The 72,089-nt window shown below is 43.4% G+C and overlaps 1 protein-coding gene and 1 non-coding gene across 2 annotated transcripts; both read left to right on the top strand.

Moving 5' to 3' along the window:
- Positions 1-16,379: 16,379 nt before the first annotated feature.
- Positions 16,380-44,985, top strand: RGMB (repulsive guidance molecule BMP co-receptor b). The gene is made up of 5 exons (XM_070373175.1): positions 16,380-16,706; positions 17,727-17,802; positions 21,432-21,718; positions 26,873-27,381; positions 41,525-44,985. Exons 2-5 carry the CDS (start codon positions 17,798-17,800, stop codon positions 42,191-42,193), a joined length of 1,470 nt encoding a protein of 489 aa, XP_070229276.1. The 5' UTR covers positions 16,380-16,706; positions 17,727-17,797; the 3' UTR covers positions 42,194-44,985.
- A 14,963-nt stretch (positions 44,986-59,948) lies between these two features.
- LOC138988724 (small nucleolar RNA U3) lies at positions 59,949-60,162 on the top strand. The gene has a single exon (XR_011464982.1). It is a non-coding gene; the product is annotated as a small nucleolar RNA U3 (small nucleolar RNA).
- The last annotated feature ends 11,927 nt before the right edge of the window (positions 60,163-72,089 follow it).

A 72,089-nucleotide genomic window follows, 5' to 3' on the forward strand; every position in this document is an offset into this window, starting at 1 on the left:
GGTAGTTACTTTGGGACACTGAAGCTAATCTTGATATGTTTTATCACTAAGTGAGGCTTACACTAAATTTTGAATTATCTCTCATAGATTTTAGCTACAGTATGCAACCAGTTTCCCTAATTAGTAAAACCTCAAATATTCTGAGTCCTTTTATCTCTGTTGTGTATCTACCTATTCACTTCCTTGCTCACTTTGTTTCAATGCATCTTTCTGTCTTGTGAACATGCTGCATAATGCAAACTCATAAAAATACATACTACTGAAGTGTAAAGAGTTGAGAAACATAAATAGAAAATAAAAGTGAATAGCTGTTCCAGCACCAAGCGTTTTCAGCACGTATTTTTCAGAAGAACATCTTTCCTTCCGGCTCCTCTGCATACCAAACATTTGACAGAGATATTACATTCCATCTGTTATATATATTTCTGCTGTGACATCATTCATTTCCTTTTTCTATCATTCTGTGATTATTTTGTTTTATTAATAAAATGTATTTAACATAATAAACCAGAAAGCCTACTTTCCCTATCAAAATATTTAATCAACATATTTTTTGTTGATGTCCAAAAACTACAAAATAATACCATGATCCACTGGCTATAACAGCTGTCCCCAATCTTTTTGGCACCAAGGGCTGATTTCATGGACGACAATTTTTCCAGGGACCAGGGTGGAAAGGGTGGTTTCGGGATGATTTAAGCTCACTACATTCATTGTACACTTTATTTCTGTTTGTGGCAATCTCAGGATATTCCACCTTGACTTTAAAGTTAGTATTCACACTCCTATGAGAATCTAAGGCCACCACTGATCTGATAGAAGGTGGAGCCCCGGTGGTAATGCAAGCAATGGTGAGCAGCTGTAAATATAGCTGAAGCATCGCTAGCACACTGGCCACTCAGCTCCTGCTGTGCAGCCTGGTTCCTAACAGGCCATGGACCAGTCGGTGGCCTGGAGGTTGGAGACCCCTGGTATATAACGTAGATACAAAAAATCTACCAAGCTTAGCACTCTTCTGTGAATCAGTTGAGAATTCATACAGTTGTGATACAGTTTTTTGTAAAAGCCCAAAAACAATTATAGCACAGTTCTCCTCAATATACCATGAATTCTTACAGCTGTACGTTATAGTATGAACATGCAAACTGCATACTTGTCAAACCAGACACGGGAGGGTAGATGATTGGAAAGCTTCAAGTGTTGCATCAGTTTTGATGCTTATTCTCAGAACAAAGGACAGTAATAAAAAGTACATAATGGAATTCTGTCTCCTATTCAATTTGTTTATTGATTTATGGGGGTGACGGGGTGCTCTCCTGAGCTACAGAGGGAATGGTCTCTTGGTTAAGATAAACCACAAGTCAGATTTATTAGATTTGTCCACAGTCAGCAATTGTGATCTTCTGCTGGTCTTGCCTTTCTTGGACTGCAGCACTTCCACCATATTCACATCTTTCACTTTGCCAAAGACCACAGGCTTGCCATGTCCAGCTGAAATCGTTCACCTCAGATTGGGACTTGAACCCATGTGTTCAGGACTGATCCCAGCCAACACCCAGTTTGGGACTCAAACCCACATGGCTGGGCCCGGAACCCCACAGTCTTCCAACAGAGATCATAGACCTCGTTTCAGGACCTAGTGAAGCTCAGGTTCTTGATGTCTCATCGCAGAAAGAATTTGGTGAGAGATAAAGTGGTAAGAAGTGAATTTATTCAGAGAAACACACTTCACAGACAGAGTGTGGGCTGTCCCAGAGGGTGAGTATGGTCTCCTATTCAATTTAAAATGTCAAATTATTTTACTTCTTTTAACCCTCCTGATTAGAAACATCTATAAAGGATAACAGAAAGGAAAAGAAAAAAAAAATTCCCATCAAGGTATATTTTATTGAGTTATCTTCAAGAAAATAAAAGAGAAAGATTCACTTGAGGACTTATATAATAATAAAGCTATTCCAGCAGAAACCCAAACAGAAACTAGAAGTTTCACATTGAAAAAAAAAAAGGGATTTGATGGGCATCTTGTTTAACATCAGCCTTGACAGTTTAAGAAATCAGTGAGTTAATGTGGAGGGCCTTGCAAAGAAGTATAGAAAAGCTAAGGGATACACTGGAACTCAGATTCCTTGTGGTAAGTATTAGGTAGATGTCAGACAGTGAATTCAATGATAAGTTAAATTTTTACTTACCTCTTTCTCATAGAGTTTAGTTACACCTCTCAACCAGCTCTGTAATTTCTTTAACCACTCCCTTACTGGATTACCCAGTGTTGATTAGCTCCAGGATCCATGGGTGAAACTGCATTCCTGAAGTCACTAGGTTATGAGTATTGCCAATGCACATAGACTGATGTGTGCTTTTTAAGTGAGTTAGCCCTTGTAAGAGCCCACTCCAGTGTTCCTGCCTGGAGAATCCCAGGGACAGGGCAGCCTGGTGGGCTGCCGGCTATGGGGTCGCACAGAGTCGAATACGACTGAAGTGACTCAGCAGCAGCAGCAGCCCTTGTAAGCAACCCTTGAAACATGAGCATTTTGGCAGCTGGAGGGAAAGATGACCAAAAGCATGGACAGCCAAAAGAGCTGTACCTGTCGTCATTGTTGTTCAGTTGCTAAGTCATTTCAGACTCTGCAACCCATGGATGGCAGCATGCCAGGCTCCCCTGTCCTTCACTATCTCCTAGAATTTGCTCAGACTCATGTCCATTGAGTTGCTGATGCTAACCAACAATCTCATCCTCTGGCGCCCCTTTCTCCCTTTACCTTCAATCTTTCCCAGAATCAGGGTCTTTTCCAATGAGTCAATTTTTTGCATCAGGTGGCCAAAGCATTGGAGCTTAAGCTTAGCATCAGTCCAGTGAATATTCAGAGTTAATTTCCTTTAGAATGGACTGGTTGGATCTCCTTGCAGTCCAAGGGACCCTTGAGAGTCTTCTACAACACCACAATTTAAAAGCATCAATTCTTCAGCATTCAGCCTTCTTTACGGTCCAACTGTCACATCCATACTGGAAAAACCATAGCTTTGACTAGACGGACTTTTGTTGGTAAACTGATGTCTTTGCTTTTCAATACACTGTTTAGGTTAGTCTTAGCTTTTCTTCCAAGGAACAAGTGTCTTTTAATTTCATAGATGCAGTTATTGTCTGCAGTGATTTTGGAGACCAAGAAAATAAAATTTGTTACTGCTTTGACTTTTTCCCTTTCTATTTGACATGAAATGATGGGATCAGATACCATGATCTCAGTTTTTTTTAATGTTAAGCTTCAAGCTAGCTTTTTCACTCTCCTCTTTCACCCTCATCAAGGGGCTCTTTAGTTCCTCTTCACTTTCTGCCATTAGAGTGGTATTATCTGCATATCTGAGGTTGTTGCTATTTCTCTCAGCAATGTTGATTCCAGCTTGTGATTCATCCAGTCTGGCATTTCTCATGATGTACTATGCATACAAGTTAGATAAACAAGGTGACAATATACAGCCTTGTCATACTCCTTTTCTAGGAATTATTATTCAAGCCAATACTAAATGTGTGTAATTTCTTCCGTAACCAGAGATGGGAGAAACTAAAATCAAATTGTTGGTTAGAAAACATTGCTAAACAAACAAACAACAACAAAAGCCCAAAAACAAATGCCATTTGACCAAAATAAACAAGCCCAGAAAGTAATTATATGCAAATATAAGATACTCCAACTGAACTGATTGGGAGAAACGGCTACTTACAGTTCTATAGGAGTCCTTTAGAAGCCAGTATCTTCAATATTTTCATTAAAAGCTTGGAGTGGAGATTTTAATACTAATCAAATTTATAAATGACTAGGAGAATATATATATAACAATATTTTTAGAAAATTAGAATAGAATATGAACCTGAAAGCTGGTAAAATGGGTTAAAAATAAAAATAGTTCATTTGGTAAAGAAAAATGTGAAGTTATTCACATAGAAAGCAGTGAGTAGTATAAAACACTAATGAGAACAGAACACAAAGAACAAAAGAAAAATGAAAAATATCAACAATGTGTCACTAAGACAAAAATTCTTTAATGCACTTTGCTGCTGCTAAGTCACTTCAGTCGTGTCCGACTCTGTGCGACCCCATAGACGGCAGCCCACCAGGCCCCGCCGTCCCTGGGATTCTCCAGGCAAGAACACTGGAGTGGGTTGCCATTTCCTTCTCCAATGCATGAAAGTGAAAAGTGAAAGTGAAGTCGATCAGTCGTCTCCGACTCTCAGCGACCCCATGGACTGCAGCCTACCAGGCTCCCCCGTCCATGGGATTTTCCAGGCAAGAGTAGTGGAATGCACTTTATCCTTCATTAAATATAGTATTTAACACAATTGAGTGAGTTTCACTTGGAATGCTTTGTTTTAGTACAAGTGAAATTCACTTGGGGAGTATTACATAATAAAAGAGATACAAATTCTTTCATTCAGAAGAAAACAGAAGAATTACTAAAAGGTCAATAAAGAAATTACTTCAATGCAAAAGTGATAGAAATGTTTTATTCCAGAAAGAAAAAGAAGACAAAGCAAAAAAGATAGAACTCTTGTATAATATATAAATGGAAAATACTACTAGGGATAACGTTTAAGGGATTTTATTTTTTTTTTTAATTGAGCTAGAGTTGATCTACAGGGTTGTTGGTTTCTGCTGTACAGCAAAGTGATTCAGTTACGCCTACGTATGCATTCTTTCTTACATTCTTTTCCACTATAGTTCAGCACAGGATGGTGAATATCGTTCCCTGTACGATACAGTACCTTGTTGTTTACCCATTCTATATATGAGAGCTTGCATCTGCTAACCCCAAACTCCCAATCCAGCCCAATTCCACCCAATTCCCAGTGGCAACCGCAAGTGTGTTCTCTGTGTCTGTGAGTCGGTTTCTATTTTGTAGATAGATTCATTTGTTTCATATTTTGGATTCCACGTATAAGTGATGTGTTCCTAATCCTTCTCTTTCTGACTTCACTTAGTACAATCATCTCTAAGTCAATCCATGTTGCTGCCAATTGCATATTATTTCATTTTTTTAATTCCTGAGTAGTACTCCATTGTATATATGTACCACATCTTCTGTATCCCTTCATCCTGTAGATGGAGATTTAAATTGTTTCTGTATCTTGGCTATTGTAAATAGTGTTGCTGTGAACATTGGGACACATGTATCTTTTTGAATTATAGTTTTGTCTGGGTATATTCCCAGGAGTGGGGTTGCTGGATCACGAGGCAACTCTATAAGAGACATGTCAGTCAGTGATTTTTAATTATCTCCTTCTCCACAGATATTAGCTATACTGTTCAACTAGCTCTTCAGACTCTGAAGTCTCTTATAGACACATGTTCGAATCCTACCTCCTCAACTACCAAGCATGACTTCACCTTTTAATTTCCTTATCTGTACAATGCAGAAAATAATGGTAACAGATTGGAGGGTTGTTATGAGAACTTAATGAGATAACACAGTAGTTTACATTGGTTTCTGAGCTAATTTCCTACATTAATTAAGATAATTTAGTTACAATTATGCCTTTCTAAAGCCAAAAACGAGTAATACAAAACAGGTCTCAACTATGGATTATTTTAAAATCAAGTTTTTTTTCCCCAAAATAAAGGCAATAGTCTAAATCATATTCCCAAATGTGCAAACAAAGCTTGTTCATAATACTGTTATATTTCAAGAGTGACTTTTGTCTTTAGACAAAACTATACTTTGTTCTCACCCTTATTACCTTTTGTTCCTTAAATTTTAACTTCTAAGATAAGATTTCTAAACTCAACATGTTCTTTCCTGCCTAAAACCGCTCTGTACTCATCTTTGCTCATTCCACATTCATGATTTCCAATCTACTTTTTTCAGTCTTTTTCCAAAAAGGCCTACATTTCCTATCACTTCTCTGGCTGCTTTGATCAAAGTGGCTGTCCTGAATTTCATATGAAATATGAGGTACTCTAGGTGTTGGCAGGACATGTGAGAAAAACCTAGATTATTAACCTCTAACACTATAACCAAATGCATCATTCTATGTATTTTATCATATATCATTATCAAAAAGGGTTTTGTGTATCTTTAGGCAAATTTACTAAAGATAGGTATGTTTTTTTAAATTTACTGGTCATCTGGGGATCTACAAGAGACAGAACATAAGATACACATAGATAGGTATGAATATGAAATCAGTCATAACCAGCACCCTGCAATCTTTCATGATCCATGAATCCTATCACTGAAAAGTGAAACATCTGAAGTGTCAGATGAAGGAAAATTTGGTTCCAATTTCATTAAAGTAATTTTAGTAATATGAAGGCTGTTAAAAACAAAAATATTTATACAAGAGAAAAATAATTCCGAGACTTCATCTGCTTACTGAAATGAAATAAAATTGATTATTCAAATTGCACATTTTTACATGCAGCATGAGAATTCAGGGCTGGATACAACACTCATCTCGATGTCAGGCAAGGAAATGTTGAAGGGATTTTTCACTATGAAATCTAACAGAAATCTTAAAGCTGATAAGTCCAAAACTAAAGTTCTGCTTTTCCTCACAGAAAATATTTAACTTTACCTGTGCCCTCTGCTCCCACTCTTTTGTGTCTGAAGAACTGGCTAACCAAAAATCACCACCCTTCCCTCGAATATTTGAAGATAACTCACTTCCATTCTTCCTCAAAGGACTCAGATGGGAAAAAGCCCGCCCCGTCCTTCCTCATGACTCCCATGAGACGACCTGATGACTCCATTTTGTGTCTGCCTCTCTCGCAAGGTCCTTTCCTTTTCTTTGAGATGGCCCCCATTAATGAACTTTCTCCTTATTGCAACGGACTGAATAAAATCATTTCCTTAACTGGTGCATTTTGTTTTTCATACCCTAAACTTGTTCCAACTCAGCTCAGCTGATAGCAGTACATCCTGACGGTGCCTCAGGCCAAAATCCTGAGAGCATTCCTTGACTCCAGTCTTTCTAACACTTCCATTTGATCTATCAAGAAATTCTCTTGATTCAAACATCAAAATATATCCAGAATCAAAACACTTCTAAACAATTCCTTTGCCAGCCCTACTGGTCCAAGCCACTATCATCTCTTACACAGTTTATTGAAATAATCATCCCACTGGACTCTCAGCTTCCACCCTGGCCTGGTCATCGTGAATTCTCAACCAAACAACATGAATGAATTCCTAAAATTTAAATCAAACCACTCTTTATTCCTCTGCTCAAATTTCTCCTAAAAATTCAGTTAGACTCCAGACTCCTTACAATGGCCTTAAAGATCTGGGGCCCCATAATACATCTGAACTCATAAGTCTCCCTTGCTCACTCTGTTCTGAGCAAACTGGCCTCTTTTCTCTTTCTCAAAAATGCCAGGCATGCTCCCACCTCAGAATCATTGCACGGGCTATTGCCTTGAACTCCCTTGCTTCAGATAGCTGCCTGGGTCACTCAGTCAAATCCTCCAAGTCTTTGCTCAGATGTCACTTTCTCAGCTAAGCCCACCTTCACCACCCTTTTAAGAACTTTACCTAGAAATCAGCATTCCACCTCACTATCAGGTTCTATTTTTCCCAGAGCATGTTACTCCTTTTAATATACTCTACACTGTCTGCAAGTTTATGTGTATTTTCTCTCTCTCCCTCTAGCAGCGAGGACTTTTATGATTCATGCATTAATGTATGTCTCAGTTCCTAAGTCTTTTTTTTTTTCTTTCATTGGTATATCCCTAGTGCCTAGAAAAGGACTTCCCAGGTAGCTCAGTGGTAAAGAATCCACCTGCCAAGCAGGAGAAGCAGGTTCAATCCTTGGGTCAGGCAGATCCCTTGGAGTAGTAAACGGTAACCCACTCCAGTATTCTTGCCTGGAAAATTCGATAGAAACAGGAGCCTGGTGGGCCAAAGTCCATGGGGTCGCAAAGAGTTGGACACGACTGAGTGACTGAGCATGCACGCCTAGAAGAATAATGGCACATAGTAGGTAGTTCAGTAAATGTTTGTAGAAAGACAGATGGGCCGAATAGCTAACTGACTGAAATGAATGAAATAGGGATAAAACAATAATGAGTACAGTAATGAAGCTGTGCACCAATAACTCAGATTCTTTTCCATTGTGATTCGACCAGACTTTTTCCACAAAATTACCTCTAGTGCTCCTTCCAGGTTCTGAGTGTGGTAGGAAGCCACTAATATTACTGTGTATCTGGCACCATGGACACCACACAAGCATTGCCATAATCACACAGACCTTACTAAGAAAATGGCACAAGCTATGTTGTGAAATGGGCACAATTATGTCCATAAGATAATTCTGTTTGTGAATTCACTAGAAACATACAGGCATCCCACTGTAGGAGTGAGCATCCGGCCACGCAGTCCCATGATCAAGCCATAGGCTACTTATTGGACATTTTATCAAGTGAAGACTGTTCACTCATGTCTTGACGAGAGCTGTACAGAGTGACAGATGAGTGGAGAAAATCTTCAGGTCTTTGCACAGTTGAGAGATTCTTGAGTGGGCTAGATGAGGACTACAGGTTTAATTTTAAATTTCTAGAAATAATTCTTAATGTTTTTTCTCAATAAGCTCACTTTTTAATTCTATTAATTACACTCATTTAATATGTTGATGACACAAAAATCTTATAATGCTCTCTGTGCACTCTAACCCCAGGACTATCCCTAAATAACACAGAGCAGTGAAGTCTAGCAGAAACAAAACTGGACTTTAGAATCAGAAAGACTTGGTTCAAATCCTGTACCAACCACGTGTCACGTACCTTTGGACAGGTTTTTCAATCTGTCGATCTAAATTTTCTCATTTACAAAAGATGAACAATAATCTGTGCTTAGAGAGAGGTTACGAGGCAGTTAGAGCTCACCTACCCCCACCTCTGAGTCAGACACAGGGTGGTCACTCCTAATAATAATTAAATAAATGTTCCTTCTGTTTCTTACCTTCCTAAGGCTTGGGAACAACCAGGACATCTCTCTCATTCAAATTCCAACTGGGAATTAAAGAACTCTACCTTAGATTGCTTAAAATTCTCCCACATAAGGTACTTTTTAGACATAGATTTTTTTTCTTCCTTGAACACTACAGGATTGTTCATACCTCGAGACACTGACCTCTGCCTGGAACCCTTTCCCCTCCACATTATTCCAGGCCTTTCCATGATATCTCAGAAAGCCCTTTCTGTTAATGGTGACTCCTTCTCACCCTCGTTACTAACAAAAGCCTATTCCTTAAACTCGATAGCATTATTAAAATTATTTTGTTTATTGGCTTGTTTACTTGTTTGTGTTCCCACCATCAGAATGTACATTCAGAGCCCTGTCTGAATTATTTTCAGCAATATCCACAAATTTTGAAGCTTGCCAGGCTCACTGGTGGGTGCTTAAAAAGTATTTGCTTAATGGAAGGATTAAGAGAAAGGAATTACATTTGTGCATGATCCTTTCTTTAACAAAGGCCGAGTGTCCTGGATGCTGTCTGCTTCAGGGGGCCTAGGGGTGTGTATCGCCCATCTCCCTTGTGGCACCCCCTCCAGGGGGCAGGGGCAAGGGAAACGTCATCTATTTCACACAGATCCCCGCACCAGTCATGCATTCCTCACATTCTTAGTTGATGGACAGCCCCAGCTGGGACAGCTGAAGAGCACATTAACAACTCAGCAGCAAGAGCCTGACCTCTGAGAATCCTCTCCTAGTCTTCATTTGAAATGAGCCCCATTCTTGAATTCAGGCAGATTTACTTCATTCAAACTTCTGATGAACATGCGCTGTTTTCATCCATCTCTAGGTTCATCCTCAGGCTTGAACCTTCTGGCATGGAGTAACACGGCCTGAGTCTCTCTGTGTGGTTAGACAACTTGAAATGATGGCATGATGAAATATGAGGAAAAAAAAAGAAAATACTGTTTTTTTGCATTTGTGATTATTTGACATTGATTCCTTTGGCCCCATGGTTTTTTTCAATGTATTAAGTTGGATTAAAATATATCTCCTTGGAATTTTCTCTCCTATCTGTAGGTATAAACATATCATTTGTATATTAGAGAACACTTTTTTATTATTATTTAAACTCTTAACTGGTAATGTTGGCTATTAGAATTGAGGTTATCCAATTTCTCAAATGTCTTAGGTTTCATGGCATTTTAAGGATTTTCATATCTTCCACGGTGTCGTATTTTTATAGCGTTCCTACCATTGTGTATACAGGTGAGTGTGGGAAGAGATTACACCTCTGTAAGAAGTTATGAGTTACCATGGTAGGTCTAAATTGGTTTACAGAAGAGTAACTTCACAATTTTTTACTTCTCTAAAAAGATTATTTTACAATTTCTTGAGCTTTACCTTTTACAGAGCAAATGTAATGTAAAAGAAAGTGAATATTTGGGGGATGTATATGTTGCCTCTTAAGATTTAATTACAACAAACAAGTGGGTCCAGGAAATGGCAACCCACTCCAGTATTCTTGCCTGGGAAATCCCATGGACAGAGGAGTGACAAGCTAGAGTTCATGGGGTCACAAAGAGTCAGACATGACTTAAAGACTAAACAGTAATAATAAAATAAGTGGGATCTAATTAAGCCTAAAAACTTTTGCACAGCAAAGGAAATTTGTCAACAAAACAAAAAGAAAACCTACTGCTTGGGGGGAAATGTTTACCAGTGATATGACTGATGGGGGTAATATCCAAAATATATAAACAGCTCATACAACTCAACATTTAAAAAAAAATTAAAATAGGCAGAAGAACCAAACATATTTTTGACAGAGGAAACACAGATGGCCAATAAACACATGAAAAGGTGTTCAACATCACCAATCATCAGAGAAACCCAAATCAAAACCACAATGAGATATCACTTCACACCAGCCAGAAAGGCTGTCATCAAAAAGAACACAAATAATGAATATTGACAAGGGTATAGAGAAAAGAAAATCTTCGTACACTGTTGGTAGGAATGTAAACTGGTGCAGGCACTGATGGAGGTTTCTCAAAAAACTAAAAACAGAACTACCATCTGACCCAGTAATTCCACTGCTGAATATATGTCCAGAAAAACACACACACACACACACAAATTAAAAAAAAAAACAAAAACATATACCCCAAGTTCATAGCAGCATTATTTGCAATAGCTAAGATAAAGAAACAACATGTGTCCCTCAATAGATGAATGGATAGAGAAGATACAAATATACATACAGCAAAGTACCACTCAAAGCCATAAACAAGAACACAGTGTTGCTATTTGCAGCAGCATAGAAGACTCTTGAGAGTCCCTTGGACTGCAAGGAGATCCAGCCAGTCCATCCTAAAGGAGATCAGTCCCGGGTGTTCACTGGAAGGACTGATGTTGAAGCTGAAATTCCAACACTTTGGCCACCTGATGCGAAGTTCTAACTCATTTGAAAAGACCCTGATGCTGGGAAAGATTGAAGGCAGGAGGAAAAGGGGACGACAGAGGATGAGATGATTGGCTGGCATCATCGACTCAATGGACTTGAGTTTGGGTAAACTCCGGGAGTTGTTGATAGACAGGAAGGCCTGGCATACTGCGGTCCATGGGGTCGCAAAGAGTCGGACACGACTGAGAGACTGAATTGAACTGAGATGAACTTGGAGGGTATTATGCTACGTGAAATCAAGTCAGACAAAGAAAGATGAAATCAAGCATAGAACAAAAAAGAAGCAGACTCACAGATATAGAGATCAAACTTGTGGTTACCAGTGGGGTTGAGGGAGAAGGAGCAACACAGAGGTAAGGGAGTAGGAGGTACAAACTGCTGGGTGTAAGAAAGGCTGTACAATATGAGGACTAGAGCCAAGACTTTATAATAATTCTAAGTAGAAAATAACCTTTAAAATTGCATAAAATTTTAAAAACAATTTAAAAGATAGATTAGGAAATCTAGAAAATTTAATGTGCATGCGTTTATAATGAGTACAATTGAAAAACATTTATAAATACAATAAAGAGAAGGTCAGTCCGTGTTCCTTGTTCTACTGTCTTACACTGGGCTGAACGGCTGAAAGATGCATGATAAGAGCTTTTCTAATAGCAAGTCCGCAAAAAATTGTAGCATCTTTTCCTAGCACTTAAAGGAGATCATTGTCTACTTTCTTATCACATATGTTGTCAAGAATATTAACTTTATTAACTCAATATGCATTTATATATCTACTTGATTGTGTACATATGTGAGAATACTCCTATTTTTTTAATTAGATTACTCTTCAAACTGTTTATTTGGGGTTTTTTTGCTCAGTCCTTGCAGTATGTAGGGTGTTAGTTCCTCAACCAGGGATTGAACCCACACTCCCTGCTCTGAAAGTTCAGGGCCTTAGTCACTGAACCACCAGGGAAATCCTGTAGGAATACTTTAGAATTGCAGGATTTCTCCAGAAAATCAGGCTTGCTGATAAACTGTCATAGTTTTCACCTTCTGAAGGATTTTTTTCTTTTTAAATTTTCTTTGCTCATTAGCTGCGTGTTCAGGGGTTTTATTTTAAAATTTCTAATTTACCAGAATTCTTTACCTCAACCATCATGTGAACCGATGGCTCAGAACAGTTTTCTTACATCTTTGTATGGAGGGGATAAAAGCAAAGCAAATGCTCACCCTTTTACAAGTAGAAGTAGGTCTTAGATCCTTTATGATGTCACTCAATTTAAACATTGATCCTGTAAAGTAAAAAAGATCTTGAGAAACTTCAGTAACATTTAACTAAGTAAAATATTTTTATTAATCACTCATAAAAAGTAGCATTTTCTCCCAGCATTACTATGTAAATATTCTGTTCCTTACCAATCTTATTACCGGTGTTATTAATATTTAAAATAGCGTGATTTATTAGCAATAACAATAATTCTCAAACTTTACGAGTAAATAGATCTGAGCATTAACCTGAAACTAGAGAAGAATTACAACAGCACATGCAAGCAAAGGGAAACAGGACTTCTCTGGTGGTCCCGCGGCTAAGAATCCACTTGCCAGTGCAAAGGACACGTGTTCAACCCCTGGTCCAGGGAGATCCCACATGACTCAGAGCAACAAAGCCCTTGGGCCACAGCTCCTGAGCCTGCTGGGCCTAGAGCCCATGCCCCAGGACAGAAGCAGCCACTTCAGTGAGAAGTCTGCAAAGGGCAAGACAAAGAGTAGCCCCCACTCACTGCGACTAGAGCAAGCCGGTGTGCAGCAACAAAGACCAGCGCAGCCTTTTAAAGAAAGGAAAGGAAAACAAGAGAATCTGAAAACTGGATTCATTTGGTGCTTGATCATTGAGGTTACTCTTTCAATTTGCAAAAGGAAAAACTTAGGAATATCAAACGTAAACAAACTATGAATTTGACAGCTGGAGAGCTGAATGTGTACATTAGCTGAACATTTTAAATGCTGAAGTTCTAGCACGTGTAAGTGGAAATTCAGAGGCTGGTACAAATGCGCATTGAGTCATTAGAAGGTTTCTTTGCAGTCAATATAGAAACACTAAGTCAAACACTGAAAGCTATTTTTCTGTCTCTTTTCTATTCCCATCTTTGGTTTATTCTGGCTGGTATGAGGAAAAAGAGATTAAAATGAAATAAGAGAAAAAAGTTATGGAGCATTGAGTAAGATTTGGGAGAATGGCATTGAAACATGTATAATATCATATATGAAATGAATCGCCAGTCCAAAAAAAAAAAAAAAAAAAAAAAAAACTGGGGGGCGGGGGTGGATGGGAAATAAGTCATGTTCTTTTACTAATGAAACCTACCGTGTGGTATTTAATTAGAAATATAACCATTTTTAGCATATATGAATGGGACAGTCATGATGGTAGTGTGACAGATAGAAATGAACAGAATTAGACAAGCTCAAAATGTTCCTCCATCACTATTATTTAAACAATAACTTATATTTCCCAATGAAAGTATACTTAAGAATTCTCTTCAATATATAATTTTTAAGTGTGCATTGGTATGAAAGCTAAGCAGTTCTAAAATTCTTTTGTTGAAGCCGAAGAAGCAAGAGATTTATGGTTTAAAAATTAATACTTCATTATAAAATTTCACCTTTTATTGTCTTGGTTTCAGAAAAGATTAACAGAAAACAGTCAGGTTTTTCCAGAGGGAGAAATAAGGCTAAAGATTCCAAAGTGAGTAGTGAATCAAAAATTCTGGAAAGAATTATGAAAGAAAGTGAAAGTGAAATCTCTCAGTTGTGTCCGACTCTTTGCAACCCAGGGACTGTAGCCTGTACCAGGCTCCTCCATCCATGGGATTCTCCAGGCCAAGAATACTGGAGTGGGTTGCCATTTCCTCCTCCAGGGGATCTTCCCGACCCAGGGATCGAACCCTGGTCTCCCACATTGCAGGCAGACACTTAACCCTCTGAGCCACCAGGGAAGCTATTGGGCTTTCCCATGAGGCTAAGGGAAAGTTTAGTGTATTGATTTGATTAATGCATTTACATGATAGCTGACAAGTTAGCATACAGGTTCCACTGACCAATATTTATGGGAAGGGGTGAAGGGAAAGGGGTTCTGGCAGCTCCTGCCTACTATTTATGTGCTGTCCAAAGCCAGCTTTAGCAGGGGCTGTGGTGAAGGACTCCGGCTGCATTGCAAACGTCCTCTGGGCTGGCTCCCTGGGCTTGCTTTGAACTCTTGTTCATCATTATTTTATGTTGCAGCTTGTCTTTGTGTTGGTGGAAGGGAAAAGAAAAACACAGGAGGCTTGCCTTTAGGTTTTAAATCAAAGCTCTGCTCTACTGATTGTTGGAGTGGCTTTTCAAAGTGAGGACATTAAAATTCCTTGTTTCTATGGACCAGGAGCTGAGGGTTATTATTTTTTTTTAATTCTCAGTAGCAAAAAGAGCATTTTCCAATATATCTTACGTTTATCATGAAACATCCCCAGTTTTTGGTTTTCTTTTTTTTCCAATTTGATTGGCACTTGGAGAAGATAAAGCCAAGTGGATAAATGCTTTAAAGGGGGAAAAGGAACCTACAGAGAGGGTGCCAGCGGGCGTGTCTCATCATAGGATTTCAGAACCAGAAGGAACCCGGCCACTGCCCCTAACCCACCCTTTCTCCATAGTGACCCAGGAGCCAAAGACATCAGTTGCCTGACTCCTCTTCAGAAAGTCCCTAAAGGACCCGGCTACCTGGATTCCCACCCCGCCCTCTTTGCCCTGCTTTACGCTGCCTCTAGCGACAGACCGAGCAGCACCAGAGAGGGAACAGCAGAAGGCGAAGAAAAGCTAGAGAGGGTCGAAGAAACTTCTAAGGAGACAAAAAGTGAAGTGCCTAGGTCAAGACGCTGGACTACATGCCCAAACAAGGAGACGCAGCCTGCTTGTCTCAGGCCTTGATCACACAGAGTAATCATAGCTACTGCTGAATAACAGTGATGCTTATTTTCAACTTTGGAAAGTCAGCTAGTCCCTTCCCTCTAGCCCCCAGCCCCCCATCCCGCCTTCTGCTCTTACCCAAGGGACTGTCTTCCCTTGAGCGTTGCGTGCGCTTGGGCTTGTTCTTTATAACACACTTCCTCGCCTGTGTCTTAGGTGTCTCTCTCCCCTGGTGGTGGTGGTGGTGGTTTAGTCGCTAAGTCGTGTCCGACTCTTTGAGCCCCCATGGACTGTAGCCCTCCAGGCTCCTCTGTCCATGGGATTCTCCAGGCCAAGAATACTGGAGTGGGTTGCCATTTCCTTCTCCAACGGAATCTTCCCAACCCAGGGATCGAATCCAGGCCTCCTGCATTGCACACAGATTCTTTACCAACTGTGCTACCAGCGAATCCCCTCTCTCCCCTCGTGATTCCCAAATTGTTGTCCTAGGTTTGTCTTAAGCTATAAACTCAAACCCCTTTTAGAGGGACGGGACAAATGGCTGGATTCCTTATTTCAGCGAAACTCCAGAGGACAATACTGCCCCCCTCCCTAGTTTAGACGTATTAGGAAGACACTCAGAGGTCGTGTATGGAAAGGGAGGAAGGCATTTAGACACCGCTGGTGGGCAGCGAGAGAAAGGGGTGGAAAGCTGGGCATCCGCGTCTGTGCGGCAAAGCGCAGAGTAGGAACCACGTGCCCACGTTCCCAGCCGCCCTGCCCTGGCGACAGCTGGCACAGCCACCGACCGGGAATAGGTTGGTGCGGGTTGGTGCAAAATGCAATGCAGCCGGCGAGGAGGGTGGCTTTGGCCGAGTGAAAGGCTCTTTGTGCCGGCCCGAGGGGTGAGGGGAACGCGGGCGAGCAAACCTGGAGGCTGGGGGTCCTGGCCCGCCGCTGCGCGCCCCTCCGCTGCCGCACTGCACAGATCCGGTGCGCGCCGGCAGGGGGAGACGTGGAGGGGTGGGGTGGAGACCCCCTAGATTTGGTCTTTGATAACGAAAGGAAAGAGACAGCAGCTTGGAGAAAGCGAGAACGCAGCTAAGGGCTTTTTGCCTCCCGCCCGTCTCCCCTAGGGAGCCGGAGAGATCGCGGCGGCAGCAAGGGCGCAGCGCCTCACCGGGCGCTCCCTTACAGGCGGGGAACCGGGAGGGCGAGCCCCCAACCCTATCCCGGGGCGGAGCCCCCCTGGAGCCCCCTGGTTCCCGCCGCCCCCACCGGGGAAAGAGAATCGGGCGCCGCGCTGCCTCGCTCAGCGCCCCGGCCGCGTGGCTTGCGGCTTATTTTCCCAGCTGGCAAGCGTCGTGCTGCAGACAAGGGAATGCCTGTGGTGAGTTGTTTATTTTGTTGAAGTTTGTGGTGGGCCAGAGGGCCGGGGTTGGGGGATGGCGAGCGGCAGGCAGCGACCGGGACTGTTTTGTTTAGGTCTCCGTCCACCTGTGTGGTATAAATCTGCCCGCCTCGGGGCGGCGGGGAGCCAGGGTGAGAAAAGCCCAGCTCTGCAAAGGCCCCTTCTTGCCACGTGCAGACCTAGAACCGCACTGGATTCCCCACTCCCGGCGTCGGCTGGATCCGCCAGATCCCGGCGAACACTGCCCCCCCACCCCACCCCCGACCTTGCTCAGTGCTGAGAACGGGGCTGGCGCCCCAAAAGGGGAGTCAGCACCCGCGACCCGGGCCCAGCTGGCGGTCGAAGTTCCTTCCCGTGTACCCCCGCTGGTTCCGTGAGGCTCACAGAGCTGGAGGCTTTGATGCGACGGGCGCTCGCGATATCAGTGGGGACTTGTTGGGGCTGTTTCCCGCAGCAAGTCGGTTCAGCGGTGTCGGGTCTGCCCGTGATTACAGTCTGGGGATCTGGGTTGGCCAGAGTTTCCCTGACTTGAAGCCGGGGGGGAGGAAGGGAGAAGGTAAGCGGTTGGCTCCCGGGGGAGCTCAGAGGAACCCCCCTCCCCTCACCTCCCCGCCACCAGGGGCTGATGGCAGACGCGGCAACGGCTGCGTTTGCCTGGAAGAAAAGCCTTAAATACATTAGCGGGCTGGTAAAGCTTTTAAGGCCTTCTCGGGAATGAGTGGCTGGCTAATGAGAGGTTAATTCTGTTTGGAAGGGAAGGCTGCGCTGGTTTCCTGAGATAAATGGACAGGAAGCGCATTACCTCCGCGCGCTGGCAAGCGACTCCCAAATGCTTTTTGCACCTGCCGCTCTGAGCAGCGCGAGCCGCGGCTGAGCCCGCAGGGATCGCGGGGGCCAGTCGGGTTCGAGCGGGTGATGAGCCCCACGCACGCCCTGGGCCCTCTCCTTCCGGGGGCGCAGCTCTTACCCCCGGCCCTGGAAATCCTCTGTCACACCCAGGTGCTGCGTGTTCCGGAGCTCAGGGGTCCCCCGATCCCGCCAAGCCCCCTCCAGGAGCGGAAGGGTTAAGAATGATGTAAGTACGATACACAAGCCGCTCGCCGCCGGGCTGTAGGACTCCGGGCTTCTTCTCCCCGGCTTTGCTGGGGAACAGCGGGGAACCTTTCCTCTAAAATGGGTGGCACACGTCGCAGCCCTGGGTCCGATTCCTGGCTCCTCTGTCCTGGGGTGGTCTGTTAGAAGAGGGTCCTGGTAGATTTCTGGAAATGGAGATTCTGTATATTAACAGGGGACAGTTTAGACATCATGTAAAGGTTCCCGAAAAGAAACCACGTCTGTTTAGAATCCATTAATGTTGCTGGCGTGTGTTTTATTTCTACTCATTTGGCACGTTCATACTATGAGATGCTTTCCTGTGTCCCCTAATTGTACTGTTCTGGTTTCCTCTTTTCTTCCTGAAAATAAAAAGGAAGGAAGGAAGAATACAAGGGGCAAGAAACGGGGTGGATTTGTTTGAATTGTGCAAGCTGTCACGTCACGGTTTTATTTTTTATTAAAATATAAAACTTTTGTAAGTCATCGATTTTATGTTTGTGTTCTAGCTCCCTCTCCAGATTTTTCTTCGTAGAGTCTTAAAAGACTCCTTAACTTGCGTCATACTAGCTGGGGAAGTAGGTACGCTATAATTGACCATTCACCACGCTCTTGCTTCCCAAGCTGACTTCGGATCTTGTTAACAGTCCGCATGTACCCGGCGAATGTGTCAACTAACCTAATGTCCTGAAAATAAGAACCACCTTGCGGTTTAATTGTGAAAATTAACATTTTCCTCTAGCATACTGAACACTTATGCAGCAATTAAAAAATGAATTCTTAGGCGTATAAATCTTGGGCTTGTCAAATGTTTACAACAGAGGAGCAATAAAGCACCTCAAAAGAAATGAAGTTTTTCCTCTTAAGAACAATAGTTCCATTTCAGGACGCTAGGACGTGCAATGACTCGGGGGTGCCCTCTGTTGGTAAAATCTAGAGCAACCATGTACTTAAGGAACAAGATATAGGAGGGAGAAGAGGAAAGGGAGGAAAATTATAGAAAATCAGGAGTGAAAAAACTCCTGAATTTGATCCTTAACTCTTGGTTATATGTTTTAAAGTATGGTCAATAAAGTGGGATTCTTCTTTCATAGGAGTCGAATTAAATCTTGGGTTAAGGAAGAGGAAACATTAGTCTGTTAGCAAAATGCTTTGAAAGATGCTGTTTACATTTGATTACTTTGAAAAAGAGGTTTACCAGGGTTTCATTGACTTTATTTCATTAGTAATATGTAGTAATTGCAAGAAAATCAATTTGGGGCTTAACAGTATTTACTTCACAGTATCACCTAAAAATCATATCACATAACTCCCCCCCAAAAGTCATTTCTCCAGGCAACTCTGAAGCTACTATTAAGCATATCATGGATACACACAAGACTTGGGTTATATCGTGGGCAGTGAAAGGTATGTTTACCACTTGAGTCATCATAGTATGTAATAAGTAAGTAATGAAAAGTTGCAGTAAAAATAGATAGGCATCCTTCATTAGGGAGCTAGTGGTTTGTATAATTCAGAACGTGTGTAATGAGGAAGCTGGAGTGATGGAAGGTTTGCCCTCAATTATCCTGGTCCATTGACTGGCACTTTTTAACATGTGGAATACTAACATGTCCGTGGTTGATACGAAAATTCCTAAATTAGGGATTCTGAGTAATGTAGCAGGTAGAGTTGCAGACTGCGACTTGGATATAAGTTCATTTAAAATGACAGCCCACTGCCGTTTGCGGTGCTGCGGTGCTGTGCCAAATCGCTCAGTCGTGTCGGACTCTTTGCGACCCTACGGACTGTAGCCCCGCCAGGCTCTTCTGTCCAGGGGATTCTCCAGGCAAGAACACCTGAGTGTTGGAGAAAGTCAAAGACAGGACAGTATGAAGTGGCTCCTGGCCTTTGAGGCCGTTCTTGAGATTAGATACCACTTCACACCTGCTGATAACAAATTGGAACCTATCATCGACCTCATAAAACATGCTTTCCTGTATCTCTGGAAGTCTCCTTTCCCGCCAGCAATTGGTTTCCCTCTCATTTTTGGAGCCATCCCATCGCAAAAGTAGAAATGGACCTGCTATTGAATTAATTTGCTAATAGACGATGAACATTTGTGGAAAAGCCACGGAACAACAACAGATCATGGTATAAAATTACACTGCATTAAAACTCACTATCCTCATGAATCTAACTACAGTGTAACAGAACACGTAGACGTTCCCCCTACTCTCAGAACCCCCTCCCCAACTGCTTTCAGGAAGGGAAAAATGTCAGAGTGACAGGAACACCAGCTGCCCGCGAACTCCACCAGGGAGCTGGTGGCTACCTTCCCAGGCCATCCGATTCGTTCCGGACCACGGGTCACATTCGCATTTCCAACGCGACTGGCTTTACCAAAAGTCCCGAATCGGCTCAGAAGGCGGTGGCTTTACCAAAAAAATAAAGACTCATTTGAAAACACCCTGATGCTGGGAAAGATTGAAGGCGGGAGAAGAAGGGGCCGACACAAGATGAGATGGTTGGATGGCATCACCGACTCGATGGACGTGGGTTTGAGTAAACTCCGGGAGCTGGTGATTGACAGGGAGGCCTGGCGTGCTGCGGTCCACGGGGTCGCAAAGAGTCGGACACGACTGAGCGACTGAACTGAACGGAACTTACTTTAAAAAAAAAAAGTCCACAGCGGGCTCAGAACGCGGCTCAGCAAATGCGATTGGCCTCGAAGGGATCTACCGCCGGGCGCTAGGCATAAACGCGCCCGTTTCCTCCGAGGATCCAGGGCTGTAGGGCAGGGACAGGGTCGGGGACTGGTGATCTAAATAAATGCGTTACGGAGAGGGACGTTGAACCCGATCACTTTCCTTCTTGGAAAGGCCAAAGGCCGGCTTCTTTGTAACGACGGAGCTGCCGTCGCCCGTCTCCACTGGGCGTGGGACGATAGTACATTGCAGGAGAGGGTGGAGGGGAGCGCGGAGGCCGCAACCAGCAATAGGGAGGCTGGGCCGCAGCGCCGCCGACCGGACCGGTGGAGGGCGGGACGCGGAACCCGAATAACCCCGGGGAGGCTGGGAGCAGGGGGCGGGGGCCTGGAGGGGCGGGTCCGGAGGGCGGGGCGGGCGCTTGGGGCCCTATGAGTGGCCTACTGCGTCCACAGCTCCCGCCTCCCTGCCAATGGAGTTAGAGGGGGCGGGGAGTGGCGGGGCGGGGCCGGCGCGGATTGGCGGGGCATCGGGAGGGGCGGGGCGGCAGTGCGGGGCTGAGATTGATCGAGCGCGGGGGGCCCCGCGGCACAGAGTGATCTCGGCAGCCGGCGGCTGCGGGCCGCCGCTCGGGGCTCCGTTCGGTGCGTTTCCGCGCCCGCCGAGCCCACGCTGGCCCAGGGACGCCCCGCGCGCGCGCTGCCGGCCGGGCTTCGCACTCGCTCACCGTCTTTGTGTCTTTTCCTTCCCCGCCCTCCGCTCTCTCCTCCCGCCCTCCGCCCGCCCGCCCGCCGACTCCGGCCGCCACGATGCCTCCGCTCCCCGCGGCCGACGCCGCCGACGCGCTCCGCCCGCGGCGCTCGGCTCGCTTCTGCTGCTCCTGCGGCGGCGGCGGCGGCGGCCCGCGTCCGACGCGGGGCTGAAGGAAGAAGAAGAGGAAGCGGGGCGCTCCCTCCGGCCCATGCCGCCGTCCCGGCCCGGGACCCGCCACGGCGCCCGCGCCGCCGCCCTCGCCGGAGCCCACGAGAGCTGCATGGACGGGCATGGGCTTGAGAGCAGCATCGCCCTCCTGCGCCGCCGCCGCCCCAGCCTCCGCCGCCGCTGCCGCCGGGGCTGAGCCGCGCCGCCGCCCCCGCCGCCGCCCCGGGCTCGGCCCGCCGCCCCTGGCGCTGCTGCTGCTGTTGCTGCTCAGCCTCGGGCTGCTTCATGCAGGTATGGGGGGCAAGCGCGCGGGTTGGGGGTGGGGGAGCCGCCTCTAGGGTCAGGGGAGCTGGGTTCCCCTATCCCCCCACCCCTGGGGGGCAGAAGGCGCTGGCCGGGGCGGGAAAGGCCTCCCCAGCTCCTGACCCGCACCGTGGCCGGGCTGGCGGCGCGGCGGCAGGAACACACCCGCCAACCGAGCGGCGCGCCCAGGGCACACGGGAGCGGCCTTTCGCCCTGCCTCCCGCCAGCCCGCCCGCCGTCCCCGCCTTCTGCTCGGACCGTGGATGGATCTCTCCTCTCGCAGCCACTTATCAAAGATGTAGCGCGCGGTCGGGGGGGCTGCGCTCCCGAGACAAACGTTCCGGATGCTCTATTGCTCTCTGCATGGGTGTTTTTACTGAAAGTCGGGCTGGGATCAGGTTTCCGCCGCCGCCGCCGCCGCCTCCTAGGCTGGGGAGACCAGGAGCCTGGTTGCTGCTGCCGCCCTGGAGTTGGGGGTGGCGTCGAGGCGAAGAAATGGCACCCGATGGGAAGATAATTCTACCCGTTTGAAAACCTGGGGGTTCATCTCGAAGTCACTTAAGACTTCCTTAAACTGGGATCACTTTCATATTTGCGAAAGCCCCTTTTAATTTCAGCTTTCACCCCCTCTTTGGAAAAACTTGGTGCTTTGTGGCTAGCCGCGTGTTTTGGGGGGTTCCAGGAGAGTGTGACCGATCTCTTGCCTTCGGGAACTTCCCCGGTGGAAGCAGCAGTGAGGAATCTGTTCTTAGCGAAGAAAAATCTTTTTGTCTTAGCGACGATGAGCCTTCTTGCGTGTTTTGCCTGTTTTTCTTTTTAATATCTTTTCATGAACACAATGATGTATGTCAGTTATATCTCAAGAAAGCCGGGGGGGGGGGGGGAATCTAGAACGCCCTTTATAAATAAGTACCATTCCTAGCAGCGTATCTAGACAAAAAGTTTTTTCAGTGCCAAATTGAAAAAGACAATCTATCTTTTAGTTTGAGAGCACCTAGAGCATTAGATACGTTATCCTTTGAGATCTTTTTGTCCTGTATTTGTGGGACAGCAATCACAACACTCTGATCTGGAGAATACTGAACTGTAATGCCACCCAACTGTGCCAGAGTTAATTTTTATTTATTTATTAAGTCATACCAGCGGTGTTAAAAATCCGGGAGGTCTTTTAAGTAATGGGGAAAAAATGTGACATTTGAGCAGACGACTAAATTTAGTTTTGCGTAACTTTGCATTGTGATGTAACAGCTGCATTTTAACACTGTCTCTTGTGGAAACAGACTGAAGTCTTAATAGAGAGTGTAAATAGCAAGTTTTACAATGATGAAGGTTTTTAATTAGTGATTTTAGAACCTTAGAAAACAAAGTCAGTCTGCTCACGGTTGCGTGGAAAACTTTTTATGACGTGTCAAAAAATATATTCAGGAGTGTTTTGTGTGGGAAAAAAAAAAGTGTCCATAATGTCAAAGTGTAGATTTCTTGAAATGGAAATTGAGCTGGTGGGCAGGACTGTGACCCTCTTGACTGCTTGGATGTTGTTTCCTTTAGTTGCCATAGGGTCCTGTAACAGGATTGGAATGTGGTCCTTGAAGCTTTCTTCGATGGCCTCTGAAAGGCCTAAGAAGTTGGTTTAAAGGTTTAGAAAATTAAGGTGCCTGAGTTCAAGAACTTGGAATGTGAAACTCCTCTTAGTATCCTAATGTGGTCACACTGAAGTCCCCATTAGATTCGACCCAGAGTTGCTGTAGTGAGTGATATCTGTGGCTAGATTGTTGGAATGAAGCAATTAATCTGGTTTTAGGAAAGAGGGCTCCTTTGGAGAGAGTTCTTTGAAGAATGGTGCTATTGAAATGCAGGGGTTGTGTCTCCTCAGAGCAGCCAGCCTCACCTCATGCTCTTTACAGATGGGCCACCATATGTTTTATGCCCGGATCCTTATAATTTGCCTCCACACCCCAGATGGCTCTGCGTTGCACTTAATTCATTTCAGCATATCTCATTTCTTTTATTATAATCTGATGATTGGGCTGCAGATTCACTCGTGCAGGCCTGACATTGCGGAAACCGCCTTGAATGGTGAGGTCTTTATGTCTGCATCATTCATGAGAGCTCTAGACTGACAAATCCTTTAGTAAATTTCATTTACTGGGATGAAAATACGGTCACATCATAGATGGTATGATTTGAAAAAATAGATCTGTAGCTGCAGATTTTGAATTCTGCCCTTGGGAAATGAAAAGGATACTTTTATTCTTTTTTTTTTTCTTAAGCAAACCTCTACACTTCCTGAATGGAGATCCAATATGGGAGTTCCTTGCTTACTCATATACTTCATGGTTTTCTTGGCTGCATCCTTGAAATTGTTTCTGCTCTGCATTGTCTTGGCATTTTGACAGGAGGCTTACTTTACCGCCTCTTACAGGCAAAGTGTGCATTGTCATTATAAATTCATGAAGCCTGGATATTTCTGGGTGTATGCTGCAAATTAGTCATTATATACAGGAGCCTGTGATGGGGCTGAAACTGCTGACCCACATGCACTTTCTCTCTGGTTAGCCCTCCAACATCCCACCGTCTCTATTCAAAAAGTCTGTTAGAAACCTCATCCAAAACAAAGGAATCCAAGGAACTGTGTTTTGTGTGAGATTTCTCAAAGGAATCAGCACCTACCTGCTATGAAAAAGGGTGTGGGGAAGGGAGGAAGGGAACAAAAAAGAATCTGGGAGTCTAGATTCTGCTTTTTCTTTCTAAACAGTTGCATCTGCATTTCCATGCTGGTCTTACTTTTGATATTTTTATGACTATTTGAAATAATTATAAGTAAGTGTACGCTCGGCTAGATTTTATAGACCATAAAAAGAACAGAATAGGCCCTGCAAGTTTAGCGGAAAGTTCTTGTGTTGTCATTTATGTGTTGTCCAAAAGCTGTTCGTTACTGAATGAGCCTTGGCTCATATATTTATTTTCTTGTTTACTGCTTGCTATGAATCTGATTTTAAAAGAAAAAGAGAAAAGATGTTGCTGTTCCTGAAGTGTGTGTGTGTGTGTGTGTGTGTGTGTTTTAAGCTATCAAGTACTGTCTTGAGAATCAGAAATTTTGTTGGGGGAATGAAAATGAGATTTGAGGAAAGGCACATGTCCTGGGCTTCATGCTGGCAGTTTACAGTCCAGCCAGGTCAAGCCCTTTAGTGTCCCTTTGTCTTGATTTTCCCATCTGTAAAATGGCTTTAATACCACTTTGGGGGTTGTTGGCTGGTTTTATTTTTTTGTTTCCACTTTTGCCTTTTTGAGTAAAAACAGTTGAAAGATGATTTGATCTACTTTGTAGAGAGGAATTCTATAAATACTAGAGCTGCTTTTGTCAACTTTGGAATGAGAAAACATGAAAGAGGCCAAATGCATAAAGATGCATCTGTGATTTTTATTTAGTGCCTTTAACAGCTGTAAATTCACAGCTCCAAAATATTAAAATATTTTAATCTTCTCTTTTCCTTGTGTTAAGTCAGATATCCAGTCTTGACTACATTTTCCCTTTTTGGTTTTGGAAACTTAGGGATGGTTGGGGGAGTGCCTTACGAGGTTGTCATCGACTCCTCGTTTCCCCAGCTGATGCCAGGAACAAAGATTACAGGCTGTTTCACTCATTTAAAAGCAGTTTACTACTGAAAAGACTAAAATATCTTTCTACGATGATTATTAGAGTTAGTTTTAAGTCTTTATCAGATAATGTCCTAAATCTTGATATCATCCTGAAGTTTTGTTATGCCTAAATCTTGAATAATTACACATTTAATAATACTCTACTGACTGATGCACCCCCTCGGATATTTCATGCCTAGAAAAGATCACAGAATTTACTTTCGAACAACCTATTCATTTCTCAGATGAGGAACCTGACTTGAGATTGAGGCTCCTCCATAGTTGAGGTACCTATAAAGAATGTGCAGGTAACACAAATAACCTGTTACAGTTCATTTCTATAAAATTTGAGGTGGACAATAAAGAAAATTGTTTTTCTTTTCCGTGTTTCTGGTGTTCTCCTTTTAAGGAATACAATATTAAACTGATTAGTATACACACTGACCTAGTATTGGCAGTTCATTGTGGGTTTTGTGCTTTGAGAGATTTTACAAACTTTTGTATAAAAAGCTAGGAGCAAACCATAATTTGAAAACTTACTGTTTAAATAGTAGAGCAGTAATCGTGTGATTTTTCATTACTTTATGTTAGCTTTGCTTAAATCATTAAGTTTATGTGAATCATTGATTTAAGGGGGAAAAGTAGTTTTATATATACTCAAAGAATTCTGTCTCTGGTTCTGTTTCTAGAAAAAAACATGGTTGGTGGGATCACCTGTCAGTGTTGTGTACATTTTGAGTTAGCATACTTTTACTGTGAACTGTTGAGGAGCTAGAATCCTGGGGGATTGATGTTATGGGATAGTGAATACCTAGCTTGGTCAAATCAGTCACTCTATTTTTTTAAACGATCATTTACACTTTGTAGAAACCAAGGGATTATGTGTGTTAATTTATATGCAATTTGTTGGTAAATATTTCTCAAGAAAGACAGAATAACTTAGTACCTGGATTTTTTCCTGATATTCTTGCCCTGTACTAGAGTAGAATCAGGTAAAGGTGTTTTAACTAATCACGCTATAATTTAGGAGTTTCCCCTCCCTGAAGTGTGCAGGCTTTACTCATGGTTTTGTGTACAGACTGTGCTTTTCAAAGCAAATTACTTACGCAGTTTTCAAAATCAAAACAAAGTTCACATCTTTGACTTGGCCTTAGAGCCAAGGGATCTTTCTCAAAATCTAGAAACCAGAGCAAAGTTGATAAAATATTTCCTTTATCGTTCCCTTGTAGTTTAGCCTAAGAACACCTGACTAAACTCCTGTTCACTCGCAGTGGCCCGCGCTTTAGTTGTTAAGTTAACCAGCTGCATGCAGTGGTTCTTCCAGTGGCTTACTTTGTGAGAGACCAAGAAGCCACAATGCAACCCTATTTCTGAAGGCCTTCTTAAAATAGGAGTATAGGAAATAGAACAAACAGTTCCCAGGGGAGAATGTCCTTTTCTCATGCAGCTCAGAAAGTTGTGAAGCCTTTTAAAAACATTCGGTCTTAATCGTCTTTCTCCTAGGTGACTGCCAGCAGCCAGCCCAGTGTCGAATCCAGAAATGCACCACGGACTTTGTGTCCCTGACCTCACACCTGAACTCCGCCGTCGATGGCTTTGACTCTGAGTTCTGCAAGGCTCTGCGCGCCTATGCTGGCTGCACCCAGCGGACTTCCAAAGCCTGCCGTGGTAACCTAGTGTACCATTCTGCTGTGCTGGGTATCAGCGACCTCATGAGCCAGAGAAACTGTTCCAAGGATGGACCCACATCATCTACCAACCCAGAAGTGACCCATGACCCTTGTAACTATCACAGCCACGCGGGAGCCAGAGAACACAGGGGCGGGGACCAGAACCCTCCCAATTACCTTTTCTGTGGCTTGTTCGGAGACCCTCACCTTAGAACTTTCAAGGATCACTTCCAGACATGCAAAGTGGAAGGTGCTTGGCCACTCATAGACAATAATTATCTTTCAGTTCAAGTGACAAACGTGCCCGTGGTCCCTGGATCTAGTGCTACTGCGACAAATAAGGCAAGTGTACTTTTTTTTTCCTTCTTCTTTCCTTCTGTAACTTTCAGATGTTTGATTCTTCAGATGACTGCAACTTCTGTTGGCCAGCTCGGCACAGAAGGTGAATAAAGGATTAAATGAAAGTTACTTGGTAAAAAAAAAATTTTCTCACTGGAATTCTTGTAGGTCTAAGTTTAAATAGGCAATGATATGAAAAATAAAAAGGAAACAGTGAAGTTGGGTTCTCTAGGGAAAAGGCAGGCCTGTTTAATGAAAAAAAAAAAGTTCTTTTTTTCCAGTGATGTCATTTTTGAGTGCAGATGTGTGTGGCTCTTGAAGAAATCCACGTTCAGATTTATCAGATGACTGCAGTGGGTGTTCTGAACAAAGAACGCCGTGAAACCTAAGAGAGCGACTCATCAGGAAACCTTATTGGAAACTTGGAAGCTATAGTAAAATGTGGTGACCAGGGAAGTTAAGAAGTGGATTTTGCAGAGCAGTAATACCTAATTCTGTGTAACCTCAGGATAAAATTTAAGTCAACCAGAGGGGAAAACTGACAAAATTAAGCTTACCGGGTCTAGCTGCCATTGTCTGTGGTTGGTGTTTGTTCATTTTAAAGAAACTGATACTGATGAGGGAGCCTCAAAGCCAGCATTAAGGCACCAGAGTCTTAGTGCAAACAGGTGGCAAGGAGCTGTGACTGGGTTTCCAGTTGTCAGGCCAAACTGATTCAGGCGTTAGTAAACAGAGGTCCAAAAGGGTTTTCCACAAAAGTGGTGTCCCAGGGGCTTCCCTGGGGGCTCAGTGGTGAAGAAGAACCCACCTGCCAGTGCACGGGACCCGGGCTCAGTCCCTGGTCCAGGAAGATCCCACATGCCTCCAGACTACTAAGCTCATGCACCATATCTACTGAGTCAGAGCTCTAGAGCCCGTGTCCCCCAACGAGAGAAGCCACCACAATGAGAGGCCTCACAACTGGAGATGACCACCCCCCACTCTGGGCATCTGGAGAAGGCCTGCAGATAGCAAGGAAGACCCATAAACAAATTTTCTCAAATGTTTCTAGTGTTAAAAAAAGTGTAACAACAAGAACCAGCTCCTTGGCTATCTTCTCCAACTATAAAATCGCACATACAGGTTTTCTTATTTTGTATCATTTCATTTTGTTTATTGTAGCTTTTCATCAGTTGGGTTAGATTAAAATGTAATTGACAGCTAGCACGCTTTTATAATACTTAAGGACTGTTCTCTTGATTCCAGGCCTTGCCTCCAAACATATGTAGCATAGTTTTTTAAGTGAATTTAAATTATTTAACTTGGTATTTTGTGGAGGGAATTTTAGCACACTTCCAGAGACTGTATGGAGACACCCTGGGGTGTCACAAATCTAAGATTAGAAGTCATCACCCTGAACAAGGGAGACTATACATTGGTCTAGACATCTTAGGGGAACTTAAAACTATTTACACTTCAATTCCCAATAAAACCCAAGGTTGCCTTTCCAAACCTTATGTCTCAAAAAAACTTTTCTTCCTCTGGATTTTGCAAGTAGATAATTTTTCCTGTCTGTATATTACAATATGTATTTGCTATATGTTATAACGTTGATAGCTGCAAAGTCGTAAGGTAAGCAATGAGCAACAATTCATCATTGCAGACTCAAAGGGCATAAAACCTGGTAATAGTTTTTGAAAAGACATGGCACTGAAAATTCAAGAAGGCAATTCCATTGAAAATGCAGAAAATCATCAATTTTGCAGATAATTGAGGGCTTGGAAAGGTAGCTTTCACACGATACTTTTGAGATTCATAAGTGCTGTGTGCATGGGAAAATTTACAGTTGACCCTTGGACAACGTGGGTTTGAACCCAGCCAGTCCACATATGTGGATTTTTTTCAGTAGTAAATGCTACAGTACTACGTGATCCCTGCTTGGGTGAATCGGGTACAGAACCCTGTATACAGAGTGTTAGCTATAACGTTATATGTGGATTTTCAACTGCCCAGGGGTCATTGCAACTAACTCCCCTGTTGTTCAGGGGTCAGCTATATTGTTTCTTTCACAAGCCCAGAGTTTTATTTTCCAAGCCTTCTATCCAGTCACATGTCACTTCTGTTTGGTGTTCAGCCTTTCAAAAATGTACTTTTTACTGATCGTGTTGAAAATATCTGGGGACAGCTGGTTGCCTTATGAGTACACATAGTATATGAATGCGACAGTTGACATTGAAGTACTTTAGATCATTCTATTTCAGTTGTGGTTGAACCTATCATAGTTTTTAGCAAATAACGTAAGTACAATTTGTTTTCTCCCTCACTTTGGTGAGGATCAAAGGTTTTACCCTTTCTAGAAAGGAGGGAAAAGTTATCTATCTTTTAACATAAATTCAAGCAGACAATGAGAATGTTTGGTCTTTAATTGCCCTATGGGAAAGTATTCCCCCCACATCTGGTGACCATGCTGTTCAGCAACAAATTACTCTATGGCTTCATGACCTCCAGTGCTTGTTTTTTTTTTTTTTTTTCTTTTCTCTTTTTGTAACTCTCTCCAAAGCCGCCCAAAAGCGTGTGAAGATTACTGTTTGAGGGCCTGTCTCCGTGTTGGTATGGCCTCTGCTGGTGAAGCCAAACAAAGACCTAAAATCTTGCACTGCAATTCCTTCTGCTGTACCCAGGACCAAAATAAAACTTTTTAAAAATTTCTAAGCAGTGAAAACAATCCACTCCAGTATTCACGCCTGGAGAATCCCATGGACAGAGAAACCTGGTGGGTTACTGTCTATGGGGTCCCATAGACTCGGACATGATTGAGTGGCTAACACACACACACACACACACACACACACACACCATGAAAAAAATGCGATGCTGAAACTATTGTGTCTAAGCAGCCATTCATTCCACCATCCTCAGCACAAAAGTAAAGCACTGGACTCAGGTATTTGGCTCAGGCAACTCAGTCCTGGGGCCGTGGGCTTCCTGAGCAGGCCATCATCTTCAAGGCTGCCTTTGTGAGCTCTGCCTGCCCCCTGAACACCCAGGTTTCCCTCATCACAGAAAGACAAAGCTTAGGGGGGAAAGAAATCTAAACAACAGAGGGAAAGAAAACGAAGTCATCTCTGGTCAGTTCAGTTCAGTTCAGTCACTCAGTCATGTCTGACTCTTTGCAACCCCACGGACCACAGCACACCAGGCCTCCCTGTCCATCACCCACTCCTGGAGTCTACTCAAACTCATGTCCATTGAGTCGGGGATGCCACCCAGCCATCTCATCCTCTGTTGTCCGCTTCTCCTCCTGCTAGCTAAGCCTTTCTTCACCAGGCCTGCAGTGCTTGATGGTGTGGTCTCATCTCCCCTGGTCCACGTCCTCTCCCCCTTCCCAGCTGTGCACAGGTACACCTTCTCAGGGCCAAGGCTCCGGGCTGTGCCCTGCGCCAGCCTGTCTGGTTCCCTCCCTTCCCCAAAGTCTGTGTGCTTGGCCACCTGGCTAGCTCGATGCGTTCCTAAAGGGGACACCAGGGCTGTTTTTCCCCCCTCCCCACCCCGGGGGCTGCCAGGGCTCCTTGGCACACCTGCACACACCTCTGCTAAGATGCGTGTCCACTCTGGGCCACCTTCCCCATCTTTGTCTACAAGAGGCGGGCAGCTTCAGACCTGCAAATGCTCTGCAGAAAAGATATGAGAGAGGGGATGGGCTGAGAACGGGCAGGGTTGGTTCTGTGGGAAGGAGCACTGTTTATGTGTTTGGGGCTCCAGGGGGATACAGTGCTGTCTTCTCTCCTGATCCTCACACAGATAAACAAGCAGATCATCCGTGGAGGGTGCTGGGCAGCGTACCTTCTCTTCCACGTTCTCTTTGCCCACCCCTCAGTCTCAGCTTCATGTTGTGTAACTATGTATCCCTGTTTATGTGGATCTAAGAAGGAATTGCATATGCCATGATTGCAGAAGGCAATTTTGGTGTGAATTATTTCATAAAAAGATTTTGCCCTTCACAAATGGAGTCCTAGTAGCATGTATGAAAATCTCCAATCTCTCAGGTGCATTTAAAATGATTTCCTTTTCCCTAAAATTTCAAGGACGCATTTATTACACATCTAAACAACGGTCTTTCCTTGTGGCTCAGTTGGTAGAGAATCTGCCTGCAATGCAAGAGACCAGGCTTTGATCCCTGGGTCGGGAAGATCCCCTGGAGAAGGAAATGGCAACCTATTCCAGTGTTCTTGCCTAGAGAATCCCATGGACAGAGGAGCCTGACGAGCTACAGTCCATGGGGTCGCAAGAGTCGGACATGACTAAGCAACTAAACCACCAAACAGTGGCAGTACTTTTAACAATTATTTTATACAAATAACTTGTGTACTTTTGCTTTGTCTTTCAAACCTTTCCTTTCAATGTAATCATATCCTTTCTTCAACATTCTAGCTTGCTTATCCTATTCTTCAAAGTCAGGGAAACAACATTGCAAGTAGGAGGGGATATTGAGATGACAGCCAGTCCTTTATAGATCTTCAGACCCTTCTATACTGCATCCGTTAATGAGAGAAGGTGGTTTACCTTCAGGCAGTTTGGTTTTGGGAGGAGGTGTGTTCCTTGTGCTTAACCAAGCCAGGCGAGTGGACACTCAGGTGCTTCGTACGTCCTTGCCGCTGCCCCAGGCCACCCGCTGTGGTAACCCATGGGCAGCAGGACTCTGTGCCTATCCAAAGCACGAGAAGAGAGCCTGTCTTTCAAAGTCCATAAATATCTGTACTTCTGGAGCTGTGGCTACTTCCTGAGAGATTTTCCTGGAAATCACCACTGGCTGATGATACTGGAGATACAGGAAGTCTTGAGTTCCTGGGCTCCATTCTCGCTGGCTGCCCACAGTGTTCCCTGGTGATAAAATGTCCTTCTCTTGTAGGGTCCTGGAGCACGAGTTGGGTCCTCTCCTGCTTTTGATGCCCCTTAGCATGCCCTGTTGTTCAGCAGGAGAATGTGGGCATGTAAACCAATGTTCTGGGTCATTCTCTGTTGGTTATAAAGTCAGAGCCAGATGTGCCTCTGTTGCAAAGCCTTCCAAGGATCGATTTTTTTTTTTTTTAGGCATATCTCTGGATCAGGCTTTGGGAATCTGTCCTCTTTTGACCCTAAGCCTAGTGGATTTTTTTTGTAGCTAAGTTTTTGTAACCAGTTATGTTTTTAGTATCTTTATGGAGACTCTGTGAGCTGCACAGTGGTGATCATTCTTATTTTTGTCCACTAAGGAAGATGCCTCATCCTCTTGTGTACAGAATTAGGTTTTGAATACAGGGACACTGTCCTTGCATGCAACACTGTTACAGAGGCAATACACTATTTGAGAATATAGATTCCTTCTGGGAGCACACAAGTTGCCTTGCAGATTCATTGTAACTAACCCTTAAAATCTGAGATTGTTCTTTGTTATGATTATCTGTTATGATTATACAGATAACTCTTGCCATCTTTAACTTTTGCATCTCGTCCTGGTCCTCCTTGTTGTGCAGAAATGTCTTAAAAATTACAAAAAGTTGCAAGATATATTGAGCTATATTGTTGAGATATATTGTAGAACAGATGGGAAAGAAGTTTGCAGTTGTATAGCTCCCCTGCGCAGTATACTGTGTTCATTTGTCTGATAAAATGTACTATTTAGTGTTGCATTGGAAACCCCAAGCATTGACGGGCCTATCGTGTCTGGGAGATGCCGAGGTGAATGTAGTCTCTGCCTTAGTCTAAGCTCATAACTAAACTTTGCTGCCTTCATGTCATGGAGAATTGTGGGGTTTGTGTCGGGGGGTAGGGGAAAGCCGTTTTTAGGGTTTCTTTTCAGAACACTGGGGGCCCATGCTATAGGCTGGTTCCAAGTGCTGCAAGTTGCCTCCGGGGGTCAGGACCAGGAGGCTGGGCCTGAGAGATGGGCAGCTGTACCTTGGACATAACCCTGCCCACCGGCCACTGTCGCTGGTCAGTGTTCTCGCTCCCAGGACTTGGTACCGTCTCCCTTTTCACATCCCACCGTCAAGGTGGTCCCTCACCTACACCCACATTTCCTCACTCCTCTGAAATACCCTAGCAGGGTCTGGAACCCTGGTTGCTGTTGTTGAAAGGTAGCTGCTTTTTAATACCCAAAAGCTTGCTAGGGTAGTTGAGCATCAGAATCACCAGTTCTTAGTTAAGTTGATTTTTCAGGGTTCTGTCTCATCTTTAAGACTCATAAAAGCATGTCTTGGATAATCCTTGTCCTCCCTGAATTTCTTTACTGTAGAGACAATATTAAAAGAAGAGTTTCTAGAAGAACAGACACCAGCTACAGTTGTTCCAGGTGGTGGTATTCCTGTTGGCCCTTTTCTGCTTCCTGCATAGCTCTGGTTTGTACTGGATTTTAAGGTCTTAGGCCCAGAAACTTTCACCTTCGTTTCATATAGTTTTCAGCAGACTGCCTGGGGGTGATTATATTTGGGCAAAGGAAGCAGAAGAAAAGGGGGCGACATTCTTAGCTCCATAATGTACCCTTAATGTGAATGATCATTTTGTGGGATGAAAACAGGCCTACCTGGCTTATTCTTTAGGCCATACTTGAACAAGATCTGCCTTCATTTTGTCCGTACAGATTGCATGTACTCTGGGTAGGTAGGCCTCTGTCTTCTCTCTGTTCCCTGGAAGGAAGAAATACATAAGGTGGTCAGTGAAAACTGTCTAAAAATGTATAAAATTTGTCTCTGTATACCTTGTCAGTTTTACATTTGAATCTCTGCATGTGCCAGTGTCTCCGTCCCAGACGTGGTTTGGAAGAGTGAAAAGGACCTTCCGAATCCCCCCTGTGTAAGTGACAGTAACCCAGCGCCTGCCTGAGCCAGCCAGAATTCCCTCCGAGTGCTCTGGGCCTTTGCTACTTTAAAACAAACCTCCCGTCCTCCATAGTTTGAACCAGAGGCGCCCAGCCAAGTCTGATACACAGCTGAGCGTTAGAACTTGTTTTTCTGTCACATTTCCAAATGTCTCTCTCTGCCCTGTTAAATTTTCTTTGAGTCAACATTTTGAGAGGAAGGGGCAAGCAGGAAACATTGGATGGTTGGTATTTTTTTTTTTTTTTGGTTGTTGGCTTCAATTAATGCTAACCAAACAGTTTCTGCCCCTGCGGAATGTGGCATGTAAAAAGAGTCATACCTACAGTGTCGAACAATGAAGCTGCTACCTTACCCGTTTCGTCTTTATTTGTTTTGACTGCAAGTAGAACTTGCTCTTCGACTGGTTTGGATTTTGTGTTCTCCTGGGTGGGGTAACTTCAGGACTTCTTAAGCTGCTCAGCTTGTCCTAAGTATAACAAGAATAGCCAGCCGCACACATCTAAGATGCAGAATTTAACGGGGGAGCCTTGCAGTGAAAACCCATTGCTGTTGGGTCTAGAAAGAACTTCAGATGAAATTGGGTCTCTGCAGAGGGGAGCTCAGTATGTCCAAGTGAGCTGGTTCTTTTAGGAGTCGGAGCCCAGAGAACCTTAGCTCCTGCTGGTGGGGTTGTCTCAGTGCTGGAGCTGACTGTGTACACTGGATAGGCTTAATGTGACAGCATTTAAAGACCAACTTCTCATCTGCTCTGCATGTGCCCCTGAAAAGGGTGTCAGTGTTTGCTCTTTCCTTTTTAAAGGTGTGAGTACACACACAAGCACACGTGTGTGTTTATGTGGGGTCCATGCCTTCCCCGCTCCCTGCCTCAGGAAAATGAAGACAGAAGGATATTGTTTTGGAACTTTCCAGTTAACTGGCTTCTTGGAATATATGGTCACCACCTCTAACCACCTTGTTCCTGACTGGGCTTTGCTTTTTTTGTTGTTGTTGTTAATAGCCCTGGGAACCTGAAACTGACCCTAGAAGTGACAGAATGTGAGTGCATTGAGACCTTTAAGCCCTTTTGCTTTTTAAATTACCTCCCCCAACTGAAAACCGATCAAAGGGGCTGTGATTTCCTGATAATCCCCGTCGGTTTGGGAAACAGCTGTGCTGAACCTCAGCCCAGAGTGTTCACCCGGGGTGCTGCGAGAGCCTGGGGATCTGTGTGCCTCCTCCCACCTCCACCCCATTAGGAGGGAGATCCCAGAAAGCCAGACCTGCCAGGACAGATTCCTACCCCTGAGTGACTGCAGTAATTTTAGCCTCTGGTCCAAAGCGCAGCAGCTTCCCTGGTGGCTCAGAGGGTAAAGCGTCTGCCTGCGATGTGGGAGACCTGGGTTCGATCCCTGGGTCAGGAATATCCCCTAAAGAAGGAAATGTCAACCCACTCCGGTATTCTTGCCTGGAAAATTCCATGGACAGAGGAGCCTGGTAGACTCCAGTCCATGGGGTCACAAAGAGTCGGACATGACTGAGCAACTTCACTTTCACTTTTCCAAAGCGTAGCGGCAGCCTCGGCCTGAAATACTGTCCCCACGCGCCTGACTTCCCATCTAGAAGTCTAGCGAGGGCCTCCTCACAGTGCAGAGAGCAGGCACAACAAGCAAGAAGGTCCCCCTGGAGTTCTCCGGGTGCCGGGAAGGCCAAGGCACCCCAGGCCTCCCCTCCTCCCTGTAAACTCTGCACCTTGTGCCTCTGGCCTGTACAAGGAAGCTGGCCCATTTCCCTCTGAGCCTATTTATGCTTCCAGCCTTCCTTATTTTAAATGTACAAAAATCGCTCTTTGGATGTCAACTTTTTTTTTTTTTTTCTGTCGCTTTTATGTATCATCCTGGGCCTGCTTCTCTCTCTCTCTCCCCCCTTCTCCCTCTCTCTCTGTTTCTCTCTCTCTTGCATGCTGTTTCCAGCCACGGAGCTTAATGCTCCCCCCTGGACCACCCTAGCAGCCTCAACTGTGGGTGTCCTTCTCCTCTGGTTTGGTTTCTTCTTTCTCCAGCTGCTGCCAAGATCCCCTCCAGCAGCCAAGGCAGCCCTTGTTCCTGCATGTATTACCTAGGGCAACCCTAAGAATAAATAAGTCTGATCCATTCTGTGTCTCTGGAATCCTGTGAGTGCTGCTACCGCAGAGCTCGGTGGAAAGAAACTCGAGAGGACAGAGAAACCTATTTGGGTATCTTTAGGAGGCTGTAGATTTTTGTAGTCTCATTCAAGCCTGAAAAGCAATCTAGAGGGAAATTTCTTCTGCCACCCTCCTCTGAAACTCATGTACCACTTTCTTCCTGTTAGCTATCTTGTCCTGGCCCAGTGAAGTGACTTAAACTGTGCTTTTGTAGATGTTGAATTCAGACTTCCTGTAGGTAGATAGCTGATGCTAGGCTGAGTTACAATGGTAAAGTTACACTTGTTTCATTGAGTTCATGCCTTCCTGGCAGATTTTTTTTGTTTGTTTTTTTTTAGTTTTTCAGGAAAATGATCAACGACATCAATTACTGACCTCCTTAAGTATGGTCCATGTACTCTCCAGAAAGTTATTCTAGACGGATATGCTTTTATTTCCTACCTCATAAAAAGGAGCGAAAGCCAGAGTTCTCCGCAGCCTAACCGAGATCCTTCCTTAGTGCTTCGGAGCTTCCTAGTCTCGGACTTCTCAACATTGAGAAACATTGGCCCACTCGAGTTAAGATGATGTGTTTTAGAGCTGGCGATAGAGCATGTGCGTTTATTTCTTTGAAACACACGCGCTCGTAGGAATGATCTTTGTGTTCAGCTCTGAGGACTAAGCAGAGGCTGTATGCCGCTGACCTGGTGAGAGCAAAGGCCATGGGCACAGCGTTCTCTGATTTCTCCCACAGTCATCTGTTTTTTCAACCTATAATTGCACCCAGAGGATCTGAGGAAGTAGACACATCACCTAATTACATGAAATAAAATTAATCTTAGCTTTCTTAACGCAAGCAGAATTTTAACTGGATACCTGTCAACATTGGGTTTCCCTGTGTTCCAGGCTGATTTCCTGTGATTTTCAGTTTGATTTGCTGGCCCATCTTAACCCGAGAGCTGGAGCCCCTTGTCTATAAAAGTCCCAGTTCTGGTATTAAGAGAATTCCAGTAAGGTCCCACACATGCAGTGCCAAATGGTCTGATTTAAACCCCGATAAACATTTCTTCCAAAGAATGATAAGCACAAATAGCTCAGGGCACAGCCTGTGGGGAATTCTGCTGTTTGAAAACCTCCTCACAGCACTGTGCAAGGCTGTTGAGCTTGGAGAAGCTCTGTGCATTGGCAAGGCAGTGCCTGGTTCTGTGGGTGACCTTTCTTTCATTTAGTTCATTTTTATTTTTATTTTTTTTCCTGATGGAAAGGAGAGGCAGGTGCCTCTCAGTGTTGGCATTTCACAGCAAACCCTAAATCCTTTTTGCCTTTCTCATGTGGAAAGGTTGATTTGTAGCTGCTGTCTTGCTTCTCCTAAGAGACCCTGTAGGTGGTAAAGATCTCAGGGAGTGAAACATTAAAAATGAATGAGGAGACTGGAGTAGTGTTGTCTGAGGTGGGGGTTGGGAGGAGCTGGGCGGGGAAGGTTTAACAAAAGGCATTGATGTTTTAAATGCACAGAAATGCCATCCATCAATAATAAATGGTGTGGCATAGAACAGATGTGCCAAATTGAGTTATTACAGCATATGGATCAGTTCGTAGAGGGGGGAAAAGTAAAGAGCATAGCTGTTTTTAAATTATCTGTTTAAAAGCTTTAGAATACAATTTTGAATGTCCTATTGTGACCCTCTGATAGCTGCTAGCTGGGAATAGAAAACGTGTGGAATTTCCAAACATTTCCATTAACATTTGAGTTTTTTAAGGGAAGAATTACTGAGAGTGAATAAATTTTATTTAATTTTTCTGAAAAGGAGGATATAATTGGAAAATGAATTTCTGGCCCTTTCTGGTTAAGTGCTTGCTTTTTAAGACCTCAGGTTGCAATTGTATAAGGGATGAAAATACCTTATACAACTTGTCAGGGACTGTTTCCTAGTGTTTTCTACATTTCCATTGCTTATTATCTCTAGGTACCTCTTCAATATCTACTTAAACTACAGAGGACCACTCAGGAAACCTCTCATTCATTACCCTCAACATCTTGATTCAAGGGCTGATTCTATACATAGACTCTGAGAGCAAATTATCTCACCTAAAAGAGAAACAACTAGAGAAACATCAACTTCCTTGTCTTGTAGAGAAAGTCACTCCTAGGAAATTTGACAGATAGACAAAAATGCATTAGGTAAACTGGAATATTTTGTGAGTGTAGACAGTAACACAGAGGTTAAGCTTTAAGTTTCACCTATCTTCCAGAGGTGTGGGAGTTACCTGTTGGTGTCACAGGTAGAGCAGCGGACAGTAAGGTGAGAGGCATTTGAAATGACTCCTGAGTTGGAATTGGTGTTTTTAATGAAAACAGCGGAGACTTGGTGAGACAGGGAACTATTCCATTCATGTTAATATTGACCCTTGCTTGCCTTTGTTGGAAACTTGTTTGGAATTGGATCTCTCTGCTGTGTTGTCCCAACAAAACTAATTCCTCTGTGTTTTTCCTAAGGCGAACTGAAAAGTCCTAAATTGTTACAAATAAGGCCAAGTTGGTTTAAATTTGAGGTTTGTTAGGTTGGAAGGACAAATGGCTTAGCTGTTGTAGAAGAATTCAGTTACTCTGAGCGTGGATGCTCTGGTTGAAAATGAGGACAGCGGCTGTATGCGAAGTCTGTTACTCTTACTGTAGCCATCTGTATTAACTTGCAGTCCAGTCAGGTGCAGAATTTACTTGAATTAATCTTTTCACCTCCAAGAGATCCCAGCTTGCCTCTAAAAAGCACTTGTCAAACTGTCTTTAGAGTCACCAAATAAATCTATTTTATAGTCCCATTAGATATCTAGCTCGAAAAATCCCACTCGCTCTGGAAGGTCGTATGGTTGGATGCACAGCAAATTTCCTGAAATCATCTCTGGTACACCTCCTTCAGGTTGTTAGGAAGGTGTTGAAACGTGAGAAGGCTGGTCATGAAATTAAATTGTGGCTCAGAGTAATTAGGCAGGGAGAACACCAGGCATTCTCACAGTGCATTGTCTGGCTTTTGGTTGCAGCTGCAAACAACGGATATGAATTTAACCAGTTGCTGCAGCCACAGCTGGTTCGGATCTGGCTTTACAACTGGCTGAAGTGAAATGAAATGGCTGGAAAATTCCAGTCAAGTAACACCAGTGGGAACATGTGGAATTAAATAGCATGAGCAAATGCTGGCTGAGCCAGGGGGAAAGCCTTCAGACATAAACCTGAGGGTGGCTGGGAGGGCTTGTAGGGAGAAGGGTGGGGAGGGAGGCCCTCGTGGCCTTTTTAACAAGGGTCTATTGTTTTGATTAGTCCCCTTGCAGGAGGTGGCCGTTTGCCTCCATCCAGAGTAATTTGTAGAGTGTTTGGCCTGTCTCCCTTCCTCCTTGACTGAAGTCACCTGATACTTTTTTCTTTTTTTCAAGAAGAAAGCATAATAAGCCATTACCTCACTTACAGACAATAACTCAAATCTCAAAATGTTGTCGTTCCCTGCCCCCCCACCCCCCAACCCCCCCAACCCCGCCCCACCGCTTGGGGACCATTTTCCCACCTTGTGTGATCCAGAAGCCCGTATCTGTCTTAGCATCTTTCTATCCCCTGTAGCAGAGATGTCGAGGATGTTAGAGGTGAAGGTGCTCAGAGTGGTTTTTTTTTTTTTTTCTAAGTACTGTTCTAATTAAGGAAAGAAAGTAAGTTCACCAAAGGGAAGTTTTTATATTATCAGATTTTTTTTTTTCCTCCATGAATTTTCTGCTTAATTTGGAGAGTTGAGAGTTGACTGGGGAACAGATTTCTGAGAAGCTGAAGGGCCAGGATGCTCTTTGGGGAAAACATTTGCTGTAACTAGGTTTAGGGTATTTATTCCCTGCCAGTGCTTGGGAGCGCACTTGCCAAGTGCTTTCGTGGTCCCAAAGATTAGCCGGTCATGTGAAACGTTTGATTAAGAGACTTAGAGAATCTTTCCTGAGGCACGTGGTTGATCGCTGTTGCTGGGCTGGCCCCCTCTTCAGCTTTCTGTCTCTTCCCTGAGTGTGTGTGTATAGCTCAGTTGGTAGTGATGAGTCATAGGATATTGATTTAGAGTCCAAGGGAGAAACTTTTTAGAAATCACAGTTCTGGTAGGTTTATTATTAATGAAGCCACTTAGAGCGTCTGCATAACTCAGAAAGGAATCTTCTTTCTTTTTTTCTCAGAGCTATCTACCACAACTCATCTGTCTTTGGAAGGAGACAGGATACACATGATCAATAAAACTTGCCTATATCCCAACAACAACATTTTTCTGTCTTAGGAAAATGAAATTCTTTTGCTGATACACACTCCCTGGATCTGTGTCAGTTTTTCATTCTAAATACGTAGGTCTTTGGGACTCCCCTGGCTGTCTAGTGGTTAAGACTTCTTCACCTTCCCGTGTAGAGGAGTGCAGGTTTGATCCCTGGTGAGAGGGCTAAGATCCCACCTGCCTCATGGCCAAAAAAAAAAACAAAAACAAAAACACAAGACTGAAACAATATCATAACAAATTCAATAAAGACTTTTAAAAAATGGTCCACATCAGAATGAATACACGTATATGTATGGTTGAGTCTTGCTGTCCACCAGAAACTATTGCAACATTATTAATCAGCTGCTCTCTAATATAAAATAAAAAGTTAAAAAAAAAGTCCACATCAAGAAAAAATACATCAGTTCAATTCAGTGGCTCAGTCCTGTCTGACTCTTGCGACCCCATGGACTGCAGCACGCCAGGCCTCCCTGTCCATCACCAACTCCCAGGGTTTACTCAAACTCAGGTCCATTGAGTTGGTGATGCCATCCAACCATCTCATCCCCTGTCGTCCCCTTCTCCTCCTGCCCTCAATCTTTCCCAGCATCAGGGTCTTTTCCAATGAGTCAGCTCTTCTCATCAGATGGCCAAAGTATTAGAGTTTCAGCTTCAGCATCCATCCTTCCAGTAAATGAATGCACAGGGTCTTCAAAATTGTCCCTAACAGTGACACCATTCACATGCAAGGCAGAAGCAGATACAGTCTGAGTTGGGAGATTCTGTCTTTAGCTGGTTCAGCCTCCAGAACTGGAGGGCAGCTCTCATGGCCCAAGGATGCTGTCGCCCATATCTCTCCCATCTGTGTTAAAACTTTGTCCACCTTCCTTCCCCCACAGATCACCATCATCTTCAAAGCGCACCGGGAGTGTACAGATCAGAAAGTGTACCAAGCCGTGACTGATGACCTGCCGGCCGCCTTCGTGGACGGCAGCACCAGCGGCGGGGACGGCGACCCCAAGAGCTTGCGGATCGTGGAGCGAGAGAGCGGCCGCTCAGTGGAGATGCACGCACGCTACATGGGGACCACGGTGTTCGTGCGGCAGCTGGGCCGCTACCTGACGCTGGCCATCCGCATGCCCGAGGCGCTGGCCATGGCCTACGAGGAGAGCCAGGACCTGCAGCTGTGCGTGACCGGCTGCCCCCTGGGCGAGCGCATCGACGACGGGCAGGGCCAGGTGTCCGCCATCCTGGGGCCCGGCCTGCCCCGCAGCCCCGCGGCCGCGGCCTGGCCCGGCTACACGCTGGAGACGGCCAGCGCACGGTGCCACGAGCAGATGCCGGTGAAGGACATCTACTTCCAGTCCTGCGTCTTTGACCTGCTCACCACCGGCGACGCCAACTTCACGGCCGCCGCGCACAGCGCCCTGGAGGACGTGGAGGCGCTGCACCCCAGGAAGGAACGCTGGCATATTTTCCCGAGCAGTGCCCGCGGGGCTCCCCGTGGACGCCCCCTGTCGTCTGTCAGTCTGGGACTCACATGCTTGATCCTAGTTGTGTTTTTGTAGGGGATTATCTTTTTTTTTTTTTTTTTTTTTTCTTCTGTTCCGTTTCTCCTGTCTATAACAAAATTTTTAAAAAATATATATTGTCATAATATATTGAGTAAAAAGAGTATATATGTATATACCATGTATATGACAGGATGCGTGTGTCCCGGGATGCCCACCTGATTTGTACATATCGCGTTTGGCTATGTTCCACATAATGTTGGATGTAGTGTTCTTGGACCGTTACCTTTTTTTTTTTTTTTTTTTGCAGTTTTGTGAAATGTTTTATAACGTCCCTGCCCGGGGACCTGTTAGAAAGCACTTTATTTTTTATATATTAAATATTTATGTGTGTACCTGGTCAGTACGTATATAGTACACGCGCACAGACACCGTATGCGGCGCGCCCTTGGAAGAGGACCGGTGACCTTGTTTGCAGCTCTTGCTGGCGGTGCCCTCACGGCCTACAGCCTTGGCCATCGCTGCGTGCCCAGCTTTCAACTGCTGCCCTCCTGGTGCCACTGCCTCGTTCCTTGGAACTAGGTCCTTGCCCGCTTCTCCTGCCCTCACTCCACGTGGAAGGATTGTTAACCGCCCCACCCCACCCCACGACAGGTGTTTTTGGCTGTTAAACACTGATTCTGGGAAGCCCTCTCCCTCTTGGACAGCTGCCAATTGTTTTCAGAGGGTGGGGAGAATGTTAGCACAGTTCTTATTAACTAGGATTGATACATCTGAGCGCTTAGAGCGAGGTAGGTTAAACGTATGAAACTGCTGTTTTTCTAGGTCAGGAGGGGCTCCAGATGGCAATGGGTAAGGAGATACCAGGCATCTTGCAAGAGCCCTCTCAGACTTTTGTCATCCCTCATTCCCTGTTCAAACTGTCACTTTTCCCTCTTTTAACTCCATTCTACATTGAACAAAGAAAGTGCAAACCTGTAAGTGCAGCGATCGTGCCTTGCTCTTCCCTCTGTGATTTGTACAAGCCCGCGTTCTCAGCCGCCTCCTCTCTGGCTGTCTGGACTTGTACTCACCATGTCCACACCCAGTAAGCCCTCCCCAGGCTCAGTGTTGGAGCCCGGGAGCCCAGGCTCTGGGGTGTATTAGATTGTTTCATGTGAAGACCCAGACCCCATCACAAAGATTTCCTCTTCCTTGTCTCCCACACCGTGGTCTTCCCCAGTCTCCCACTTTGCGTCTGTGTGTGTGATGGGATGGACTGGGGTCCTGACAACAGACGTTTTTCCTTGGCCTGACCCTGTATGCAGCTTGACTGGGTGCTGGTTGGTCATTCCCATTGGCCAGGCTCCCCACGTGGCCTCTCCATGTAGTCACTTTCCCTCTTAATATGCGTAGGTTGACTATTAGTTGTTCGTGTAACTTGATAGTGATTTCACTGAGCTACACGAGCAACTCCTTCCTTCTTCCATTCCATCGTTGTTGGCACCTCTTGAAAAAAGGAAACCACCACCATCCAAAGGCAAGAGCAGTAGCTGAGAACATGAACTCCAGGATAGGTAGGTTTCTATTGTTATACCTAAAATGTAAATATCTGGTTCTAAGAATTAGTGGTAGAGTTTGTACTTGAGTCATTTACGTAAATGCAAACAGACGGTGAACTTGAAAGGCCACAGAGATTTGGGTCAAGGTTGTGCGTAGTTTTAGTTGGCTGGGTTAATTTCTTCCTTTTGATGAGTGGCACTACCAGACTGGTAGCAAAGAGGATGTCGCTTCGTGAAAGTTCTGTTTCTTTGTGAACTGATCTGTTGGTCACAGCATGGAGCTGTCGACTCACCAGAGGTGGCAAAGCTTCTCTCTAGCCCATCTTCCAATGTACGAGAGAATGATATTGGCCAGTCTGGGAAAATCCCAGAGGCATCCTGCCTCTTACTGGGCAAAGATGCAGCGCCAGAGAGCTGAACCCAAACCTGTTATCCTTGTATCAAAGCCGAATGGGGCCTGCCTGCCATCAGCTCTGAACGGTGACTGCTCTTGTTCCCTTATGGAATCACGTGCCCAGGTCAGAAGCTGTAGTTAACTAGTACTTCTGTTATGTAACCGAGTAGAATGCAGGAGGAAAAATATTTAGGGTACCTCTAACCACTATTTTTGTGCAAATAGTCTAAAAGTGGAAAGCGGTAGAGGTTTTCTACGATGTCTGGGTTTAGTGTGTACATGATGTAACATACCTGTGTCCTTTTCAGCAAAAGCAAAACAACTGCCTCTCCAAATACCTGGGAAGAGGAAACTGGGTTTTTTTTGCTGCATCATTTACCTGGAAAGGTTGCATCACGTCTCTTAGTACCAGTGGATTTGGCTGTTTTCCCTTTGCAGTCAGTGTCTCTCTATGACTCTGAAGTCTTCCCCATGGATAACTGTTTCAGAAATACAGGTATTTCTCTAGAGAAGGGCCTGGTTTATTTTCTTCTGTTTCTTTGATAGAATGTCTGGGGAGGAAAAAGAAAAATGTTCCTTGCACATGTTGGTTTTTGAAATCCCCCCCTTAACCAGAAGCGTTTTGGGTCATACTCACACGTTAGGTAGGACGTCTTCTGGGGGAGCTTAATCTTGTGGGAACACACTGGTTTTCACAGATGCACCACATGGCTGTCTGAAGACTCAAAACTTTTTTTGTCCTTCCCTTCTCTTTGTTACGCTCGGAAACCCCCACAGTGTGTCGAGTCTTTACAAAGAAACCTTTAGATGTGGTTCATAGGTATATGAATAAGTATCTGTGTAAAACAGTGAGTGTGCAGTGTGTAAATACTTTAAATTATTATGGTAGAAAAATAAAGTTACATACCCTGCTGTGGAATGTTTGTTCTGTGACTGTAGTGCCACCTGCTGGAAGAGTGGAGAAATAGCAGGAGAAAGGGAGTGAGGGGGTACGTGTACAAAATCCTACATGGTTACTGACAGTGAGTCGTTCAACCTGTCCACAAACTCACTTATTTTCGGAACTATATCACTACTATAGTTTTTCCTTTTTTAATTTCTAGGCAATTGGAAATAAGTCAGAATCTGTGAGATTAGTCCACTGGTATCATCCCAAAGGTCTTTTTTTAGTGTTGGTTTTTGTCCCCTGCAAGCATGGAACCTGCATTTGGTTCTTTGAAGGCAGCTTGGATGGTAGCAACTTCGTTAGTCCTGGTGGGGAGGATATTGGGGCAGGATTTTCTGGATTGGTAAACTTTTTTAAATTCTCACTTCTTGGGTGTTCTAGAAAGAGACATCACAAGATCACAATTTGGTCTTTGTTCAAGAAACATGCCAAAGGGTAGAAAAGCTTGAGAGAATTAAACCCAAACTGAAGACACAGAAACGCACTGTTCACACCACTGGGTAGAATACTAAATGGAGCGAATTCTGATTGGGGAGACATACATAGTCATTTCTTAAAAGAGAAAGTTAACCCTTACATGCGGTGTTTATGTGTGGCCTTTCAGAACAAATAAAAAAGGAAAATGATGACAACTGAGCCACCCACACAAAGTAAGATGCCAGTGTTCCAGCCGCTGAGTGCTTATGTCTGTACTGACGAACACTAAGAAATAATCTATGTCACCGTGAAGTCTGTGCTTAAGAGGAAAAACATTTTCACTGTATTCACATCCAGACCTCCAGCTTTTCAGGGATGGAAATTTGAGCAGCTGTCCAAAGCCTTAAAAAGAAGCTTGCTCTTGAAGAGCAAGTGGTGACTAACAGATTTTAAGAATCCTGTTATCTCAGTTTCTCTCTCTCTCTCTCTCTGTTTTCGTAGCCACAGCATTTAGCAGCATCCTAATGCCTGTAATCTGGAATAAAGCACAGGGATTTCTGCCGTCCTTTCTGGGCCAAGATACTTTCTCCTCAGTTTTTCCCATTCCCACAAACAGTGATCTGTTTGTACGTGAACCAAGGAACATCCCCATAGAGAATGTAACCCAGCCATTCAAGAAGCAGGGAGCAGGCCCCAGTTCTTTGCTATCTCACCCCCTAGCCTACCATATTGTTTCTGCCTGCATCCATTTTCAGCGTGTCTTTGAATTGGATGAGTCACATTCACGTTTTCATTTCGATGGTATTTTCTTTTGAATTTACTGTTCTTCTTGCCCCGAGTACCTCTAGTAAGCACGATGCTTAACACTATCAACTCAGTAATAGAACACACAGTCCCTTGTGCCCTAAATGTGATGTCTGGACTGTGTGCTTGGAGAGGGGCTGTCTTTGTGTCCCCTCTTCCTTGCGAGCATTGTGCGGGTTTATAAAGAGTCTGGGCATCCAGACTCCGGGAGGATACACTAACAGATCCTACATATGCCACTGGCCTCGTTAAAATGACATTCTAACCAGTTGAACAGACCAGCCTTGTCAACTAAAATGTTAAAGTAGGTCCATCAAACGCCAACCAGGGCTTCCCTAATGGCTCACTGGTAAAGAATCTGCCATCCACTGCAGGAGACATGGGTTCGATCCCTGGTCCAGGAAGATTCCATGTGCCACACAGCAACTAAGCTGGCGCACCACAGCTGTTGAGCCTTGTTCTCTAGACCCTGGGAACTGCAGCTCGACCCCAGGAAGCCGGTGCTGCAACTACTGAAGCCCTCGCATCCCAGAGCCGGTGTTCCATGGCAAGAGAAGCCACTGCGATGAGAAGCCTGAGCACCCCAACTAAGAAGTAGCCCCACTCTCTGCAACTAGAGAAAGCCTGGATGGCAGGGAATACCCAGCACAGCCAAAAATAATAAATAAAATTATATTAAAAAAAAAACAAAAAAACTCCAACCAGAAGAAAGCAACCAGGCAATGTTTTTTAACTGAAGGTTCTTGATGCGTGACAGTTCTAGAGCCATTTTTAGTTTAATAATGAAAACTCCAGAAGAAGAATGAAAAACAGAGGAAACATTCTGCTACCAGAGTGGATATAGACCAAAAAAGTGAAGTGAAATCGCTCAGTTGTGTCCAACTCTGCAACCCCATGGACTGCAGCCTACCAGGCTCCTCTGTCCATGGGATTTTCCAGGCAAGAATACTGGAGTGGGTTGCCATTTCCTTCTCCAGGGGATCTTCCTGACCCAGGGATGGAATCGGGTCTCCTGCATTGTAGGCAGACGCTTTACCGTCTGAGCCACCAGGGAAGTGGTGACCAAACCACATACAAATTAACCAAGTATGAATTGCACCTACCTTAAATGACATTTTAAAAACCCAGATTCTCTCAATCAATAATGTAGCCCTGCCAAGGGAAAGGATGCTATTGGATGGCATAAAGGGCTTCCAGAGCTTCTAACAGGAAGCAGTAAGATAGGAGTCACTGAAGGGGAGGATTGACAGGGACAGTAAATTCATTTTCTCGCAAGACCCTCTCTGGAGCTGCCAAGTAGCAGTCCCATTAATGCTTTGTTGGCCCTCAGTGTGGTGAGGTCCGTGGAGAACTATCGATGGGCTCGCTCTCAGGGTAAGATTCAGGGCCAGAGTCACTGTGTGAATGTTCATCTTCCTTCTTGGGAAGAAGAGAATGGTGAAATAACCTGGGACCTGGAGAATCCCAGGGATGGGGGAGCCTGGTGGGCTGCCATCTCTGGGGTCGCATAGAGTCGGACACGACTGAAGCGACTTAGCAGCAGCAGCAGCAGCAGCACAAAATATAAGATCCTCAGTGTCCTGTCAAGATGAACATTTGGATGATATTTAGAGGCTGGGTAAGACGTGAAAGTTTTATCTGCGGGCCTGGGAAGGGAGGGCAGTAACAGAACTGATGGAGCTCACAAACCAGAAGGATGACTATGGAGGGCATACTGACTACATGTGTGGCCAAGAGCCAGTCCTAAGGGTTCATTCGTGTGTCGGTGTGGGTTTTATATCCTCTTCCTTAGAGGAGACAACATAGCCCGCTGGTCAAGATTACGGATGCTGGAGTCACCCAGTTCTGAGTACAAATCTATACGCTGTACAAGACGTTCAGCCTCAGACACCCCAAGCCACGGCCTCATTTTTAAAATGAAGATCCCAATAGAAATTCACATCTCAGACATTCACTGTGAGAGGTAAATATGTTACCACATCGCAAGTTCTCAGCACAGCACCTAGTACAGACCCACCCCTCAACATACATTACACAGAAATGTACCTGAGGTGGAGAATTGTGTGTTTACTATTCTTGTTGTTTAGCTGCTAAGTTGTGTGTGACTGTCTTGCGACTCCATGGACTATAGCCCACCAGGCTTCTCCAGGGGATCTTCCCACCTGATCTTCGCATCAGGTGGCCAAAGTATTGGAGCTTCAGCTTCAGCATCAGTCCTTCCAATGAGTATTCAGGACTAATTTCCTTTAGTATGGACTGGTTGGATCTCCTTGCAGTCCAAGGGACTCTCAAGAGTCTTCTCCAACACCACAGTTCAAAAGCATCAATTCTTCGGCGCTCAGCTTTCTTTATAATCCAACTATCACATCCATACATGACTACTGGAAAAAACACAGCTTTGACTAGGTGGACCTTTGTTGGTAAAGTAATGTCTCTGCTTTTTAATATGCTGTCTAGGTTGGTCATAGCTTTTCTTCCAAGGAACAAGCATCTTTTAATTTCACGGCTGCAGTCACCATCTGCACTGACTTTGGAGCCCCCAAAATAAAGTCTCTCACTAGGGGAATGGGTGAGACCAAAAGCAAAAGCCTTGCATACCAGATGCCTCCTCACTGCACCCCCTGCCCCCCACCCAGATCTCAGTGCCAATTCTTGAAGGATTCTGCTCCTGCTAAGTTGCTTCAGTCATGTCCAACTCTGTGCGACCCCATAGACGGCAACCCACCAGGCTCCCCCGTCCCTGGGATTCTCAAGGCAAGAACACTGGAGTGGGTTGCCATTTCCCTCTCCAATGGATGAAAGTGAAAAGTGAAAGTGAAGTCACTAGAGTAATCCTGACTTGTAAGCAACCATTTGCCCTGGACAGAAGTTCAGGGCTTAAGAGTGACCTGGGGACAGGAAGAACTCTGCCACCAATAAAATAACTGCTGGAGATTTCTGGTCCTATATATATATGTATGTGTATATGTGTGTGTATATATATATATATATATATATATATACACGCCTTAGCAAGTAGGAGTCCCAACGGAGATAGCACCCACCTTTGGAGAAGGACATTCTGAAGTGTCGTCCTAGGTCCAATTGCATGTAGAAGGCTGAGCAGCAGGACCTTCAGTAACTTAACTCTAACCCATCCATCTCTTCTAGTTGTGCAGACTAAGCCAGCTTGTTGACAACAATGGCTGTCTTCTCAGAATCCCTTGTAGAGGAACATGGAGAGAACAAAAGGGGGAGGCCACGGTGGTGGCTGGCGAACTTTGAGCCAGTCCTACTGGTGTGAGGACTTTTTTCACATGTTAAGAAGAGGAGAGGAATTGCCAGAAAGTGCACGCAGACATTCAATAAAAAGACAACACTGGAGAAAAAGTTAATGACAAATGTGTGGGAAACAACTGCAAAAGCAATAGAAACAGGAAAGAGAAATGAAACACGCGACAAAAGAAGCAAAGGGTGAAGCAGGGGTGACTGAGAAGACTCGTAGACAGTGAATAAAACACAGACTAGAGATACCACAGTGCTTGAGGGATTTTTGAAGAAAAGCATGGAGGAATCGGATATCCCCATGTAGTTAGTTCTCCAGAGAAACAGAGCCAGTAAAACAGACACATGAAGAGATTTGTTACAGGAACTGCCTTCTGCAGTTGTGGAGGCTGAGAAGTCTCACCACCTGCTGTGCACAAGCTGGAGAACCAGGAAAGCCTGACTGTATTCAGTCTGAGTGCAAAGGCTTGGCAGGGACCTCTGGTGTAAGTCCCAGAGAAGTCCCAGAGTCTGGAGGCCTGAGAACCAAGAGCTCCAGCATTCAAGGGCAGGAGGAGCTGGCTGTCCCAGCTCAAGAAGAGAGAATCTGCCTACCTCCACCGTTTGTTCCCTTCAGGCCCCCAGTTGGCTGATGCCTGCCCACACTGCTGAAGATGGTCCCTTTACTCAGTCTCCTGAACCAAACACTAATCTCTTCCAGATGCACGTTCACAGACGTACCCAGAAATCATGTCTGGGCATGCCTTAGCCCAATCAAATTGGCATATAAAATTAATCTTCACATCCTTCTGTTATATATTTGCTTATATATTTTGTTATATATCTCTCAGGCATTGGAGGGACTAACATGGAATCAAGAGTCTGATTTCATCAACAAAAGCTAATTCAAACTACCAAGCACAAAAGCAGAAAGGAGGGCCTTGTTTTAAGTTATAGTACATCTTATAGACCATAAAGAAAGAAGACTTGATGAGCACCAAAGAATTGATGCTTTTGAACTGTGGTGTTGGAGAAGACTCTTGAAAGTCCCTTGGACTGCAAGGAGATCCAACCAGTCCATCCTAAAGGAGATCAGTCCTGGGTGTTCATTGAAAGGACTGATGCTGAAGCTGAGACTCCAATATTTTGGCCACCTGATGTGAAGAGCTGACTCATTGGAAAAGACCCTGATGCTGGGAAAGATTGAAGGCAGGAGGAGAAGGGGATGACAGGATGAGATGGTTGGAGGGCATCACCGACTCGATGCACATAAGTTTGAGTAAACTCTGGGAGCTGGTGATGGACAGGGAGGCCTGGCGTGCTGCAGTCCATGGGGTCACAAAGAGTTGCACATGACTGAGCAACTGAACTTTCACACGATGGATCTGGGGCAGAAATGGCACCTGGCCCACAAGGCTGGAAACAGTCTGGAAAGCTGTTGGAATCTCATCTCTGCTTCTGACTCTAAATGAGCTTTCTTCTCTCTCACTCTGCATGCTGGTTCCTGTACTTTACAGGAACTCCTGGTGGGACAACTGAGTTACCCGCCTGCATAGAGCTCATGTTCCTGGGGGATCTCTTTGGCCTGACTTAGGCCAGGTAAGCAAGCATAACACAGGATGGCCACAGAGACCTCCTTCACGGCTACCCAGCCTTCTGCAGTTTTGGCACTTGGGAGCTCTAGGGTATCAGTGGTGTGGCCCCCTTTATTCTGGACACATGACTGTCCTGTCTACAGTGATTCCCCCTCCCTCCTTCTCTGCTCCCAGACTCCGCGTGGTTTGTTTCTTCCCTGTCTTACAGTATACTGCGTTTCGTGTTTATGTGTTAATTGTGCTTCCCCTGCTAGGATGTAAACTCCATAAGGACAGAGGTGTTTTTTTGTTTGTTTGTTTGTTTCCTATTTACTATTTTGTCCCTAGAGAACACCATGGTGCCCAGCATGTATTAATAGAATATCTGTGGAAGGAAGGGAGGAAGGAAGAGAGGGAAGGAGGTGAAATTCAAGCTGAAATTCAACATTATGATCCCTCAAGAGGAGAGCTAGGACTGGAATTAGAAGAGATAAAAAATGGGCGAGTTGAGAACAAGCTGTAAGACAAGATTGTTATAATCAGCAAGACCTCAAGCAGATGGTAACCACTTCCTGACCCATCTATTAGGAGTATTGAGATGGAGGCCATGTGAAAGGGGAGGAGCTGGTTCTAGAACTGGACTTATCCTGTGTCCCACAGAGGTCTAGGAGTTGTTGACCGTTTGTTATAACCCCACACAAGGCAGGCACCTTGCAAACTCTATGAGACGTGAGAAAACTGAGGAGAGAGGTTGAGCTGTTAGACTGTGGTCACCAAGCCATGAGAGGTGGAGCTTATTAGCAGCCAGGCCCCCTGGGACCAGAAAGCCCATGCTTGCCAGTGAGATGAGCCCAATAATCTTAAACTGTTACTGTATGGTTTGTGCTAAGTCACTTCAGTCGTGTCCGACTCTGTGATCCTATGGACTGTTCACCCCCAGGCTCCTCTGTCCATGGGATTCTCCAGGCAAGAATCCTGGAGTGGGTTGCCATGCCATTTTCCAGGGGATCTTCCCGACCCAGGGATAGAACCTGCATCTCTTACATCTCCTGCATTGGCAAGCGGGTTCTTTACCACTAGCATCACCTGGGAAGCCCTCTGTATGTAATCTGTATGGTTTACACTCAGTTATAGTACCTGCTTGAAGGGAAATGCTCACAACATCAGGTTAAATAGTCTATTAAACAAACGTTCTTTTATGAATAGTGAAGGTGGCTCAGACAGTAAAGAATCCACCTGCAATGCAGGAGACTAGGGTTCCATCCTGGGTCTGGAAGACCCCCTGGAGACGGGAATGGCAATGTACTCCAGTATTGTTTGTTGCCTGGAGAATTCCATGGACAGAGGAACCTGGTGGGCTATAGTCCATGGAGTTGCAAAGAGTGAGACATGACTGAGTAACTAACACTTTCATTTATGAATAATAATACTACAAATTATGTGTCTTCCCAGGTGGCTCAGCAGTAAAAAAATCTGCCTGCAATGCAGGAGACCTGGGTTCGATCCCTGAGTCAAGAAGATCCCCTGGAGAAGGGAATGGCTACCCACTCCAGTATTCTTGCCTGGAAAACCCCATGGACAGAGGAACCTAGCAGGCTACAGTCCAGGAGGTCACAGAGTCCGGCACAATTGAGCAACTAACCAACAACAAACTACTAAAAATTACTATTTTAATTGTTTGCTAATGATGAAGCACCTAAGATATTTGAGAATATTGTCATAAGAAGGTAAACAGTACCTCTATAACCTTATTTATCAAACATTTCACTTAATTATTACAAAAATGAAGTTTATCATCCTTATTTGAATCAGTGGGATCAAAAATTAAAGAATGCTTTGTATGTTTTAGGTGTAAATACCTATATAAACACATATTCATGTGTATAACATTGATAAAACCTTATATAAGTTTCAACATTACTAATCACCTGATGAAAAAGTGCCAAAACTTGTCATCTCATCAGAACCACGTTCCTTGGCAGTTCTAGGATAGGATTATGAATTCAATTTGTAAAATAACTCACTGTCATTGAAGAGGAATCTTAATGAGAAGGAAAACTGGACTGAGTGCAGTATGAAAAGGAAGAGCTATTCATTTAACAAATGTATACTGAGTATCTACTAAATGCAAAATGCTGTTGAAGTATTAGGTTGGTGCAAAAATAATTGTGGTTTTGCATTGTTGAAATTTGCCGTTTGATGTTGGAATACATTCTTAAAGAAATGTGGTTATTTTATACATCATTTTAATGTACATTTCTTGCTTTATGTTTTTTGCTAATGAATTATTACTTGCTGTTTATATTTATTTTAAACTATAGAAATTATGTTAAACAAAAAGCAAATTCGAGTGATTTTTTTATTCAAGCTCAAAATGGGTTGTAAAGTTGCAGAGACAACTCGCAACATCATCAACACATTTGGCCCAGGAACGGCTAGCAAATGTAGTATAGTGGTGATTGAAGAAGTGGTGATTCATGGTACTCTGCTACAATTCAAGAAATTTTCTGAAGGAGACAAGAGCCTTGAAGATGAGGAGCATAGCTGTAAGCCAGCAGAGGTTGATAACAACCAACTGAGAGCCATCACTGAAGCTGACCCCCTTAAAACTACATGAGAAAGTCACCAAAGAACTCAATGTCATCCATTTTATGGTCATTCAGCATTTGAAGCAAATTGGAAAGGTGGAAAAAGCTCAATAAGTGGGTGCCTCATGAGCTGACCCTCCCCCCCCAAAAAAAAAACCAAAGCGGTCATTTTGAAGTGTCTTCTCTTATTCTATTGCAACAGTGAACCATTTCTTGATTGGATTGTGATCTGCAACAAAAAGTGGATTTTATATGACAACCAGCGATGTCATCATATATGACATCAGCTCAATGGTTGGGCCAAGAAGAAGCTCCAATGCACTTCCCAAAGCCAAACTTACACCAAAAGAAGGTCATTGTTACTGTTTGGTGGTCTGCTGCCAGTCTGATCCACTACAGCTTTCTGAATCCCATTAAATCTGAGAAGTATATTCAGCAAATCAGTGAGAAGCACTGAAAACTGCAATGCCTGCAGCTGGTATTGGTCAACACAATGGGCCCAGTTCTTCTCCATGACAATGCCTGACCACGCATCGCACAACCAACGCTTCAAAAGATGAGCAAGTTAGGCTATGAAGTTTTACCTCAATTCAGTTCAGTTCAGTCACACAGTCGTGTCCAACTCTTTGTGACCCCATAGATTGCAGCACGCCAGGCCTCCCTGTCCTTCACCAAGTCTCAGAGCTTGCTCAAACTCATGTCCATCAACTGACTCGCTGATGCCATCCAGCCATCTCATCCTCTGTCATCCCCTTCTCCTCCTGCCTTCAATCTTCCCCAGCATCAGGGTCTTTTCAAATGAGTCAGCTCTTTGCATCAGATGGCCAAAGTATTGGAGTTTCAGCTTCAACATCAGTCTTTCCAATGAACACTCAGGACTGATCTCCTTAAGGATGGACTGGTTGGATCTCCTTGCTGTCCAAGGGACTCTCAAGAGTCTTCTCCAACACCACAGTTCAAAAGCATCAATTCTTTGGCACTCAGCTTTCTTTGTAGTCCTCATCCACCATATTTACCTGACCTCTTGCCAACCGAGTACCACTTCTTTTAAGCATCTCGACAACTTTTTTCAGAGAAAACACTTCCACAACCAGCAGCAGGCAGAAAATGCTTTCTACAAGTTCATCGAATCCTGAAGCACGGGTTTTTATGCTTCAGGAATAAACGAACTTATTTCTAGTTGGCAAAAATGTGTTGATTGTAATGGTTCCTATTTTGATTAATAAAGATGTGTTTGAGCCTAGTTAAAATGATTTAAAATTCATGGTCCAAAATCACAATTACTTTTGTACCAACCTAATAGCTAGGCCGTGGAAGCAACGCAGGTGTCCATCAATAGATGAATGGATAAAGAAGTGGTGGCATGTATGTATAATGGAATATTACTCACCATAAAAAGGAACCAATCTGAGTCAGTTCTAGTGTGGTAGATGAACCTAGAGCCTGTTATACAGGGTGAAGTTAAGTCCCTTGGACAGGGAAGCCTGGCGTGCTTCAGGCCATGGAGTCACAAAGAGTCAGATACTACTCAACCACCGAACTGAACTGCATAAAAAGAAAAATAAATATCATACAATAACACATATATGTGGAATCTAGAAAAACGATACTGATGAACCTATTTGCAGGGCAGGAATAGAGACACAGGCATAGAGAACAGACTTCTGGACACAGCAGGGGAAGGAGAGGGAGGGACAAATTGAGAGAGTAGCTTTGAAACATATACGTTACCATTTGTAAAACAGCTGGTGGGAAGTTGCTGTAAGCACAGGGAGCTCAGCCTTGTGCTCTGTAACAACCCAGAGGGGTGGGATGGGGTCGGAAGTGAGAGGGAGGCTCAAGAGGGAGGGGACACGTGTATACTTATGGCTGCTTCACCTTGTTGTATGGCAGAAACCAGCACAACAGTTGTAAAGCAATTATCCTCCAATTAAAAAAAAATTTTAATACTGTTGAATGCTAGAGATTCAAGTCCAGATATTCATATTTCCTTACCTAGAGGAACTTACAGTTTAGCAAAAAGGAATATTATGGGAAACCCTCAGTGCTGAACTTTTTTTGTATGATTCCGTTTATATGAAATGCCTACTACAGACAAATGTATAGAGACAGAAAGTAGGTTAATGGTAGCCCACGGCTGGGGAAATAGAAGAATGGTGAGTCACTGCTAAAAAATATGGGCTTTCTTTTGGGAGTGGTGAAAATATTACAAATTGATTGTGGTGATAGTTTCACAGTGCTCTGAAGAGAATAAAAGCGGTTGAATCGCACACTTAAATGGGTGAGTTGTATTACATGTGAATAAGATTGTTAACAAAAAACCTACATAACCCAACATTTATTTTCTCACGTTTTCTGTGGACCAGGAGTCTAGGCATGGCTTAATTGTGTCCTCTGCTTGAAAGTAAAAAAGTGAAAGTGAAGTCACTCAGTCATATCCTACTCTTTGTAGACCCCATGCACCAGGCTCCTCCGTCCATGGGATTCTCCAGGCAAGAGTACAGGAGTGGGTTGCCATTTCCTTCTCCAGGGGATCTTCCCGACCCAGGGATTGAACCCAGGTCTCCCACCTTGCAGGCAGACGCTTTACCCTCTGAGCAACCAGGGAAGCTTAGGATTAAAGCTTAGTTCTTTGCTTAGGATCTCACAAAGCTACAGTAAAGGTTTCAGGCAGGACTGTGATCAATCATGTCGCTCAGTGCTCAACTTTAAATGAAAGTCTTAAGGGCTAATATGTTTTTCATACAGCAAGTGCAATTTCTTTCTATAGTATCAACCAACAGTTTCAATAAAGTACTTTCTCTCATGACTCTACAGATTTGCTGGGTTCAGCTGGGTGGTTCTTCCCTGGATCTCCCATGCAGTGGTGGTGAGCGGTCTTCGGGCGGCGCATGCATGGTCAGTCACTGAGTCTCGTCTGACTCTTTTGAGACCCCATGGCTGTAGCCTGCCAGGCCACTCTGTCCATGGGATTTCCCAGGCAAGAATAATGGAGTGGGTTGTCATTTCCTTCTCCGGGGGAATCTTCGCAACCCAGGGATCAAACCTGTGTCAGGTGGATTTTTTTTTACCAGTAAGTCATTAAGGAAGCCATGGTACTGTGCTACAATTAAAAAAAAAAAAACTATCCTGAGAAAAAGTGTTTTTGATAAATCAAATTAGGAAAAAGGTTAAAGGGGCAGTGATCAAAAAGCTCAGCTGGGCTGGACATCCAAGATGCGGGAGGTGAGCTGGGCCAGGCACTAAACACCTGCACAGGGCCTTCCACGTGGCTTTGACTCAGGTTTTTCATGCACAGCCTGAATGTTCACTGGAAGGACTGATGTTGAAGCTGAAACTCCAGTACTTTGGCCACCTCATGCGAAGAGCTGACTCACTGGAAAAGACCCTGATGCTGGGAGGGATTGAGGGCAGGAGGAGAAGGGGACAACAGAGGATGAGATGGTTGGATGGCATCACTGACTCAATGAGTTTGGGTAAACTCCAGGAGTTACTCATGGACAGGGAGGCCTGGCGTGCTGCAGTCCATGGGGTCGCAAAGAGTCAGACACGACTGAGAGACTGAACTGAACTGAACTGAACTGATGACGGCTCTAAGAGGGAACACGGAGAGAGGGAACATAATGCAAAAGCAGCTACGATAAATCAAGAACAACTAAGGGCTGCACCAGGAATGACGAGCACAGCGTTAACTTCCGCTGTATTTCACAAGTCAAAGCAGTCACAGGACCTGCCGAAACTCAGGAACATAGAGAAATAAACCATCTCTGGATGAAGGACATCACGACCACATTGCAGAAGATAATGTGGGATTAGAGTTATGGAAAGCATCATCTGCCACGGAGAGAAAAGCCATTGTTTTGAGCAATGTTTCGTTTCAAATTTCTGTAACCAAGCATTAAAACTTTCAAATGCAGTAAATCATCATATCTATCTGGCAAGCAAGGTTATTTCCGTCTGCACTTTCCTCAGGGAAAGAAGGAAATGCCACATTTGGGGAAAGAATGCCGCTCTAATGCTGAGTCGAGTACTAGTTCGGCTCTAACAGACACACCACACACCCCCACACCCCATGTAGCACAGAAACATGTGTTTAATATCCAGGGCAAGATGATAAATCCAGACAGTCTTCAGTGATAACAGATCGAAATGCTTATCTATGAGTGTCATGTCCTTTCAGCTCTTCATCAAGTCAAGCAGATGTTAATCTATTGAAATTATCTATATGATACTGTTAAGTGTTTTAGGCTGTGTAAAAGCTTATAATCCAGAAACCACGTCTTCCTGGAATTTACAACTTACGCCAAAGGGCAGGGAAATGTTGTCCCTTCTTCATGATTAGTCTCAGCAGCAGCTGATGTGTCCTTTGTTATCGTGTGTTTTTCTCTTTTGGCTCTTCCCCCCCCGCCCCCCCGCCGTCCCCACCCCAAATGGCTACCAGAATAAATTGCACAAAATTCTGAATTCACTTTTCATAAGCTGCCTTTTAACCTGCATTACTTTAGAAATGAGTTCAAGCATCTCTTGCTTACCCATCAGTGGAGACTGTTGTAAAAATCTCAGCATGATTCTGTAGCGCTGCATGTAAAAGAGAAATATGAACAATTTCCACCAAAAAAATGAACATAAATTCATTTTTTAAACTGTCAGCAACTCTTCATGTTTGAATATGGTCATTTAGATAGGCTTGGGAAACTCCAAAATATTCTCCCAATGCTTAAAAATGTCTGTGCCTCTGCATGTTTCAGTCTTCTTAAAAAGACAGTTTACCTAAGTGGGGTTTCAGCAAATCCCAGATGGTAAATACACAGGTTCTGGCATGCCAGGAAGAGCAACAAAGGTATTCAGTTCAGCTGAGTTGCTCAGTCGTGTCCGACTCTTCGTGACCCCCGTGGACTGCAGCACGCCAGGCCTCCCTGTCCATCACCAACTCCCAGAACTCACTCAAACTCATGTCCATCAAGTCAGTGATGCCATCCTACCATCTCATCCTCTGTCATCCCCTTCTCCTCCCACCTTCAATCTTGCCCAGCATAAGGGTCTTTTCCAATGAGTCAGTTCTTCGCATGAGGTGACCAAAGTACTGGAGTTTCAGCTTCAGCATCATTCCTTCCAAAGAAATCCCAGGGCTGATCTCCTTCAGAATGGACTGGTTGGATCTCCTTGCATTCCAAAGGACTCTCAAGAGTCTTCTCCAACACCACAGTTCAAAAGCATCAATTCTTCGGCGCTCAGCTTTCTTCCTAGTCCAACTCTCAGATCCACACATGACCACTGGAAAAACCATAGCCTTGACTAGACGGACCTTTGTTGGCAAAGTAATGTCTCTGCTTTTCCATATGCTGTCTAGGTTGGTCATAACTTTCCTTCCAAGGAGTAAGTGTCTTTTAATTTCATGGCTGCAGTCACCATCTGCAGTGACAAAGGTATTAGAAAGCCGCAGTTTTTCCTGACAAGATCTTCCTCCTGTCTCACTCTCTGGTCCAGTGGAGGGGCGGGTTTCCTTCATATCACACTCTCCATGAGCAAAGATTCAGTCCTTTCCAGCTCCCAACCTTAGCGTGCGCCTTGCTGCCACTCATCAGTAGGGATAGTCCCGATGGTCCCCAGCTTCTCTGAATGATGAGGCTACGGAGTCTCAGGAGCCTGGTTCACTAGAGAGCGCTTTGACTCGACTGCGGACACGTGTTGTGAGGGTAGGTCAGTGAATTCTGGGAGTGGGCTCAGGCGGCTCAGTGAAGAAGGTTTACTTCCCTGAGCTGCCTTTGATCTCAATTTAAGCAATTTATTTATACTTGGAACCATGTCATTTTAACCTGAATTTAAAGTGAATTGAACAAGCCAATTGACAATGCAGTGACCACCAACTATGAAGCCCATTTTTTTTTTACAGGAAAAAAGATGCATTAAGTCTTTGGGAAGATCTGGATAGGGACCAAGGTGGTGGTGGATGTGTGGGAAGAAATTTTCAGAAATAAAGATAAATGGTTTGTGTTTTAGAGGAATAAATAGGTCAATGTTCCAGACACTCCATTTCATTAATCAAGTTGGCAATGGTATCAACAAACTCAATTGCTAGTAAATGATTATCTGATTAAAATGGCAAGAAGAATATGCCCAAGTAGGTATAATACATTTTATAAGATTTAAAATACTCCCAATACATTCTTTTCTGATGGTATCAGTAGTATGTTGGGTAACATTTTGCCAGAAAAAAAAAAAATCTCAAGGATGTGCTTATTCTTCACAGATTATACACCCCCTTGTTCTCTTGTGAATTACACTGATCTACTAAAAAAAAAAGTAAAAATAAACTATATGTTCAGGGATCATTTCTATAGTTCGTTACTGGAGAAGTTTCTCTGAACCTGCAGAGCACCAGAAACCATGAGAAGGAGATGCAGCTTTCTCTCCCGAGTGTGAAGCCGGCTCGGTGTTGCTTCTGCAGCTATTAGCCACTGATAATCGTTCTTCTCTTCCTTTTGGAGAGTAAGAGGGAGAGGGTGTAGTTTGAGTGGTCAAAAAAAAAAAAATACTAAATAGACCTCCCATATCCTTGTTCATGCTACTAAAAATAGACTTCCTAAGATTGTATGGTTTTTCCAGTAGTCACATATATATGTGAGAGTTGGACTATAAAGAAAGCTGAGTGCTGAAGAATTGATGCTTTTGAACTATGGTGTTGGAGAAGACTCTTGAGAGTCCCTTGGACTGCAAGGAGATCCAACCAGTCCATCCTAAAGGAAATCAGTCCTGAATATTCACTGGAAGGACTGATGTTGAAGCTGAAACTCCAATACTTTGGCCACCTAATGCGAAGAACTGACTCATTGGCTCATTGAAAAGACCCTGATGCTGGGAAAGATTGAGGGTGGGAGGAGAAGGGGATGACAGAGGATGAGATGGTTGGATGGCATCAATGACTTGATCATTGACTCGATGGACATGGGTTTGGGTGGACTCTGGGAATTGGTGATATACAGGGAGGCCTGGCGTGCTGCGGTTCATGGGGTCGAAAAGAGTTGGACACGACCGAGTGACTGAAGATTGTGTTGTGTTACATTATCCATGTACTTTGTTGTACCACTCCCAAATGTTTAGGGTAGATAATAAAATCACTAAATGAAAATTAGATGCAACTTGCTCAAATCTCGGATAAGAAAGGAGTGTTCTTTTCGCTCTACCCAGGGAGTAAGAAAGTGACCAAGAGAGGCATTGACTAAGCCCACCCTCTCGCTCCAGGGACAGGCAGGTGAAGTTGCAGATGGACACAGATGAGTGTTTGGGACATTCAAGTTTCAAGCCCTGGGCCTTCAACGCCTCTGTCTCCTGTGCTTGACTAACTCACTGTTACAGTCTGGTTTGTCTGGTCTCTGTTCACATGCCGCTCTTGCTTAACTAATCTATTACGTATCAGCAGATGGCTTTCCGAGCAACACTTCTGCAATCTCTTTCTCACAAAGGTGTTTGCAAGTCAGCTCTCCCTTTGACACCTTAGTCAGCGTAATATTGTTTCCTATATAGATGAATGTTGCATCTGTCCCAAGATCAGTGATCTGGCAAACTCAACTATTCCGAACACAGGCCAGAATAAATGGGAAGATAAAAAGTCAATGAGCCACTAAGGGAAACTAACAGAATGTGTACACAAAATCTTGGTCATTTTGCTCAGAGAAGAATCTCCAACTCAGGGCTTAGTTACTTCCACTTTACATACAAGTCGGACATGTCATTCAACCAACTTCCTGTGTAGCATCACAAGAAAAGCAGCAAATATGCAGAGCGGAGAAAGATGGCTGGAAAACAGGTACACTAGCAATAACCAGGAAAAAAAAAAAAACCTGACAACTGCTTTGGATGCAAAAGTGAGAACTTCAAAAATGTACAACAGAATGTAGGAGCCATCACTGTACATCATAGTGTGAGAGACTCACAACATCCCCTTAGGCAGCACTGCCGTACTTCCCAGTGGAACTGAGTCATCCGGAAAAGGTTAAACTATTATTTTGAATTCCAGATAAGAAGGCAGAATGTGTATTGCCCATCACATAAAGTTTTCCAATGAAAATAGCTAAAATAAAGGATTTCATTCATTCCTTTATGAAATAGACATCAACTGTTTACCATGTGCCAAGGAAGCTTTCATCCCCTGCTTTTTCTTTTTTTTTAATTTAGATAACTGCAGCCTGGAAGATAAGCAATCTGCTCAATCCTAATGACCTTCTCAAAGTTACTCCTAGATTAAGCCAGGCCATAAAGATAGGGAGTCACCACCTCAGTGCTCTTTCTCCTGCAGGTTCGCTGCAGCCCCAGACGGCTCTCAGGGAACCGTGTGATCTGTCTGAAACCTGTGGCTTCATTAACTGGGAGACACTCAGTGGAAACAACAGATATTCAGACCTGGGGACGCATTGTCTCTGTTCTTAATGTAAAGAATAAGGCTGTCTCTTGTTAAGTTCTAGGCTTTGTGAGTCATAGAACTTGCCTTTGCCTTGGTACCTGGAGGCACAAGCTAAGACTGTGATCCACTTCTCATCACTGAAGGGACTTGAAGGGCGTTATTTTGCACCCTGTGTTCTGATTCTGTACCTTTTGTTTTCCACTTGCCTCACCCATCTCACTCATTTTGAATGTATATCTTCTTGCTCTAAAAGTGAAAGTTGCTCAGTCATGTCCGACTCTTTGCGACCCCATAGACTATACAGTCCATGGAATTCTCCAGGCCAGAATACTGGAGTGGGTAGCCTTTCCCTTCTCCAGGGGATCTTCCCAACCCAGGGATTGAAACCAGGTCTCCCACATTGCAGGCATATTCTTACCAACTGAGCCTATCGTTTGTTTTATTTTTATTTTTTTTAAGCTTGTACAGAAGTCACCGTGTGCTGGATGCTATTCTAAGCCCTTTACAAATATTAACTCACTTCTTTCTCATAATTATGCATGCACTATCCATTTACAGATCATTAAAAGCTGGCACTGAGAGATTCCCTATCATATGTATCTCTTAATCTACAGAAAGTCTTTATGGAAAATAAGAAAATATATTGCAATCCATAAACAATTAGCTCGTAAAATTAACTGGAACATTTACTTAAATGCTCATCTTTATTTCCCAGTAGGGTCAGATATACCAGACATAGAAATGTATATACTTACATTAAAGTGATTTGAAAGTGTTTATGGGATTCTTCAGGTTCTTAAGACACACTGTGATCTAACCAGGCCACTGACAGCTAAACCTGGGTGGGAAATCACTGGTGATCTGACGCTCCCTGGCACACCTTCCTCCTGGCCTTCTGTGGGGCATGTTTCCCACCTCTTTATTTAGCAGGCTGTAGTTCATGCCGGCCCTGGTGAATGGCCTCAGTCATACATCTTATTGGTTAATAGTGCTGTGCACTGCCTGAGAATAAGTAACCCAAGTCTCCAAGAGTCCTGAGAACTGAGGAAGGGCTTCTCCATGATTGTTTCAGGGATTCTTTTTGAGGTGTTTAGTGCAGTGTGCTGTAAATTGTTTCTTGAATTATTGAAAATCATGGGCATCCGGGTTGACTAGCTAAATAAACCTGAGTGAGTCCTTTACTCCCCAAGGGCAGTGCTGGGTTGATACGCACCCTTGCATTTGGCTCTGGACAGTGTAGAGGCTGAAAGAGGCTTTATCATCTCAGATAAGACTAATCTCAAGGCTGTGTATTGTCACCCTGGTTATTTAACTTATATGCAGAGTACGTCATGAGAAACGCTGGACTGGAAGAAACACAAGCTGGAATCAAGATTGCCGGGAGAAATACCAATAACCTCAGATATGCAGATGACACCACCCTTATGGCAGAAAGTGAAGAGGAACTCAAAAGCCTCTTGATGAAAGTGAAAGTGGAGGATGAAAAAGTTGGCTTAAAGTTCAACATTCAGAAAACTAAGATCATGGCATCCAGTCCCATCACTTCATGGGAAATAGATGGGGAAACAGTGGAAACAGTGTCAGACTTTATTTTTTGGGGCTCCAAAATCACTGCAGATGGTGATTGCAGCCATGAAATTAAAAGACATTTGCTCCTTGGAAGGAAAGTTATGACAACCTAGATAGCATATTGAAAAGCAGAGACATTACTTTGCCAACAAAGGTCCGTCTAGTCAAGGCTATGGTTTTTCCTGTGGTCATGTATGGTTGTGAGAGTTGGACTGTGAAGAAGGCTGAGCCTGAAGAATTGATGCTTTTGAACTGTGGTGTTGGAGAAGACTCTTGAGAGTCCCTTGGACTGCAAGGAGATCCAACCAGTCCATTCTGAAGGAGATCAGCCCTGGGATTTCTTTGGAGGGAATGATGCTGAAGCTGAAACTCCAGTACTTTGGCCACCTCATGCGAAGAGCTGATTCACTGGAAAAGACTCTGATGATGGGAGGGATTGAGGGCAGGAGGAGAAGGGACGACAGAGGATGAGATGGCTGGATGGCATCACTGACTCGATGGACGTGAGTCTGAGTGAACTCCGGGAGTTGGTGATGGACAGGGAGGCCTGGCATGCTGCGATTCATGGCGTCGAAAAGAGTGGGACATGACTGAGCGACTGAACTGAACTGAAGACTAATCTCATTCCCAGGTAGAAAATGGCAAAAAAAAATCTTTCTGTTATCCACTTTAAAATCAGTCCAAAAATGAGAACAGAAAAGAAACAGAAGCACAGTTCTTGATGATACTAAGATAAATCTATTTTTTCTAAACCTAGCGGACCCAGGTCTCCTGTGTCTTCTGCATTGCAGGCATATTCTTTACCGCTGAGCCATCTGGGAAGCCCAAGTCATCAGTGAACAGAGGGACTGTCACCTACCGGAGTGAAGACACCCAGTGGAGATAAAGATAAAGGCAGATACCAGTGGGAAGCTCCTTGGTTAGACCAGCAGCACGTCTGAAAGGTTCAGGAATAGAGAAACCAGGTACCGAGAAAGGCCTGGGGGATCCTAAGCTATCCCTCTGAGCCAGTTTTTGAGTGGAGACCTGGGATCTTATTGGTATCTGGGTTCATTATCTTCAAATTCTTAAAGTTCCACTTCTCTGAAACACAGTCCAACTGTTTGCGTATATTTTATAAATTTGAAATGTAATATTAATCATAATTTTTGCTAAAATCTCATTACGTTCTAATGATTTCTAAACTTTTAGAGGTTGTACGTATGCTATATGGACTCTTTGATCAAAAACTCTTGCTTGACATTCAGCGAAACTAAAATATTATCTCAGTGCTCACAGCGGTTCAAGTCAATTAAGTATCACTACTTAAATTTGTTAAATTTGCATTTTTTATTGCTGTCACTCTAATTCAAAAAAAGTATATCCATAGCTTAAAAATAGATCATTAAAAAAGAATAATGAAAATGTAGTGTGCACACTGCAAGTAAGAACAAAAGTGGAAATGTAGACAGGGAACAGAACTCCAGGGTAAATACAGGATGTGAATTCGCAGGGGTTAGAGTAGGGGAAATTAAACGTGTGATGATTTTGCACAAGCAGCCAATTAAGGAGCGCGTGATTAAGTGCGATGATGAATATAAGATAAATGGACTTTATTGGAAAATTGATTCACTGCCGCCAGTCCCAGTGCATTACCTGTTAAAACACTTGTCGATAGTGACGTATAGCCCTAGAGGTTTTCTGGCACAATGACGGTGCTTGTAAAATCAATCACAGTTTTACAGAGCTATGCAAAAGAATACTATTCATTACATAAACTGCTGGATTTTTTTTCCTAAGGGCAGATAAATGACCAATGTGACAGACTGATATTTGTTCATGTTTATATATCTCTTTCCCTTTATTGCTACGAAGACTTTAAAACCAAAAAAAGGTCAATGTTGTGTGCTTTATTGGAAAGAAAGCAGAATAATTTTGAAGAAAAATATGTTCAAACAGCCTGATCACTAGGTATCTCTATATAACACTAAACAAAACAGTGTGAAACTGCCTCAGAATGAGAAAAATAAGCTAGGAAAACAGAATAGAGGCCAGAAATTGACCCAAGCATAAATAGGAAGTTGATATATAGTGGACTTTATCGTTCAAATCAGTGGGAAAGGAATGAAATACTTGATAAAATGTGTTTAAACTACTGCTTATTCATATCAAAAGAAGACACTGTAATCTTACCTAATTCTTTGTTGTCGTTTAGTGCTAAATTGTGTCTGACTCTTTTGCAAATCCATGGACTGTAACCCACCAGGCTCCTCTGTCCATGGAATTTCCCAGGCAAGAATACTGGGGTAGGTTGCTGTTTGCTTCTCTAGGGGATTGAACCCATGTCTCCTGCGTTGGCAGGCAGATTCTTTACCACTGCCACCAGAAAAGTCCTCATTCTGGAATTTATTTTCATCTACATCATTCTAGACAAAAATAAATTCCAGATGATTTAAAGACATAAATGTCAAAAGAAAAAACTTTTTAAATTTGAGAAGAAAATATAGATTGATTCACAACCTTAAGTTAAGAATTTCTTAAACCATATACTAAGAGCACAAGAAGCAAACTACATGAAAAAAGATTGATACATCTGAACTATTTAATTTTGATAGAAAATTTTAGAACATCTTTGTGTACAAAAATATTAAAAAATGATTAATTATTAACTTGGGAGAGGAATGAAGGGAAAGATTCTGGGAAAGTATTCAGGAGTTTTCAGTTATAGCTATAATAGTTTATCTTTCAATATATATAACTTAAGCATGTATGGCAAAATGCTGTGGTCTGACAAAATTGACTTACTGGTGTAAGTTATATTGTTTTCTATCATTTCTCTATTTTATGCTTAAAATAGTTTATAGTAAAAAAAAAAACAGATTAAAGAATGCTTAAGAGAGAGGCATGGCTGATAGACTGTGAGGGCCATCATATGTAAAACCCAGTTCCAGAGGAAATGTTTGATATATTCAAAGAGATAATGGCTGAAGATTTTCTAAAACTGACGAAAGAAGTGAATCAAGACTTAAATCAAGGCACACCCTCTCTTGAATTCTCACGAATACACACTTTTCTTAAAGAGCAGTTATGTTTGAGCTGAGATCTTTTTGGCTACAATTTGTTCCAAAAGAATACAAGTGTGTAATAAATGTATTATGAAACCTGAATATGAACAACTGAATGTTGTTATGTGCCCGCCAGTGAACAAATGGCTACTGGTAAAATTCCTTATTCAGACGACGCTGTTAGATGTTATGTAATATAAATGGCGTATAATGCGGGAGAGCGGTCATTTTCTTCTGTGCGCTAGCTGATCATTTGCTTCATTGTTAATCGCCAGTGGTCAAAATATGACCATAGATTTAGACTTCGATGCAGAACTTATAAGGTAGAAGTATTTGATGATTTACTGTTTATTTGCTTTTTACTGAAAACCCAGGCTACGGAAGAACTGACTTTTTGTTTTGTTAATTGGTTTCTCTTTGAGCTGTGATATGGGCCAGGGGTTAGCATACTATCAGGCCAAGTCTGACTCGTCTTCACCTGTTAGCCTCCAGCCAACAGTAGCTTTTATATTTTTACATGGGAAAATAAAAACTTAAGAGTAAATTTCCTGATATGTGAAATTAAAACAAAAACTTAAGAGTAAATTTCTTAAAATTTCAGTGTTCATAAATAGAACTTTTTTTTTTAACATGGGCACTTTCGTCTTTATATTGTGAATGTTACTTTGATGCTACATTTAGGCCTGCAAAACCTAAAATATTTTCTCTCTGGACATTTATAGGAAAAGGTTGCCATACATTGACTATAAATGTATCTCAAAACACTCCAACTGATATGCAGGAGGGAAGACACATAAATAGCAAATAATTTATACATTAATGCCAATTTACAACTGCTTTATTTATAGAGAGCAGTTATGTAGAAAATACAACATGCAGTCATGATTCACACTAAATGAAGTTGTGAAAACTGTTAATGTAATTAAATGTGGTGATGAGTATAACTGCTTTCTTCATGTTATGTGACGAAATAATAAGCAGATGATTCAGCTTTTACATATCACAGTAAACTGGCTTTTGAAAGAAAAGTTGCTCTCATGAGTTTTTTAAAGAAGAGGTAAAGTAAGACACTTCATCGTGACCATGAAAATACCAATAATGGTGGTATTTTACTTTCATGTTGTATTTTTACTCTAGTGAATAGCCAGAATCTAATAAGTCAAGACCAAAATTGCACAAGTTTTAAGGTTGAAATAGGCATTTGAATGAAAATAATGTTGAAGATAAATTTTCCTAAGACAAAATTTTTGTTCAAATCACTGCTTTGCTGAATTTGACTCTTTGCAAGCACTTGACTTTTTTTTCATCCTTCAGAGAATGAAATTAATGAGCTATTATAGTGTAAACCTGTCTCCACCCAAATGCCAAGACAGAGCTTGAAGAAATGTCCCAGAGCTAAGTGAAACCTACAGGCTCACCTTTTTATGTTGAAGCCGTCAGCTTTATAGGTTTTCATTGTTGCTGTTGTTGTTTTCCGCGTGATAACTCATTTACAGGCCAGCAAAGTGATGAAAGTCATTTTCAGTGAGCAGTCTCTCTAACTTCAGTTTATATGCAAACACAAACATGGAAAACTGATTATTATCAAATAGTTTCTCCCATTCTTAATGATACATGAATGTGGTTTTCTAATTTAATTAAAATAGAGATCAAGAGGAGAAACACCCCGGATATGGAGCCTCACTGTGCTGCTTTGTGAAGACTGCACATGCTGTCATTGTCCCCCATGGTTTGAAGCAACGATAATTAATGTCTTCAGTATTGTTCCCCTTTTATAAAGGGTGATAAATTCTTGCCTTTTGATCTGCCTGAAAATTAGTGGCTAAACTTTGCATATAAAGTGGCCCACAGCCACTGTTAGGTTGCATAAAATGTTCGAAATGGAATAAGTATTTTTTTTTTAACAAGTAAATGGTGAAAATGTCTCAAAGAAAATCGGAAATAAAGTGAGAATTGAAGGACAAGTAAGACTGCTAATAGATATATTTCAGGGCCCAGAAAATATACATGCAAACGTATGGAAAATAAGGTAAGTTTGGGGGTGGTGAGTAGACCAGTTTCTGAGAGTGAGAAATTAGGATATGGGAAATGGAAAATGACTGCAAAGGTGATTCACAGGGAAATTCTTTGTTTCCTCAGTGATGACTTAGAAAATTCCATTTATTTTTGAAGTTTTTGAGCTTTTTCTCATTCCAAAGGTAGAAGCATATATGACCTTAAAGAATTTCCAGGTCAGATTGTAAGTGTCTGGCACAAGAAGATGTTCCACATATGGATAAGGATTGGAAAGCAACACGTTCTACTAAACCACTGGTTTGAAAAAAGAAAAATTAAGTTCAAACCTAAATTTTTAAAGCCTTCTCCAGTATCAATTACATTGCAGATTTGGAAAAAGAAAAAAAAATTTTTTTAGAAATACATTCTCAAAAACTTAACTCTTATTTATTTTTTTTCTCAGAATGCTACAGGAGAATATGTTCCACCCGAATAAGGGGATTGACCCAGGAGGAACTCGGGGTTTCAGGAGCCAGGGGATCTATCGCAGGAAAGAAGCCAACAGGATTCATAAATGAGGCCGCGGCCATGCAGCAGGCTAGAGGCAGCCCCACCCCAAATGGGAAAGGTGAGAAGGCTTCGGAAGAGATTTCTTCAAGACGATGAAATTGTTTCAAACCTAACACGTCCGAACATATTAACTGAGGATTTATATAATTCAGGGAGTTTGGAACTGAATGGAGTAGGTAGAAAGCTATTAAAAATTCTGAGGAAAATAAAATGTTGTACAGGCCAGAGTCATCAGAGGATACTGCCTATGTGACTCAGACTGTTTACATGATTCTCATAATGTGGGAACTTCACATGCTTCCCTTTAAAGCTGTATCTACTCAGGAACGATTGGGAACTCTGCAGGGCACAGATGGAAGCAAAATCGAACTGAATTCTCATCTTTCATAGTGGAAAATTATGATAGTTAATGCCTACAACTGTAAGATTGAGCAGTAGCAATACCCATGGTATATTTCAGTATATGTCAGTTACAATCGTAAAATGGACCAAGAGTTTAAAAAGGGAGCTAAACGATGCTGGAGGGAAGTGGGTAAGACCCAACTGTTCTTCTTCATAAAAGCTTTGTGGAGGTGTCTCTGTGTTTATAGCTTGAGTTTTTAATTTTAATAAAAAAGTATATTTCAAGCAGTATAAAATGGAGAATGCAAAGTCATATCTATGATGATAGGAACAAGAGTTAGAAGAAGGTATAGACTAATAAAACACTTTGATTTGGAGAAACAATTTATTCATTGGGCTTTAAAAGAGTATGTTTGCTGCTGCTGCTGCTACTAAGTGGCTTTAGTCGCGTCCAACTCTGCATGACCCCATAGACGGCAGCCCACCAGGCACTTAGATAAAAATCAGATTTTGTGTGTGCTTCTCAGTTTTCATCACATTCTCTCAACTGATTGCAAATATCCAGAGGTGAGATTTATTTTGCTTTAAGTTAGTAAGGACAATAATCTTCCAGCTGATGAATGCAAACTTTCTAAGATATACATACACATGATTTCCAGGTCCTCTTGTTTCATAGGTAATATTTCTTGGAACTATTCTGGCTGTAACCCTCCCTTAAGCTGGAGATCATGTTGTTTCTTCTTGCCCACTGCCTCTTCGTAATCATTCTTCTCCCAATTAACATGTGAAATGCATATCCCTCTACTATCCTGTCTTACCATGAAACAATGCCCTGATTTGAAAAACTTCTGTAGCGTCAAGCCCGGGCATAGTTCAAAATATTACTTAAGCAAGTGAATGACTCTAATGAATAGGTAACAGTCATTTTGCAAATCAAATAGTTTATTTTTGTTATGGAACTTTGTTTAATATTTTAATCTTACTGGAGTATAGTGAATTTACAATGTTATATTAGTTTCAGGTATACAACAAAGTGATTCAGTTATACATATCCTCATTCTTTTTTTGACTCTTTTCTTGTATAGGTTATCGCAGAACATGGATAGATTTCTGTGTGCTCTGCAGTGGGTCCTCGTCGGTCATCTTTCTTACATATGGTAGTGTATATGTGTTCATCCCAAGCTCCTGATTTATTCCTCTCACCACCTTTCCCCTTTGGTAACCATAAGTTTTGTTTTTCGTATTTGTAAGTCTGCTTCTGTTTTGTAAATGAGTTCATTTGTATCTTTTCATTTAAACTAGAGTCCACATATGAGTGTATATGCCATGTGTCTGACTTACTTTACCTACTTTAATAATCTCTGGGTCCATCCATGTGGCTGCAGATGGCATTATTTCATTCTTTTCTATGGCTGAGTAATAGTCCATTGTGCTGTGAAAAGAAGAGAAGTGAAAAGCAAAGGAGAAAAGGAAAGATATAAACATCTGAATGCAGAGTTCCAAAGAATAGCAAGAAGAGATAAAAAAGCCTTCTTCAGCGATCAATGCAAAGAAGTAGAGGAAAATGACAGAATGGGAAAGACTAGGGATCTCTTCAAGAAAATCAGAGATACCAAAGGAACATTTCATGCAAAGATGGGCTCCATAAAGGAAGAAATGGTATGGACCTAACAGAAGCAGAAGATATTAAGAAGAGATGGCAAGAATACACAGAAGAACTGTACAAAAAAGATCTTCACGACCCAGATAATCATGATGGTGTGATCACTGACCTAGAGCCAGATATCCTGGAATGTGAAGTCAAGTGGGCCTTAGAAAGCATCACTACGAACAAAGCTAGTGCAGGTGATAGAATTCCAGTTGAGCTATTCCAAATCCTGAAAGATGATGCTGTGAAAGTGCTGCACTCAATATGCCAGCAAATTTGGAAAACTCAGCAGTGAGCCACAGGACTGGAAAAGGTCAGTTTTCATTCCAATCCCAAAGAAAGGCAATGCCAAAGAATGCTCAAATTACCACACAATTGCACTCATCTCACACGCTACTAAAGTAATGCTCAAAATTCTCCAAGCCAGGCTTCAGCAATATGTGAACCGTGAACTTCCTGAGGTTCAAGCTGGTTTTAGAAAACGAGAGGAACCAGAGATCAAATTGCCAACATCCGCTGGATCATGGAAAAAGCAAGAGAGTTCCAAGAAAAACATCTATTTCTGCTTTATTGACTATGCCAAAGCCTTTGACTGTGTGGATCACAATCAACTGTGGAAAATTCTGAAAGAGCTGGGAATACCAGACCACCTGACCTGCCTGTTGAGAAACCTGTATGCAGGTCAGGAAGCAACAGTTAGAACTGGACATGAAACAACAGACTGGTTCCAAATAGGAAAAGGAGTTCGTCAAGGCTGTATATTGTCACCCTGCTTATTTAACTTATATGCAGAGTACATCATAAGAAACGCTGGACTGGAAGAAACACAAGCTGGAATCAAGATTGCCGGGAGAAATATCAATAACCTCAGATATGC

The sequence above is a fragment of the Bos mutus genome, chromosome 7, assembly GCF_027580195.1.
Source record: "Bos mutus isolate GX-2022 chromosome 7, NWIPB_WYAK_1.1, whole genome shotgun sequence".
Lineage (NCBI taxonomy): Eukaryota > Metazoa > Chordata > Mammalia > Artiodactyla > Bovidae > Bos > Bos mutus.

What these genes read in the sequence shown, in the direction of transcription:
- RGMB (XM_070373175.1), top strand. An exon ending in CCTCGGGCTGCTTCATGCAG is followed by an intron (nt 21,719 to 26,872) that starts GTATGGGGGGCA and finishes TCTTTCTCCTAG; the next exon opens with GTGACTGCCAGCAGCCAGCC. An exon ending in GTGCTACTGCGACAAATAAG is followed by an intron (nt 27,382 to 41,524) that starts GCAAGTGTACTT and finishes CTTCCCCCACAG; the next exon opens with ATCACCATCATCTTCAAAGC.